The sequence below is a fragment of the Tetrao urogallus genome (assembly GCF_951394365.1).
Source record: "Tetrao urogallus genome assembly, chromosome: 1".
In the NCBI taxonomy this organism is placed as follows: domain Eukaryota; kingdom Metazoa; phylum Chordata; class Aves; order Galliformes; family Phasianidae; genus Tetrao; species Tetrao urogallus.
The window spans coordinates 102,590,700-102,660,792 of NC_136813.1; the positions used below are offsets into that span (position 1 = coordinate 102,590,700).

Sequence of the window (70,093 nt, forward strand, 5' to 3'; positions counted from 1 at the left end):
TCTTCTGTATCACAGACAAAGCAGATTTGGAAACCCATAAGGAACAGGCTATGTCCACTTAAATCGTGTTCTACATGAGGAGCTGCTTTTTGCTGCAGTAGATCTCCAGTCAGGAGAGCTTCAATAACAGCAGGACATCCCAGAAGTACCAAGCTGTTTGGAACTGGTGATGGCTAAGGCTTACACTAGGGAGAATGTGTACCAAGGAATCCACCAAACCAAACTGCCATACAAATCCTCCCCACTGCAAACTAGCCATCCAGTTATTCATGGTACATAAGTAGTATAAACACCAACAGGGAGCTACAAAATCAACGTAAGCCTTGACAGACAGCTGGACAGAATTCCATACCAGGATAATAGTGAAACAGAGCTGCATGATGCACCCAGCATAGGAAATGGTTTTCCTTTTTCAAAACTGTTAACTAGCATAGATGGAACAGAGGCAGACAAATAGCAAACATCTTCAAGTCAAAGTGCCAAGGGAGTAACTGTTGGGGTAACTGGATCCACTCTACAATGAACACTTTCAGTCATCTTTGCAGTGATGGCAAAGAGGAAAAAAAAGCAGAAAGAATAATTGGAAGGACAGGTGGCATGAAAAGCCTAGGGAATTGAATACAATTGTCAAGATTTGATTCCTCATTCATACAATGGCTAATATTTTTTGTTGTTGCTGTTTATCAGCAAAAAAAAGATGTGAAAACATGAATTTGTAGACACCGGGAACACCCTGTAGAACAAAAAGTCATGAAGTTTTCCAAACTACGGGCCAGAGCTCCTTTAAAGTGACATTTAATCAAAAGAAAGAAATGGAGCTAGTCAGATTTAATTTCATAAAAAAGGGGATCCTATTGTTCTAACGTTATTTTGTTTCACTGATGTTTTGAGAAATTGGCTCCCTCTGGTTTGGATTTTTAAAGACTGACATGGGGCAGATACGACAAATGAAGGAAGCCTGTAAGACTATAAATGGAATAGAACTGTTGTTTCCACGCTCAGTTATGTGTGGATCTTACATTCTTACATACCAGAAAAAAAGAAAAGGGGGGGTGGGGGTGAAACTGTTGACAAAGAGCTGAGAGTGTGTTAGTAAATCTATGGTAGGATGCATCCAAGAATGCTGTAAACACTCAGAGCTTGGCATTAACTTAAAAAACTGCAATACAACAGCCCTGGAAATATGCAGCTAAGGGCACGTAGAATAATGTAATTTTTTCTATGGTGTCACTTGTGGCCAAGCATGTGATTATAGTAAATATCTGAAGCCAAGGATTCTACTACCCTCTCCTGCCAACGACTATCATAATTCCCCAAGGTAGTGGGAATCCACCTCTTTCACTTGCCTCCTATGGAGCCTCTCCTCTTAGGTTTAACCTTGAACCCAAATTGCAAGATCTCCATTCTTAGCACATAAATTTTTTTTAGTTACTTCCATGCACATCAAGTTTTCTATCAAGCTTACACTTCCATCTTTACCAGAAATTTTCCAAATTTCTTTTCTTATTTCCATATTTAAATGTGAAAATGTACACTTCATAAGAGATGAGCTCCGCCACGTCAAAGATCTCACGCTCACCAACCTGTCTCAATAAATACTCTGATGGGTATTTATTTAACTTAACCTTAAGCCAAAGCAGCTCAGCTTTGTTGTGTAGACGGTCCTTATATTTTCTTGTTTTTGTGAATTTGTATACAGATAAACAGCATTCACGATCTGACATTTCACTTTGATTGCAAGTTGCTGTAATTAAGAACCACAGCTTTATGAATTTTAATCATCAGCTGTAAGTGGTACATTATCTCTAGTTCACAATGAAAGCAATCAAGTGGACAAGATATTTTTAGAGACATTACTGTGGTAATATTACATTAAGTAGCGGTTAGTACACTATTTTCACACCCAGTGATTTCACACATTAATGCAGCTATAGATCAGCGTTAATGACAACGGAAAGTTATTTTTCAAGTAGTATGAGAAGGGTGGTTGAAAGACCTACTGGGATTTACACTTCAGCAGCAGGAGGGGCACCTCAGCAGGGCTGCAGATGAAGACACTCCAGCAGCAGGGGCTGCTTCCACTTCTCCTAGGACAGAGGCAAAAGCCCCAGTTGTCCTGAGTGGATGCGGGTTAACAACAGGGGCAACATTTTCTTCCTGCCTCTTGAGAGGAAAAGGAAGACAGGAGAGGAAAGGAAGGCAAAGTACCCTGATGCTGGCACTTAACCCCAGAGCTGGTGAGAAATCACATACCACATCTTGCCCAAGGCTGCCACTTAAGCAACACAATACTTCTCCTTTCTAGGAGGGCACAGTGCAGAACAAATCAGAAACACCCTAAGGCTTGAAGAAAAAAGGCAGGCAGTCTGGCACATTTTAAAGTTTCTGTGTATGCTCCTCCACATGGATACAATACTGTCTAGATAAACCCATAAATACACACTTCTTTCCTTCAGGGAAAAGGAGGGACCTAGGGTACAAGGCACACTGCCTCAAGAGGTGCACATTTAAGATAGCGTTGTCTCACTGAAGGATAGTAGATCATCTGAAGACTGTTTGCTTGAAACTAGGGCTAATGAGAAACTGTTCCAGGAAGGAGAAATTCTTCCTTCTTCCTGGAGTCTCAGATCTGGGATAACAGCAGAAGATCCAGAAACCTCACCCTGACCTGCAGGCCTTTTTTTTTTTTTTTTTTTTTTTTTTTTTTCCTACCACAGAGATCCTATGAAGATGACAGAACTGAGTTAGAGAGCTTGGGAGCTAGCTCTGCCAAAGAGTACATCGTATTGTCCATGTGGCATTGTGACAGGTAACTTGTCACAGCATCTTGGATTCTGCTGACAAAGCGCTCGTGACAAACCAGTTAAGCTCCACAGACAGTGGCACTTCAGAGACAGAACTTGTTGATACCAGCATCATGGCAGAACACTGCAGCTCCAGTTCAAGTCATCTGGATTCACGTGTCAGCTCCTGATCATAGGTCATTCGAAGACTTGAGAAGGGACCCAGACGCAGTAATAAAGTGTTATCTTTTGTCACTTTCCCCTCACACTGCATCTTTATACCCAAACAGGCCAGTCCCCCCCCACATTTAGTCAAGAATTACTGGACATTGGTCAAGAAAGATTGGACCACCACAGCTTTGTGACAGAGTAGCAGTATGGAAACACTACTTAGACTTTACATAAAGAAAAAAAAGAAAGATCCAGTAAGATGCTTCCTCACTGCTTAGCTTTTGAGACACTACTAGTGTATTTCTTCATGGAGAATAAAACAGTACAAGTGTTTCTTGATATACAGATGTCTTTTAAGTTCTGTTTCCATAAACGCTGCAGTAAGGCACAGGCAATTTCCCCACTATAGATATCTAAGTCCACCTTTGCAGCAAGCACTCTTTTCCCCCCTTAAGGCCACATTCCCAGCTTTTCCCACCACCCTTCCTGGCAGCAGCTTAGCAACTCCTCTCCACTGTTTTTCCAAACACATAATTTGAAATTAATGGCTTACCCTGTGCTCAGGCCTGCAGCTTGAGGCACCTACTTCATCTGTATCCTCTGCCAGCATAAGAAAAAAAAGTAAAGCAATTGCTTCTTCGTTAGGTCAGAGTAAGAATGATTTACATATCCATCTATTCCCATAATTAAAAAGAGATGAAGGTGATAATAGGAAAACATTAACAGTACAGGCAGGATAAAGTCCATATCTGAGTGAGAGCATTCTTAATTATATACCCAAGCCTATACATAAAGAAAGGCCTAAGCTTACAGCACATGGGGCTTTCTTTCCCGCATCCTTTGGCCCTTCCAGAGTCAACTGTGTGTAAAATACTAATTTGCCACCAGTTAGCATACCAATGTGTTTCTGTTAAGTGAGAGGGAGAGAGGGAACAGGCACCTTTCTCCCATTCCCTTGCACCAAAAGGGATTCTTCCTTTATGCTCCTGTACAAACAGCAAATGAAGTCAGTACCCTGTTTCTAATAGTGCGCATGGATGCTCCTGAAGAACATGCAATAGCGTGCCCAAAGATCATGGGAGGTGGAAGAGAACCTCTGAAAACTTTGTAGTCCAATTACAGCCAGAGCCTACAAGAGCAGGCTGCTCAGAGCTGTATCCAGCCAGATTTTTTAATCTTTGTAGATGTAGACTCCATCCCCCTTCCAACATTCAACACAGTATAAAAGTGTTTTCTTATGTTAAGAAGGAATTTCCTGCATTTCAGCTTGTGCCCGTTGCCTTTTGCCTTTTCACTGCATACCACAAGTGTTTGGCTTTGTCTTCTTTCTTCTCCCTCATCAAGTATACATACTCATTCATAAGATCCATATGATTGCTTGCTCACATGTTTAGCTTGGCGTCCACTGAAACCTCCAGACCCTTGTCTGCAAAGCTGCTTTCCAGCCTCTTGGTCCCTTGCCTATACTGGTAGCTTGGGGTTACTCATGTACAAGGACAGAGCTTGGCATTTGCCTTTGCTGAACTTCACAAGAGTCCTGTTGGCCCATTTCTACAGACCGCTGAGGTTCCTTTCAATGGCAGCACAACCATTTCAAATCTGTTTTCTGCAGAGAGCTCTTCCTGATACCAAAAACTTAGAGGTTAGCATAAATCCTGATTGTAGATGGCATCATTAATTGAAAATTTCAAGTACTCCTCTTGCTCATTTTTGAAAGTAGTAGCTACCATCAGTGTGAGATCACTATATGACTCAAGAGGAAAAAGCAGTAAATCATGAGAGCTGTTTTTTTCTCCCCCAAACAAACAAAACCTTCAAGGAACTGCCCAGCTTCCTATAGCGTCTATATCTGCTCTAGAAGACTTAAATTGACAGACCTTGACTAAGTCAGTAGGGGGAAAATTTCTGACCCAATGTAGTTACTGCTAGCTCTCCATCAAGCTAGAGAGATGTGTCGAGCTAGATTTTTGTAGAGAACACTCTCTGAACTTGTATTATTCAGTATTTCATTAAAGAAAATAATGAAGGAATAGAGGCTGAGCTTATTAAATTTTTAGATGGCACCTTGCTGGGAGGGGCTGCAAATATCCTGGAAAACAGAATTAGTATTCAAAACAGCTTTGATTATCTGTGAAGGTCCGGGGGGGGAAAAAAATAAAAGATATTATTCAAAAAAAGACATGCAAAATACTACAGTTACTTATGAAAAATCAGCTATTCAAATGTAGATGGGGTAGGACTATCTACACAGGATCTACGGTGCCAGCTCTGGAATAAAGGAATTTGAGCTTACCATGGAAGCAAGCCCAAAAATGAGGCAGCTTCCTACTAGCCCGAGCAGCCTCTAAGAGGCTCATTTGTTCTTTAAGAGCAGGGCAAATGTTGGTCAAGAACAGCAAGTACCACTACTCTTGGATAGGGGGATGGACTAAAAGGCAACTTAGTGGGTCCTTCAGTCCTGAGTTTTCAGCGATAGTGTATTGGACAAGAAGAGAAGTTTCACTGCCTGTTTTGGACCGATGGGCACCTGAGCCTCGCCTCATCATTGCTGACAGACATCTCTGTATCCCTTTAAAGACAGATCTAACTCTGAGACGACAGAAAATAAGACAACCAATGACTATTGCTTCTGGAAGGTTCCTCTGGAATCTCTGATCACTAAAAGCCTCTTTCAAACTTTCCACCTTCTCAAGACCCGTTTTTAACTTGTCTGTTTTATGCCATTTCCTTTAATTAGTACTTCCCTCTTCCACCCCCCCACTTCTAACTTCTCTAGTCCCGGTATTTCAGTACTCAACAGTGTCATCAAGCTCAGGATTCATCGCTGAATAAGCCAAGTGCTTATTAGTCTTGTGGCTACTCTACACAACACAGCTGCTTGCAGCACATGGTTTTGGGGCCTGGATCCCAGACCGAAGAGATTCTGTCTAGTCCTGTTACAAGAAGTTATTTCAGGTTGCTGCAGAGGAATACAAGCCATCTGTTGAACTCTATGCCAACTGTTTCAAATCTCTTTTGGATGCATACATCTTCCGTTTCTCAGATCATCAATAGCTGCTAATTATTTACCCTTTATTAAATACAGGTTTCCTCTGACAGATCAAATACACCTATTATTTTTTGCAGCACAGGCAGTATAGTGGACAGTCCAAGGGCTTGTATCACCAGCTACAAATTGCTGATTAATCTACAGCAAAACAAAAACAACGAATGGAGTCCGCAATGGCCTTGAAAGTTTCTGGAATCTCTGGTGCCTGATGACCTTTTAAGATGATTCTTTTCTAATCTCCCCTGGACACATCTCACCTTTTACTTTTCCACAAACAGACACAGTCTGATCAACTTTTTCTACAACTGTCCCCATTCCTGCTGGCAATAGCTCATCCAAGGTGGCCAAGTCCCTGAGCTGCTCTCTAGCCATCTGTTTCTATAAGAACATCAGAGTAAGACGTCATGCTCTGATTTTACAGCCTGAACACCAGCCATTTAAATAGCACAACAGGACACATAGCTGCAGTGGAAGACTTGATTTCCAAAAGTGAAGTTAGTCTCTGACCACTGTTGAACTCATTGGAAGTATAGCAAGGACTGAGTTAGCCTAAAGAGCTTTCTCATGGCAAGTTTTTCTCAGGAAGCACACTGCTCTCTCCCCTCAACTATTGTAGCAGCTACTGAAAAATTCAGCTGGTTCATAGACAAAAAGGTGTGCCAGACCTCTAAAAAACCTACCACAAGCAAGAGGCTTTAGTGAGACAACAGTTTTTTTTAAGCCTGAAGAAATTCTGATTTGACTTTAATACAACCTGACTTTAATACAACTTTTGGGTGAACCAGAAAGAACATTATAGATGTTAAACTAAGAAGAGCATCAGTGAGCTGGGAAGATCCTTCTCCTGTGAAGAAATGACCCAGTAATACTTTGGGCACCTTCCTGACCTGTAAGATTCAAAATAAGAGGTTGTACATCTACTGCCATTTAAGACTCATTTCTTACAAAGCTTGAGGAAACAAAACTAACTACCGTTAAAAAAACAAGGGTCAGTTAGTGATAATTAAGTAGCACAGGGATCTATTAAAAAAACTTTGGAAATCAATGTTTACACTATGTAGTTACAAATTAACTGCAATGGGCATTGTTAAGAGACCATTTTTATAAGACAAACACCAAATGCATGCACACTAGAAGAGTTCTGCCATGATTAGAAATCACAGTGCAACTCATTTTATCCCATCCCTAAATTAGAAACTTAATGCTTCAGTTTATTAACAGAAGGAAATCCTATTACACTCAATGTTAAGATACAGAAAAGCACTATTTCTATATTGCAGCTCTGAAAAAAAAGAAAAGTGGTTGGAACAGAGCTACTCAGTTACAGTTCAATGCTTCAGTGATTTAATAACTTGAATGAATTAACACATATGGAGTTAAACATCTAAGAATCCTCCAGTGACAGCGATTTTCGAGAAACAAAGCAGCCAAAGTAATGGTGCTGGTAGTGACAAGTGCTGAGACCTTTGGAAGAGCTAAAGCCCTTCCTGAATGCAGCACCTTGAGCAAGAACCTGCCGTTTGTTGTCCGTTGAACTAACATGCAAGAAGTTCCATATTCCGTGCTGTTAAGGAGTCACTCCAAGCCAAGAACCCTAAAGAGCTTCCTATGAACTGTGATCTGATTTCTAGCTCGTCAGTGCTGTTCAGCACAAACCCCTGCACCACAGCACCTCCTGGGAGAACTTCCAAAAGGCAAAGGTTCCCCAAGCTCCCCCAAGCTTCCTTGGGGAGCCGCATTCAGCCGCGCTTAGCTAATGGCCAGGGTCAAGTACATGCAAGCATTGTACTCCCTAATCAACAGCTTTGTCTCAGGTGCCCTGTGCTGTTGGCTGCATCCTCTGGACAACTTATAGTGTGGTTAGTTAGCAGAAAGCTTGCTTCTGGCAGCCACTCTGATACAGCTACCACCTACAACTATCACCATGTATTTGCAATTTACACCCTCCCACTGCCCTCTGAAATTTGGAAAACATGAATCTATTTTCTCTACAGCAGTGCCTGCAACAACTATCTAGAGTGATCATGAAGCCTTCCCAGTGCATGCCTTTTCTGTTGTTTCTTGCTGTTACTATGCACATATACCATTTGTGAAACATTACCGGTCCCTGGCTGCAAAACCACATTAAGTTTTTGTTCAACCTTGTTTACTTATCTCACCAAACCCACACAGATTTTATCAGTCTCTGCTAACACAGGTGTGACAATTGACTGCAACTGAGCAGTGCCAGACATGTAGTAGATGGACACTGCTCCCTTTCTGGTGATATTTTGACATTACTTCCCACTAGTGAGGCAGATGTAGGCACTGAGAACCAGCTGCAATGAACTTAAGCTTGTACTGAACTGTTCTTACTCACTAGACTGTTGTTCATCAAGACATACACACACACACGTATATAAAACCTCTAGTAAGAAGACAGTAGAGTATTGCTCCTTATGATGCTATAGTGCTTTCCAGTAATGGTTGCCCAGTGATATGAAAATGGCTCCAGAGGACTCTCATATCAAGCTGATGCAAGCCCAAAGTTAACTTCCTTCTGGAGGGTGAGTGCTTTCCACTAGCATACATTCCTCCCTGTAATATCACCTGCTTTTCTGACTGTGACAGTTTGAAACAGCTCACACCACCTTCAGGCTCTAAATAGCTTTCTATATCTTTAAATTATTCTCCTGCAATGGGATTGGTTTTCTTCATGCCTCAAAGAAGTGGTATCTAAATCGTTTTAAACTGAAACAGAGGCTGAATAGGCTGTGCAAATCATTTTCTACCAGAACCTTAATTATATCCTGCAGTGTCTCGTCCTCAGCAAACTGCTAGGAAAAAAAAAAAGTCTGCATTTCATTTGAGAACTAACAGGGCTGGGGTTTTTTTTGTTTTGTTTTGTTTTCCTCAATTGACATATACATAATCTAGCTTGGGACTTTGTTCCACAGCATTTTTGTCAAAGGCTCTAGAGAGCGTGCCTGCAAATACTAAATCTTTCTGAGGTTCGCATTCAATTTGCAAGTTATACAACTCCAACTAAAGAAAGAGGCATTCTGTTTGCAGCAAGGTGTTTTCCAGATCCCCACTGGCAATGGCAAGAAGTGATTTACGATCAGCTTTAGTTAACGTGGCTTCTCAAACAGGTCTTAAAAAGCCTTTACAGCCATGGCCTAGTGCCAAGGCCTTTTCCACAGGAATTCGGTCAATTTTAGCTCATACCGGTGCCATAGGATGCAACTGCAAAGGCAAGTGGTACAATATTGAATGCATCCCCTCGATGAAGCAAGGGACCCAGCACCTGCTGAATCGACCAGATTTACCATCACAGGTCTGTACATCTTTCTGTTGGTTGTACAATGCAGGGGTGACTTAATCCCTTGGCTAGCTGAGGGCTGAATTAATGACTCACTTTTCTGGCAGATTCAGGATTTCATCAGGACTGAACTCCGAGTTCTCCTGCAGTTGTTTTGCCCAATTCAGTAGCTCCACATGACCTGCAGAATTACAAGAGCATTTTTCAGTCTTAGGTTGAAGTCTCTAGCCTTTACTGGCTCTCATTCTGGTGTGATGTTTCTCATGCAGTGCTCCAACTGCTGTCATTAGCATCCTTTGCATAAAGCAACAGAATATTCAATAGCAAACATCCCCAAGCCAGGTACTGAATGCAACCAGATTTCCTGATCCATACCAGTGAGAGTCCAACACTTCCACAAGGCGCAGTGTTCGAGGACACAGCTTAGAGCCAGAGCAAAAATAAGCTTCATGAGTAGCTCCCTAAAAGTCATGTTCCTTACTGAGGGAAAGCCTGGGCCCAGACCCACAAATCTCAGTAATGTCAACCACAAGTGTTGAACCTCAGCCACTATAGAGCTTCCTTTCTCCCTCCGCTGAGACTAGCACTCTTGAACTTGACTAGACCCACTGATGACCAAAAGTATAATTTACAGGAACAGTCATAATAGCTACCTCACACTTATTGAAAACTTAATATCTGGGTATTTCCCCTTTTACTAGAACCCTTTTTTCTTTTTTTAATCTGCATATAAATTTTCTCTAGTTCCTCCAGTGTAGGTAGGATCAGCCTTCACTCGCAGTACTGTCCTAGTCTTTATCCTGTGTAGAGTGCTAGCACTAAAGAAAAAACTCTCTGTTCCACAGCTGCGTGCTAACTGCTTGCAAGGCAGCATAAACTGGTATATAAGACAGCCAATTCCAGTCAGCTACTGAATGAATCTTGTAAAGGTACTAGGTCCATATGCTGAGGCACAATGATCCTCTTACAGCACACCATCTTGATAACATGGGAGAAGAAGAAGGAAGAAAAAAAAACCTCCAACTTTTAAGAAGAGGCAGTGATGGAATCTGGCTCAACTAATGAGCTTTGGTAGCACTGTGCCACCTCAAAAGCACGGAGACAGCAAGTGCAATAGGACCAGTAAGAAAAATTCACCAACATCCAAAGAATTCACAAAACCTAGTACTTTCATTTAGCATAAAAGAATGAACTAAGGGAGAAAATCCTCCCTTGCACAAGTAAACAGTAGCAAGTAGAAGAGCCAGATTATAGCTTTGAGAGAAATTCAAGATCTAGAAAGCATTTTCTTTAGATCAGGCTTATAACCAACTTAGAGAACTATTCCTTTCCCAAGCACCCTTCTTTTAACCTATGCTGAATATGTAAAGCAAGGACACCAGACTTACAGCCAAGTGGTTTTCCACTCCAGGCACATGGAACATGATGAAAGTAAATTTGTGGGTGTTTGCACTTGATTTGGCAGAGAAAAACTGAGGGAGGGAATGTGATTGAGGGAAGGTATCAAAGATCAGAGCCAGATGCTCCTTCACAGAGCTCTGGACTTGTAGGAAATTAAGAAGGTAGAGAAGGTGAGGCAAAGGGTGTGTTTGAAGTGAGAGTCAAGGGGTTCTAAGGCCTACAACCATCCAAGGCGCTTGGGGGAAACTACAGCGCATGCCAAAACCACACCACATTGGCCTGAGGTGCTTTCATTACACAAAGCCTGGGAGAGCAGAGACTGTAAATGTAGCTTCAAAAGGAGCTTCATCTTGAAGTCTTAACTCTCAGGACCTATTAAACATTTATGTTGACTACCACTCCTACTCTTTGCCTCAGAGAAAGCACCCAAAATAACCTTTGCTACTGAGCAAACTACAACAGTTCTACCAGCTGTGTAACAGACTAGTAGGGAGCTGAGAGATACAGCCAGAAACAGTGTTGGAACAACAACGCTAACGACTCTATCCAGCAAGCTGGGAAAGAAGGAAGAAAATTTGATCTGGAACCTGAAGGAGATGGAAAGCAATGCTAGGAAAAAAATGGGCAAGTTAGCTTTTGTAGAAATGTCTAAAACTAAATTGGATGTATATATTTAAGTATCAGTAGTTTTTGTTTAAGCTGCCTTTTTGTTTACTTTTTGGGGGAATCTTCGAACTAGCCTCTAGCATGGATGTGTGACAACCACAGCTGTATAAGGGTCAGTGGAAGAAAATGGAAAGATTTTACACAGGGAAGGAAGACAGAAGGTCTCTGGCAGAAACTGGAAAGAAGTGATTAATTTCCTGATCTGTTCAAAAATACTTTGCCCACACAACATGAGCTTGGGATGAGGCAGAGTTACTCAGGCTCTTCATCATAGAAAGCTGTTACTACCAGTAGCAGATAATGCATCATTCACTCAATCTCTTGTAGTTCAGTTGGAGGACAACTGCAGCTGTACATTCAGAAGGTTGTGCTGACCCTAACAGCTTCAAATTAAGTGTACAAAAAGCCCTTCAAAGTAATTTATTTCAAGGGTTGCACACATAAACCTCTTTGTACACAGAAACCCCTGCCCTCCAGTCACAAAATTCACTGCTGATATTAGCATTTATTTCTAGCCTTCCACAGATTCAATCTGCACGTAGTGCCTAAGTTTATCAGCTCTATGATATTCAGAAGAACTACTAGTCTCCACAATTTATCAATCCTTAAGAAACCTTCACGCTCCTCCTCAGCATATGCTTTTCACCACTGGCCTGCTATTAGGTAACTATTTTTTCAGTCTAACCTACACATACCTACAACCATTTCAGTCTCATGCAGATGAGGCATTTATAATAAGTTTAGGTGTTGGCTCATGCGGCTAATCACTCAGCCTTTACACTATAGATACCAGCTTAATTTAAGTGTAATCATACAATGTAATTGTATAATATTCATAATATTGAATGTATAATCATTCAATTATTGAGGCCCTGGAGCGGGTTCAAAGAAGGGCGACAAAGCTGGTGAGAGGTCTGGAGCACAGGGCTTATGAGGAGCGGCTGAAGGAGCTGGGGTTGTTCAGTCTGGAGAGGAGGAGGCTCAAGGGAGACCTTATTGCTCTCTGTAACTACCTGAAGGGAGGTTGTGGTGAGCTGGGGGTCGGCCTCTTCTCTCTTACATCTAGTGGTAGAACTAGAGGGAATGGCTTCAAGCTGCACCAGGGGAGATTCAGGCTAGACGTTAGAAAATACTACTTTTCTGAAAGCGTGGTCAGGCACTGGAATGGGCTGCCTGGGGAGGTGGTGGAGTCACTGACACTGGAGGTGTTCAAGGAAAGTTTGGATGTTGTGTTGAGGGCCATGGTTTAGTGAGTATTATCGGTGATAGGTGGATGGTTGGACTGGGTGATCTTGAAGGTCTTTTCCAACCTTGGTGATTCTGTGATTCTGTAATTGCTTGAGTTGGAATGGACCTTAAAGGCCATCCAGTCCAACTGCCCTGCAATGAACAGGGACACCTACAGCTCCAGCAGGTGCTCAGGACCCCATCCAGTCTGACCTTGAATGTCTGTAGGGACGGGACATCCACCACGTCTCTGGACAACCTGTTACAGTGCCTCACCGTCACTGTTGTAAAAAACATCTTCCTTGTATCTACTCTAAATCTCCCCTGTTTCAGTTTGAAACCATTTGTCCTTGTCCTGTCACCACAGACCCTGCTCAAGAGTTTGGCCCCTTCCTTCTTACAGCCTCCCTTTAAATACTGAAGGGCCGCTCTCAGGTCTCCCCAGAGCCTTCTCCTCTTGGGGCTGAACAGCCCCAGCTCTCTCAGCCTGTCCTCGTAGGGGAGGGCTTCCATTCCCGGGATCCTTTTTGTGTCTCTCCTCTGAACGCAATCCAACAGGTCCATGTCTCTAAATGTAATGGCTCCTCCCAACGACCGCGAGGCCACAGCACCTTTCCCTCAGATCCAAGAGCAGCAAAAGCAGATCTGGACTAAGAACGACAGCTTAAAGATCACATCTTTATACACAGACCACACGAAAAGCAGTCAGGCTTTTCCACACTCTACCTTGAAAAGAAGCAGCAATCAAATGATCACGCAGGACAGCGTCTGCCTATGCCCAGCCTTTTTAAAGGTGCGGCGGGAACTACAGCTCCCATCAAGCCGCGCCGCAGCACGCAGCCCTCGCTTCCCGCTGCCATGTTTATGGGGCCGGCGGCCGCCGCCATCTTTGCTTAGGGAGTCACCGCCCCCCGGCGGCGGGGAGCGCAGGCAGCGGCATGGGGCGGGCGGCGCTGGCGCTGTGGACGGTGGTGGCCGCCGCTGCCGTATGGCCTTCGGGAGCGGCGGCGGGGGGGCCAGCAGGTGAGAGAGGGAAGCGAGTCGTGGCCTGGTGCGGCCGGGCTGGGGATGCAGCCGCCGGTGCATACGGGTGGTAGGGAGCAGCACGCGCCCTGAAGGCAGGGAAGGGGCCGGCTCTCCACGGTTGCCTTTTATAGGGAGGGGCTGCCAGTCCCAGCGCCCCCTCAACCCGCATCTGGTGGCCCGGCGGTGGGCACCGCTGGGTCCCCGGCCTTCCCTCCCCTTCCCTCTGTTGGCGGTGGGCAGCGTGCTCCGGTGAAGGATGTCATCTCCTCACTGCCAGCGCATCCCCTCGCGCGTACAGAGGTAGCGATGTGAATGCCTCCCATCTGTCAGCTGGGGAAAACTGGAATTTGTTCTTTCTCTCTGCCTTCATCACTTAACTGTAGCAAGAAAGTCATTTCAGAGATCAGGGGAAAGTCCAGCAGTTCCTTGTAGTTACGGGATGCAGCTACCTCAAACACAACAGTTGTGGTTCTCTAATGTGCACTCAGGGAGCCCAGTTTGGTTACACAGCCTGCAGGCAGCAAGGCAGTGCTAAAGGAACGGATGTCACTGTTCAGCAGGCAGTGTCAGTGGGCTGAAGGGTCAGGACTCCACCAGCAGGGGCAGGGGCAGTGTCAGGCACACTCTAGTTCAGCTGTGCGGGCTGAAGTGTGCCCCAGGATCATGGTGCCTTGCTATTGCCCGGCTGCCAGCTGGAGCAGAAGTGCTGCTCAGCTTCTGCTGGTTGCTCTGGTTGTTCAACAAATTAACCCCTTTGCCTTTTCTGTGTATTTTAGATGCCAAGTGGAAAACAGTAACTGATCAAATTAACAGAGCTGTAGAAGTCTATAAGCCATGTGTAAAGGAGAATTGTAGCTGCCACCAAAGGTAAGAGATTGGTTTCCTTTTTACTGGACAGGATTATGGCCATGATCGCAGCACTTATCGCACTGATGGATAGGAGTTAGTTGTAGAATATTTGGGCTCTAATGTAGCACATCTGCAGCCATACGAGAAGGAGTTTGTTAATGGCTTTGTGTGAAACTTCCATAGTTTCAGCACAAGTTGTGTCCACCCGCAGATTGACCACCATCCTTGTAGTCCTCTGTCACTGAACAACATAAACTGAATCAGCATCTCATACATAATCACACAATAATTCCATACACAGCTGGTGATATTTCTGTATTAGAAATTCACTCTGCAGTCTCTCTCTGGTACAATGTTAACAGGTTTTTCTGATGGACTTATAAAATTGAAGGAAATAAGTGCTTGCAAAATATTTTAAAATAGTTTAAGGATCATTACAGATCACATATTCATTTGGCATGATGTTGTGTGGTACTTGCTAGGGAACACTTGTGTTCTACAGTGACAGGCATTACTAAAGAATCCAGAAAGATAATACAGTACTTACACTGTATGACACTAAGAAATTCTGTTCATTTTGATAGCTGATCTGGAGATATGCAAATGTGCAGCAGAGCAGTGAAAGTCAATCCTTTTCCTTAGATAACAGATTCTACTTGTGTCAAATTTACACTGTCTGGGTGGCCAAGCACTATAAAACTCTTCAACTTTTTTCCTGTTCTCCAGCTTGTTACATTTCATCCCTGCTTATATACTTTGTAGGCCTGTAACAATTCTTTATGTAGGTTACATTTTTCTGTCTGATACAGAATAACAGAATCATTGAAGTAGGAGGGGACCTTTTGAGATCAGGAAGTCCAACCTCCCTGTTCCAGCGGGGCCACCTGGAGCAAACAGACAGGACAGGTCTAATCAGACCAGAGACCCCACAACCTCTCTGGGCAGTCTTTGCCAGTGTTTGATCACCCTCCTGTTTGATTCAAGCCTTTCAGATGGGTCTGTGCAGTGTTGCATTAAACCAAGCCATTGATGCATTGTCCTACTAAAAAGTAGAGGGGAACTCTGCTTGGCTGTTACAGTCTGAGAGCAATTGTTAGCTGCTCCAAGCAGTTGGATGTGGGGGCCTTTAGGCTGTATATAAACTGCATTCTGTGTCTGTATTTTGACATATTGGTTAGGTTTATATTTTCATAGTGCACTCTAGGAGCTCACCAATGACATGCAGATATCACAGAATACACTCTACATAGGCTTGTTCTCCTGGACTAGCTTTCTTTGTATGCAGCATTACCCAGTAATCCTTGTGACTAGACTATTGCTTTCTTTTTTTTAATGTAAGTGCATAACATTTAGTGAGGAATTTGGCTTTGGTGTGGCCCATCATTGTTGGAAATCCAGAACACAAGCTTCAGAACTCTAAAATTTAAGTGAACTGAAAGGCTTTCAGCATTTGTCCATAACCTGTCAGGGTCTTTAAGGCCTGTTTGGTTTTTGGAAGAATGACTACAGTGAATCACATTGATTTAGTTTGAAAGTCCAGTGCTTTCTGTTCAGGCAAACAGCACATAGATCATCATAGAGCAAAGTTGGGACTTTGGAGTCTCAGAGTAGTGGCTGTTTCAAGTGACTTAAGTCGAATCCTGTTCTGCCATGTGTAGCAGAACTGGAAGCCACATAGAGCTTGAAACTAGAAACCTCTCACGAACGCTGCAGTAACTTAATGTGCAGCATCCCCCTGATGTACCTAATGATGGCTAATTGTTTTGTTTCAGTGTCTGGAAACAGGACCTGGCTCCTTTTCGAAGTGGCATTTCCAAAGAGGCAATATCAGACATGGTGAGCCGGAAGCTCGGGACGCACTACCAAATCATTAAGAACAAGCTGTACCGTGAACATGACTGCATGTTCCCTGCAAGGTAAGAGCCACGCAGAAGATCCTGTCTCCGTACCTGGGACATGAGAATACTTCCAGTGCTTCCAACCCTGCCAAGTTGCAAGTCACTGAGCATAATGGTATGTCTTTTCAAGGTCTCGATTCCTTATCAGGACAGGAGCCTAGGAAATTATGTCTGAGGACTGAATGTAGGCAAGATGTGTCATTGTTGCACTTCTGTATAAGAGTGCTAGTTGACTGTGGGATCCCAGAGAAAGATGCAGATCAAGTCAGGTTTAACAGGATGTGTTGCTACACATGTGTCTGTACTGTACTGGACCTTAAAGGCTGCTATGGGCAGTTCCAGCCTGCACTGTGGTATGGCTCAGGCTTTCTGTTTCTACTGCTCCTGAGATGCACAGAGATACCTGCAAGACACTCAAGGATTCTTCCTTCTCCTTATGGCTCTTTGTGAGATGTGTCATTTCTCCACAGATGCAGTGGAGTTGAGCATTTCATTCATGAGATCATCAACCGCCTCCCTGACATGGAAATGGTGATTAATGTGAGAGACTACCCCCAGGTCCCCAAGTGGATGAAACCCATTATCCCAGTCTTCTCCTTCAGTAAGGTATGCACACCTTTAAAAGCAGAGCATTTCTGAAACATGCATGTCCTCTTTTCTCTTGGTAACGTATTTTTGAGGATGGTTCCCCGCAGATTTCCTGTGTGTCAAAATTGTTCTTTTTTATTCTTTATGCTTCTTTCTGCTCCCAGTTTTCTAGTAGACAGACTTGCAGATTTATTTAATAGAACAGCTTTTCCCCTCATTAGCTCCTCTTTCAGGTCAAAAAAAGTACATCTACCACAGTGGAATGACGCGCAGCTGGACGGGATATGTGCCAACATCACTGTGATTTACTACAATGCCTCTGTTAAAATTGTAGCCATAGCTTGTCAGCACTGTTAAGGATTTTTCATTATCAGCCAGCTAAGTCGATATGAATATTTCAGTTCTGTTTTTGGACCACAGATAAGTGTTTCATATTCTTTTTTTTTTCTGTATTAATGCTGTCACCTGTGAACCCCTTTCCTGTGGATTCTTCTTTCCATTTCCAAACATACACACACACAGAGGCAGACAGACTCACAGACATTTGCTTTCTGGTTCACTCTTCCCACACTGGAAAGCCCTCCTATATGTTTTCTTGCTTCTCCATTGTTAAATCTGATTGTAGGGTAGTGCCTCATCTTTGCCAACAAAATATCCTTACAACTCTAACTTTAGGCAATCTTGCTGTGTTTTAGTGTATCCCCAGTATGCCCAAATTCTACAGTCCAGATCATGGCCCCATACTTGGCTGAAGCCCAGCAGACCATAAGATGCAAAAAGAAGCAATAAATCATTTGTTCTTGCTTGGTCAGACCCTGTTCTGTTTCTGCTAAATTACCCTAAACCCAGGTCTTCAGCTTAAACAGTCTGAACTCTAATATGATCCATAACCTTTGCCTAGTCCCCAGGCATCCTAAAACTATCTTTAGAATTTCAATGCAGCATTGCAAGCACTAACATTCAAGCGCTTGGTTTGTTGTTGTGTCCTGTCCAGTTCTGAGCATTTTCAGGAACAGGATGTCAGCAGTACCTCTGGGCACATGCTCTGTATCAGAATGAAAAAACGTTTCCCACTATTAAAATGGAATTTCTTTATTTGTAATAACAATCTGTTTCCAGTTAGTCTATCTCAGTGCACTTCTGAAGGGTCTGCCTCTGTCTTCTCTGGGTGCTACTATTAGGTCGCAAAAGACAGCATTTAGATTCCCCCAAGCCTCCTTTTCCTGTGCATGAACAAACCCTGTCCTCAGTTTCTTTTCATACGTCATGTATGCCAGATTCCTAACTGGAATCTAGACATGGAAGTTCTCTAGCATCTCCAGGTGACAGGTGGATAATTTGGATAGAAAGTTTATTATTAGTGCAGAGAAGCAGCCTGTAGTCTGGGTTCGTGGAAGCATTTAGTCTTACTGAAGTGCTCGTTTTCCTTCTGATTAAATGAGGATTTAAGCCTTAAGATAGGAATGAGGAACTGGAATTCTTACATGACCTGGATGTTTGTTGTGGTGAATTGTCAAGCGGTCGGTGAGAAGGCTGGAATAAATTGAATTGCTGGAAACTTAAATGTCAAATAGTTTACAAGTGCTTGTATCACAGGGAAATAATACCTCTTAGCTTATGATCAGTACAACTTACTTGTAGCTACACATGGACAGAAGACTTTAGAAAGTTGAACAGAGCTTAGGTGTCATGTTATTTACTGTGATCAGCTATATCATGGATCTTTGTTGTTTTCTAACATAAAAGTTTCATGTTGGCATGCAGCAAGACATAGCCTTTTCAAAATCTTTTTGTTGGAGAGGGTCTTCAAGCTTGTCCAGTGGCCCACTCAGAGCAAATATGCATGTTGAAACACACTGGCTTTACTCTGTTGAGTTGTGTTCATATGAACCCCACCTGTGCCACGGTGACCACAAAGTTCTCGTAGATGCTTATAGAACAGGGAAAGCATTCGGAATTCCCCAAAGGATCATTATTGCTGATGAGCTCAGTCAGTAAACTGAAATAAATATTATTCTTATATTACTCTCCTTTTTTCTTCAGACAGCTGAATACAATGATATAATGTATCCTGCCTGGACATTTTGGGAAGGAGGACCGGCTGTTTGGCCAATTTACCCAACAGGTCTGGGGCGCTGGGACCTCATGAGAGAAGACCTCAGAAGGTATGTTTAGCAAATGAAGAGGGGAAGGCTTAATGGAGAACAAAAACCACAGTGAAAGCCACGTAGCTCTGAGCAGCATTAGGGCAACAGTGAAGTCCAAAGCCATAGGTTGTTGGCTGGTGATCTGTCCTGCTGCTTGTCATTAGCTGGATGCATACAGCCTAACTGCTGTGTAAGAATTCTCCATGGAAACCTTGGATGATGTAGATAGAAGTTATAATTAACTGCTCTGTTTCCAGCACTTTCGTAAGGAATGCAGAGGACGAAGTATTCACATTCTTCATGCTATCAGGGCCTGATTGCTATCATTTTCGGTGGGACAAGGTTTGTCAATAAAGCAGGAGTTATTTCTTGCCTGCAGAAATTTTCCTTGATACATGGAAATAATTTTATTTTTTTCCACCTACATTTTTTTGTTTGTTTGTTTGTTTTTACTGCAGGGATGATCTAGAAGGCTTGTATAAACTCCTGGAATGGTAAAGGAAAGCCTTCTTTAGGTCTGCTTTCACATGAGTATTATGCAGTAGAGAAATGTGGAATCATTCCCAAAAAGCAAGAATAATCACTTGGCTGAGAGTAAGACAGCAAGACAGAAGATATTTCTGACTAGGAGTTCTTTCTTCTGGCAAGATCTTTGACTGTTAGCAGAATAAGGGGCTATTTCCTCTGGAGAGTGACAAAGTATGTAACAGCGAATGAGCATAGAAACATACCTAGAAAAAAACCATGCCTGATGCCAATCAGTTAGCATCAGTTAGGCTCAGTGTTTCCTCCCTCAGAATCTGAAGATTTTGAGAAAAAGGGACTAGTCCATAGCTGATGCCTAATATAATTTAATACAATCCAATGAAGTTTTTATTTATTCTTGCTTAATCAGTGAACCCCACTTATGTCACCGGATTACAAGCAGATATAAAGCTTGACCTGTACAGGTCATGTCAGAGATCAGGATGCCCACATGTTGACTGAGGTGCAACAAAAATGTTCAACAAAGGGTTCCCTAGGGAGAGGCAGGTTATTGCTTTGGCAAAAATAAAGCACGTGAATAGTTATTTTGAAAAACACAGTTTGTTCCCCCCAAGTGAGTTTCACTTCAAATGTATAAGCCCTGGAGTTCTAAATCCAAAATATTAGGCTTTTTTTTTTTTTTTTTTTAATGGGAAATGACAATGGCCAGAAATTATTCATTTTGCACTATCTGTAGTCAATAAAGGACAGAAAAATAAAGCAAGAATGTAAAAAGTGGATTAAAATTTTAGGGTAATTTTAATATCCTTAAAAGCGTAGGTTTAACAAGGTTGTTTGTGTATAATTTATTTTTTTCACCAGAAGGTGCTCTGAAAAGTAGCCTACATCAAATTATCTTGACCACTGTATTCACTGGAAAAGCTTTCACTGGACCTAGCAGAGAGGTTTTTCTGCTGTTATGAAGAAAATGATTTCCATAAAAAATAAAGAGTAATAAAATGAGATCATGCTGTGAAAACTGATGAGAGCATTGTTTCATTGATTGATCAAATAATTTATTGCCATGTACAAATAATATTTCAGATCTGCAGAAAAATGGCCGTGGAAGAAAAAAATCTCTAAAGGATATTTCCGAGGGTCCAGGTGAGCTCATCACGCCTCCAGTGTGTGGGCATCCACAACCTTACTGGGCAACCTGTTCCAGTGTCTCACCACCATCACAGCAAAGAATTTCTTGCTAATATCTAGTCTAAATCTACCCTCTTCCAGTTTAAAGCCATTTCCCCTCATCCTGTCGCTATACATCCTTATAAAAAGTCCCTCCTCAGCTCTCAAGTTGTCATGGATTTGCTGCTTTTTTTCTTAATGAGCAAAAAAGAAAAGGATAATAGCTACAACTATTTATATGTGTATAAATGTATATAACAAGTGATGCACAAGCAGTTGCTCACCACCCATCAACAAATGCCCAGCTAGCCCCCCCAGTGAGTGGAAGAGAGCAAGATGAACTCCCACCTCCTTTAAAACTCCTTCTACATGATGTCATATGGTATGGAATATTCCTTTGGCCAGTTAGGTCATTTGTCCTTGTTCTATCCTCTCCCAGCTCTTTGCTAAGAAACCAGAATGGCCACAGCTCTGTATAATAACGCTCAGCAGCAACTATAAACATTAGTGTGTTATCAGCATCGTTTTTCTCCTCAAACTAAAACAAAACATCATATCAGACACTCCGAGCAATCCCCTCCCAACTGAAACTAAGACTGATGTCTTGACCTTGTTCATCAGCAAGGGTTTAAACTGGTGTGAGAGGGAGCAAGGCTGAACATGTTTAGCATCTCCTAGCTCTCCGACTTAGAAAATAGTTAAGTATTTGGCACTCAAGAAAATAGTTAAGTATTTGGCACTCATCAGTATAAAGCCCAAAGGAAACAACATCTCTACCGATTTGTCCTGGGAACTGCTTAAATAATACTATTAACTATTTACTAGAAGTGAAAGAAAGAAATTAGGCCTTGGATCTTTTCTCCTACTAATATCGGACCACCATCGGACAGACATGCACTAGATGGTTGGCACTTAATGATGCTTTCTGGGGGCATACTGAGATCAACCTGAAAAAGAAGCTGTGTCTTGAGTCCCATATTTGGGTAGTTGCGTTGGGTGAAATGCTTTGGCAATAATTGGTGGCATTTCTTGTGCAGGACGAGCTCCGAAAGGGATCCCCTCATTCTGCTGTCCCGAGAAAACCCAGAACTCGTTGATGCAGAGTACACCAAAAACCAGGCTTGGAAATCTGAGAAGGTGTGTGGGTGTTGTCTGTCTTCTGAGTGTGAGGACCAGAAAGGGTAGCCAAAAGCTTTGAATGATTGAGATGCATCTTGTTGGGGAGTTACGAGTGATCCTGTAGCAGGAGGGACGCTTGTAAGTCTGCTGATAGCCACAGCTCTCTGGTGGATGAAAGGAAGCAGTCCCTAGAGCCCAGCAGGCCAACCTTTTTTTTTTTTTTCCTCCCCCATCTGTGCTTTCTGATCAAGAAAGCCAGCAGAGATAAGAAAATGAATCAATGCCAGTTCTCTCCTCTTCCATTCCTGAAAAATTAGCCAACTTCTTCCCCTTCTAACCTCAAGCTGCCTGCATATTGCTGTCAGTCTTTCTAAATCTTTTTCTGTTATCTCCATCTCTTTGTCTTGCTGCTGATAACATTCTGATAACTGTTGCTAGTAACTTTTTAGTTCCGTACTTTTTGCACAGTCCAGCTCTCTCCAGACTGTCTTGGCTAATCCAGTTACACTTGGCTTCACACAGTCCATTGTCCCAAGCTGTTTTCAGTTCTGTAGCTGCCAACTAAAAATTCATCATTTAATGTGTTTGGTTTGGCATTTGTTTACAGGCAATTTACTGTAACTTTTTTCCTGTTTGAAAGGGCTCGGCTCTTCATAATGCTTCTAAAAGCCCACCGGGGAAAGTTTCCTCAGCAGTATGGGTGGGGGGGGTTTGTGACTTCAGCTTTATCTGTAATTGAGAAGGAAAATGAACTTGAAATCAGTGTAAAAAACTTAGAGATTTTTTTTTTATGTTTTCTTTAAGGACACCTTGGGGAAGCCTCCTGCAAAAGAAATTCCACTGGTTGATCACTGCAAATACAAGTAAGAGTTCTGAAGAGTAAAGTTGTTTAAGGGCTATGGGTTATTTCTTTCTTTACTTGCATGGTGTATTGTCTCTTTTCATTTTAAGATCTAATCCAGCAACCAGCTCCACACAGACAAGGAAGCTTGTGAACAGGCATATAGCAGCTGAAAATTAGGGAGTGTAGCATGGCCTTTGTCAGTGCCAGCTTTCCTCTGTCACGTCAGGAGAAATAAAGTGCTTTTAGGAAACATCTTAAACTGCTAATAAGCATACAGTTAGAAAATGCATTTATTTTTATGTTTTCTGGTTAGTTTTTTGAGGGGAGAGGAGCATTTTTTCTTTTTTGTTTGTTTTTAAGTCAGTAGGGCTTACTAGATGTTTTCCTTTCTATTTCTGTTCCAACCTGTATATTCCACTGTTGTGTGCCTGCATGTATGTGTGTGCTACAGTAATAGCTTTGCTATCTTTTAAAGACATAAGGAACTGAGGAACTGTGCCTTCATATGCCTACTGGGACAAATGTTGCCATTAGATGTGTACATTAAAAGAGAGAACCTAAAGTGTGATAGAGCAGATATAGTACTGATTCATACTTTCTGTGTTGTCTTGGAGAACGTGGTTTTGATTTACAGAGGATTTTATGTTTTAACTACTTTAGGGAGGGGTTTTTGGTATAATACTTATGTGACTTTCTGTGTAAAAATACAGACTTATTTTGCATTTATTTTTATGTCTGATGTTTTGATTTTCCTTTTGGTTTAAAATCCTTCAGTTGCAACTCTACCATCTAAAGTCTGCTCTTTTAAGAACTCGGTCATTTGGTTGAATGTGTGTTTTTGTGCAAACGTGACTGACTTGTCTCATTTGATTTTTCACTAAACTGTTGCCCAGATTTCTCCCTTCTGTTACACATAGACTTCCCCGAACTCCTGATGGTTTGTAAGCCATCATACAGCATGGGCTAAGACACTCTCACTGTTTTGTCTCAGCCCCAATCATTATCAATAGTCATTATCAGCAGCAGCACACAGACTCTATGGAGTCTGTTCTGGATGACTAACCCTACAGCAGTCCTACGTTACTGACTTCAGTTTGTTACTGACAGCTACGTTACTGACTTCAGTTTGTCAGTGGAAAGACGCAGCTACAAGAAGAGGGGTTGTAGTCAGATTGCCTAACTCAGAAGCCATGCTTCTAGCTGGAGGCAGTGAGAGGCAGGGACTAGTAGGGGCAACAAGAATGTCTCACCTGCTTGCTTCCATGTAGGTGCTATATGGTCTGAGGTCTGAGAGCAGCCCTCAGTGAATTAGCTGATGTCACTGTAATGTGATGGAAAGTACAGTAATAATTGCAGAGTTGCACAATTCTAGCTAGGCTATAGTAAATGAGAACAAGTCCAAATACAGAAACTACAGACACAGAAATAAAGAAACTAAAAGCACTTACCTTTAGAAGATCTCCAGTAGGTAGGGATCTCCACTGCCAGCCCTTAAATGAGGTCTGGACAGAGCTGGATCCTGGCTCCACTCCTTCCAGTCACTCAGCTGCATTGCTTGCACCTGAGTTCCCCTGGTTGGCCCTGCCTTCCCACCAGGTGCTCAATCACTGCTTCAAGACATGATTTAGCATTTCTGCTATAGTCACAGATGGTGGAGCTGTGGCTAAAGCTGGACAGTTATTTTCTTACTTCTAGACCACTGTTCTTGTTCTGTATCTAATATCATTGTTCAGTTCCTAGTACAGTGTGCTCCTTATCCCTGCCTTGAGCTCTTAGATAATACAAAGAATGCAAATTAATTTCAGATTAAATTCCTTTCACTTACTGCTGAATCAAGTTTAGCTATATCCCCATCTCACCCAAAAACAGCTATGTTAAAGGACTCCCCTCCCCCAGCCCAAAATGTTTGACTTCAAAGAGTAGTTCCATGTACTGAGGGGTTTTACCCACAGGAAAAACAGCTTTCCATATAATTGGAGAAATGTGGGTTTGAAAAAACAAGGAAGCAAACAAACAAACGTGTCTCTGAGATGCATTTCGTTAAGAGAAATCACCCCCAGTCAAGCCCGTTTTACTAACTTGGCAGAAAATACTGAAAACAAGATTGTTGATTCTTTGTTATCTGCAAAGTCCATCTGTTTTGTGCTAGTCTGTTTAACCTCCTAGGGTTGCATTCCCAAGTTAATGTGAAACAATTAGCTTCAGATTAAAGCAGGATCTCAGAAGATAAAAAAAGAAAAGAAAAGAAAAAAAAGGCTGAATAGATACAGAAAAGCAGAACAATGGACAAAAAAGCTCATTTCAAGACAGTAAAATCCGGGAAAAGCTCCTCATGGGAACAGTCTTTTGTCAGTAGTGTAGAGCCACAGAAATAGCATCCAAGGTGTGATGTTCCATGCCTTCTAGGCAGTGGTTGGTGAAGCCTCATTTGGTTTGCCATAGCCAGGTCTTCCTCCTAGATTTCCTCCCTACATTCTGTTCAGCGCCAGAAACTCACCTAGAGCATCTTCAACTTCAGTTTACTTGTGCTACGACCAGTGAGAAAGTGTTATCAGTACTCAGAGTCCGGTTTCTTTGGGTATTTTCTCACAGAATGCCAGGTGTAACCTCTTTTCTTCACCTTCTAAAGGTATCTGTTTAATTTCCGGGGAGTGGCCGCCAGTTTCCGGTTGAAACACCTCTTCCTGTGTGGTTCACTCGTCTTTCACGTTGGAGAAGAGTGGTTGGAGTTCTTCTATCAACAGCTGAAGCCCTGGGTCCACTACATCCCAGTCAAATCAGATCTCTCTGATGTCAGGTGTGTGACCCTAGCTATGCCCAGTGGGACAAGGCATGGCACAAGGCATGGCACAAGGCATGGCACAAGGCAGCACTGCTCTGTTTGGGAAGAGGAGCCTCTGCTCCTGTGCATCAAAGACTCTTGGAGGTCGTGTTCTTTTTGCTTTATTATTGTACTCAGAGAACCATTTGCGTGTATTTCTTACAGAATGTGGTTTCACTGGGGTACATAAGGTGTCTCACCCTCACTGCAGGCATTAGGTACTTAAATATCTCTGAAGTGAGCACAGAAATACAGATAAGAGGAAGAAAAACATATTACTGGGCTGGAAATGTGTTAGCTCCTGGGTTTCAGCATGCTGTCCAGGACTGATACGGAACAAATATGAATGACAAGATTCTTCTGTGATCTCAAATCTTTAGCCCAGCTCTAAATCCTTAATCTCATCCTCTGCAATAGTTTAGCTGAGTTGTAGTTCCCCACTAAGCTAGTTGTTTCATAACATTTTTTGTCTGCATTTTAGGGAGCTGTTGCAGTTTGCAAAGGAAAATGACAACATAGCACAGGAAATTGCAGAGAGGTAAGTTGTGTGTCCTTTCTGTTTGTCAGGCATTCTTGTTCCAAAACATTTTCTTATGCAGCTTTTGAAGAGGTATACCTATCAAAGCCAGCCTAGTACTAATAGGGTAAAGTATATTTTCCTTCTGCAATAACAGCGGGAGTTTTAGAGACCTTATAACAAACGGGGGGACCTGGAGATTATGTGTTTAGGTCTTCGGTTCAGATGTGACCTGTGTCAGGAACCCCACTGAAAGCTATCAGATGTTAGGAGCTTTTGTCTCAGTATGAAGTGAGTTGGCCCCTGGGAGCTACGTCTGCATTAAAACCATTATATACCCAGGATAGCAGAAGCTGCCTTCTGAAGCAGCATGTAGCACTGCTGCTTAGGCTGCATCTGATATGTAAAAGTTGATATTTATTATCCCAGATAACAAATACCATCTTGAGGATAACAAAAGCAGTGCAAGTGTCAGAGTCATAAGAGTGAGTGAAGATTGGGAAATGGAAATAGACGGTACGGAGCAATGCATGTTGTTTCTTATTTGGAAAAAAAAAACAAAACAAAACAGAAGAGTGAAAGTTGATATGCATATGAAACAAAACCAAAAACTCTTGTAGGAACTGGAAATTGGTTCTGACTGTGCCTTGTGTGTCTCCAGGGGACGCCAATTCATCACTGAACACTTGCAGATGGAGGATGTCTCTTGCTACTGGGAGCATCTGTTGTCAGAATATTCCCAAACCTTGACTTACAAAGTGAAAAGGAGGAAGAACTACAGTGAGATCACTTCTGAATGGTTGAAAACGGAACTGTAGAGACTTCTCTGCTTTTCCCTTCAGCTCAAACTGATCTCTCTGGAAATCTGAAGATGGGTGTATCTTCTTTCCGGTTCTCTCAGATTTATTATTCTTTACACTAAAACTGCAGAGAGCACCAATAGGCTAACTTTAAAATTATTCCCACGCACTGGGACCCAGGTCTACTGTTGCCATAAGAACAGTAAGTTGAAGGTTGGAGTATGGCTGTTTGCTGGGCTGGTTATGCTCATGCCTGGAAGAGTGTTGTTGCAGAATCATAGAATGGCCTGGGTTGAAAGGGACCACAACGATCATCTAGTTTCAACCCCCCTGCTATGTGCACGGTCACCAACCACCAGACCAGGCTGCCCAGAGCCACAATCATTTGGGATTTTGTTACTGCCTGTCTCAGAATGATCCTAAATCCTATTCAGTCAATGAGATGCCTTGCTGTTCATTTTACTGGACCTTTTGCCAAGTTCTCTGTACTCATGGCAAGGTAGTGTTTGCTATGCTCAGCTGGGAGATACATGTCCATTTTTGGCAGTGGTCAGTGTTTTCTCATCTGTGTGATAGCACTTGGGATATTAGGTATTCACTGACAGGAGCAGGTACTGGGATTTGAGGTAACCTTTTTAGATAGCTTAGAGTTAAAGTTGTGATGTTTAGGTCAAGTTTTTAAGGTGGATGGCAGACTTTGATGGGCCATTAAAAGGACAAATTATCCTTGCACAGGTAAATTACCTACCTCACAAGGGAATGGCTGGTGATGATAGCACTGCCATAATGCTTGGCCTGAGTAGCGGACAGTCAAGCAGCTGAGATAAAGACTGCCTCCACGGTGGGGCAATGAGCTGGATCCATGCGCAGCCACGCAAAACTGGGGCTGTGTTATCAAGGTCTCAGCAGTCTGCTGGTCAGACATCCTGGGACCCTTAAGAACTTGGAGAAAATATACACAGAGGTAGATCGAGCTGTTCTTTTATTTTTTTCCTACATATTCAGAGATTCTCTGCTCTGATCCTCTTCTGTAATCTTTCATTTTAAGGCTGGTGACACCTGTGCTCAGTTCAGCATTCCCTTTTCTTACACCCAGCTGTTAGGCTCCCTTTCTCTCAGTCTGATTGAGGGAATGCCTTCAAGTCACACAGAGGCAGCTACTCCTTACATTGTTCATCTTAAGTTCAGTCATAGGTTGCTTGTGCTAAGCGTTTTTATGCCAACTGCAGGCTGCTCAGCTCATAAGGAATACAATTCCCAAAACGCTCTATCTTTTCTGAGCTGAGAGAGACCTGGGAGGAAGCAGTGTGTTCTCTGGCATCCAGACTGGCTTCGTTTCTCCTACTTACTGTAATGTCAAAGCCTTGCATTAAAACAAGTTTTTGAGTAGCACAGAGCTACGCTGTACTTCCTAACCTGTCTGGTCCCCTGCAGCTGTGAGTCACTTGCTTTGGGATCACTGCTCCTTCTGTGCTGCAGAACGTCTGCCTGAGCAGGGCCAGAGCAGCCGCTGTCCCAGACGTGTCCTTTGGGTGTCAGGGGCTGTCTGTCAGCAGAACACAGGTCTTGGCCTTCCTGGCATCTGGGTGCCTAAGCCTGTTGGAGTGCAGAGAAGCAGACTGCTCCCTCTGGCTGAAACAGCAGGGGTGGCAGCAGCATGGGATTCAGGGGTTGCCTCTGCATCTCTGCTGAGCTCCCTCGCTTACAAAGTGGCCTCAGTCATGTCTTAGGAAGCAGCACCTTAATGGAAGGGAACAGTAACAGCAGCTTGTAGTTTTCTCTGTAGTCATTTTGGATCAGAGAAGAAAACACAGTCAAGAAGCTCCAAGTACACTCGCAACACATACGCACTCAGAGACCTCAGCAGCACTGCCCTTTCCAGGAGCAGGGATGTAACTATCAGTGGTACCAGTGAAGCTGCTAGAGCCATATGCGGCTCTGTGCCACTGTGGGCACAGAAAACAAATTAGGGTGTTAAAATAGCTTGGTTTCAGAGGAAAAGGGTTGAGTACAAGTGGAAAGGGTTTTCTGGTTTTGTATTTTTAGCCAATGAAGCTCAGCAACCTGAGAAATGGAAACCACTCTGTATAGTATTTTTAAACCATTTTTAGTAATGTGCTTTTGGATTAAAACAAACAAAAAATGAACTGTTGCTGGGTGCATTATTTCTCAGAATTGCAAGAAAAGATCTGGATAGTCCCCAGCTGTCTCAATGAGAAGGGGAAGTTTTGTCTTTTTGTGTTGTTTTTTTTTTCCTCTTTGACAGTATCTTTAGGGCGTCTCAGTGGAATCTGAGGAATATGCCCATCCACATTGCCAAGTCATGTGTGACGGTGACTGAAAACTCTTTCTGAGTGATTGCTTGTGTTAACTGGTGACTCCTCTGCTTCCTTTGCCACTTTCCTAGAACAGCCATGAGTAACTGCCCCCACTCCTCCCCAACAGGATGGAGCCTGAATGGCAGGGAGGTCGCTCCTAAAGGTCCTAAAGGACCACCCTCAGGACTGCGGTTTAGATAAAGGTTGGGATGTGAAGGATGTTCTGCACAGTGCTTGTAAGCACACGTAAGATGCACTGCCACAGCGCCGGAGACCCACACAAGAACAGGAATCTGTAACCTTCCGACTGGTTACAACCATAAGAAACAAAAGGGTAAAACCAAAAGCTGGCAGAGGTCTCAGTGGGCTGTGATAGTGGCACTGCTGCTGCTGGGCCACATCTGCTACCGGAAAGCACAAGTGAAGGCCCGGGTGGTGGGTCGTGTTCACTGCACCACAGGATGGTTTGGGTCGGAAGGGACTTCGCAGCCCACCCAGCCCCGACCCCCTGCCACGGGCAGGGCTGCCCCCCAACTCGGGACTCCCAGGGCCAATCCAACCCCGAGCGCCTCCAGCGATGGGGGCGGCCACCAGGCACTGCTCCGTGTGATAGGAAATCGGAAGCCAACAAGAGACCAAAGGCCGAGGGGCGCTTCCCCTTCCTTCCACACGCGGGGAAGCTCGGTCACCGGGCTAGGAGCTCCCGAGCCCTCGCACTGCCGGCCCGCCCCGCCGTGGAGCTGGGGGCGCTGCGGTGCTCGCTCGGCGCCGCCGCCGGGAGGGCCATGGCGGAGGGGCTGGGAGCAGGGCGGACCTTCAGCCGCCCCACGCCGCCGCCGCAGACGGGCTGGGAGCGGCTCAGCGAGCTGTGGCGGCGAGAGTGAGGGCCGGGCCGGGGCGGCGGGGCCGGGGCGGCGGGCTGAGGGGGTGCGGGCGTGCGTTCCGGGTGCGGAGCCCGGCGCTGCCGCCCCGCGGAGCCGGGAGCCGAGGCCTGTCCGGGCCGCGCGGCTCCGCGCTGAGCCACGGCGTTTCCTTGCAGCGAGCAGCAACGGTATCCGGAGGAGACGGTGAACATCATCAAGTCGGCGTTCACCGGGGGCCTGGTCGGCTGGCTGTACGGCGGCCTGCCCGCCTTCCGCCAGGCGCGGAGGGCCTTCATCGAGGGCAGCCAGGGAGAGGTGTTCCAGAACCGCGCCGATGCGGTGGTACGGGGCCGGGGGGCGAACCGCGGGCAGAGCTGCCTTCAGAACCTCGGTGCTGAGCGGGGGTGGTGAAGGGGACGGTTTCACACAGAGGATGGTGACACACTGGAACAGGTTGCCCAAGGAGGTTGTGGATGCCCCATCCCTGGAGGCATTCATGGCCAGGCTGGATGTGGCTCTGGGCAGCCTGGTCTGCTGGTTGGTGACCCTGCACATAGCAGGGGGGTTGAAACTAGATGGTCATTGTGGTCCCTTTCAACCCAGGCCATTCTATGATTCTGTGTGCGAGCAGAAGTCCAAATCAGGTGGCATGGTCCCAGTTGCTTTGCCTCTGCAAAACAGCGCTACAAATGGCAGTTAATTCTTGGGGTGCCTGTTCTGCTGTATACATCAGCTCTCATTCCTCAGGAAGGGATCGGCTTTACCCTTGGGGGTGCCGTTCCCAGCACCTCGAGTGGGGTTGGTGCCACTCGGCAGCACCCCGCAGCACAGTGGTATGGTGCTGAAGGGAGCGGCTGCACGGTCTCTAACCCTTCTCCTCCTCCCCCAGCAATCTGCACACCGTGCTGGACTCAGGAGCTTCATCCGCTACGGCTGGCGCTGGAGCTGGAGGGTGGCCACCTTCGTGACCATATTCAAGTAAGTGTGCTCTTTGTGGTAGCAGTGGGAGAACAGAGAGTCGTGCTTGGACCCAGGCAGTCTGACCAATGAAGTGGAAACATGAAGAGGATGTCACCTTCTTAAATTAGCCCAGCGCTAAATCTTCTCCTGAGCCAACGCAAAAATGAAAACCGGAAAAGCTCCACTCACAACAGCTGGTCCATTCTGTTTTGGGCCTAAATTGTGTTCTTCCCACCACTTAACAGCTTATTTCTGTTTTTTCTTATTTTGATGCATTGTGCATTTTTCTCTGAGATGGCATTACAATGCACTGGCTGTTCTGGAACAGCTTTCTGTCCCATACTGATTTTTCTCCTTTTTGTTACGTCTTATCACCCCCACTTTGTGTACAGTGGCATTACTCACAATTCTCTGTCCTTGTCTTCAAGTTCTTGGAGGTGACTCCTTTGCGTGTCCCTGCACAAGCAGTGCACACACAGCGTTCCACTTCTTCAGTTTTCTCCCCCAGAAGTGCCCGTGTGTTTCTCACAGTACAGTGTCAGACTAGGCACGCTATTCCAAATAACGCCCTTTACAACTAGAAACATCACCATGCCTGACGAGAAGAGTGGTACGTAGTTCTATACCTGCACTGACTACACCTGTGGGTGCATTGTGTTCCCCTTCTGCTTTTTAGATAGCAGCACTATTGACTAGCACTAACTCCCAGACAGCTGCTTTTATATTTCGGCCTTTCTTCCTGATGTTTTTGTTCCTTTCTCTATTTCATCCATGTTTTCTGTCATGTTTTGGCTCCTTTTGCCACAGTATCTTTTCTCGAGTTTAATTAGCGTGCTGTTTGCTTTCTCTTTCGGAACTTTCAATGCATTAGATTTTTTCAGGACTAGTCGTGCAATGTCGTTGCCATCCACCAGATGTCTCCCACGCAAGCAAATGCATCATCCTTTTTCACCGCTCCTTTGTGAAAGGCTTTGAAGGGAGATGCTGCTCAGTGTTACTTGTTTCTGTGTGGAATCATACAATGTTTCATGCTGAAATGTCTCCACAAGAATAATTGAGTCCAGCTCCTGGCTCCACACGTGACCATCCCAAATCCAATCCCTGTGTCTGAGAGCAGTGTCCAAACACTCCCTGAACTCCAGCACTTGGGGCTGTGCCCACTGCCATGGGCAGCCTTTGCTATGCTCACTGCCCTAAATTCTAAGTTGAAGGTTCTGTCCTGCAGTTGCATACATGTAAAGTCTTGTGGTTTAAAAACAGGTTGTTAGTTCCACGTTTTGGAAAGGTTGACATTACATTGGTAATTAGTAATTGGAAAGAGAGATGGAGGAGGTGGTGCTCCTAATCCAGCAGGGGACCTTCTGCTTCATGGATGCATCATGGTCCTGATGACACCTTGAGTATGATTCAGCTGTAGTGGTAGCTGTACGACTGACAGGACTACTGCATTGCTCGATCCCTTTTATTCTTGAATGTAGGATGGTTAAAAAAAAAAAAAAATGAAGTCTTTGATTTACAAAAAGGAAAAAAAGGCTATCCAAAAGCAGTCCTCCCTGACCTCTGGCTGTCCAGCTGCATGAGGTAAAGTTGCAGAAATAAAGCACTTTTGGTTGGCATGTGTGTGCTCCGGCCAGGCTGGTAGCAGGATACAGTGGCACCCTGCGGGTGGGCTTAATGAAATCCTGCTTCTTTTCAAGCAGTGTCTTTTTCGTGTGTAACTGCTGTCTTTATGCCTCACCCTTGCAGCATGGTGAGCACCGGTCTGTCCGTGTACCGCGATAAAACCACCATCAGTAATTTTGCTTCAGCAGGAGGTAAGACTGGGTAATTTTTATCTGTGTACTTTTTAACTTTTTCAGTGTCAGTAAGCAGAGGACATAAATAGAAAATCATAAGCAAAAATCCATATCTCTTGAATATGAGCAGACCCGTAGCATCGTTGCACCCGGGTTTTGCAGCCTGTTACGCTGGCTGCCTTTGGAACTTTGCCCCATGGTATAGTTGTCTGCCTTTATTTGTAACACATAATCAATGCATTATCTGAAACCAATGGGGAATTTTGTGGTTATTAGTCCGTTCTCAAAATACTTGTTGGAGTTTTTGTGTGAAAATTGCTTGTGTGGCATAAATGCAACATTTAGTGCATGACCAGCCCTCATAACCACCTCCTCGGCAGAGGATCATCTCTTATTTCTGCTCATCACAACAGTTCAATGTTTATAAATGTTTATAAAGTACTGTTTTTGTGGCAAGTTTTGCACATCCACTTTTGGCAATAGAGCTCCTGGTAAATATGGTCATTGGGTTTTAGAGGATTTGTTGCCCATACAGCTGTGTATGTGCTTTACTGTTCTTTTCTGCCTTACATGGCAGCAGCTATAATTAGCTGCAGTTGAATAGAAGGGAAAAAAAAGAGGGGGGGCAGGGGAGGAGAAAGGGTGATGGAGCCCTGGAGTGTGCTGCCCAGAGACACTGTGGAGTGTCCTTCTCTGGAGATATTCAGGACTGTCTGGATACTTTCCTGTGTGACCTGTTGTAGGGAACTGCTGTAGCAGGAGGTTGGACTGGATGATCTCCAGAGGTCCCTTCCAACCCCTATGGTTCTGTGATTCTGTGATCGTGCTCCAGTCTGGAGAGAACTGAGTTCCACTTTCATAGTTACTTTTGCATTTTAGCATTTCTTAGGGAGTTGTTCTCAAGAAGAATGAGCTTTGTGCTATGTCTTAGTGCAGAGGGCGTGTGGACGAAAGCAGGGGAAAGCATTGTCACAATAAGTCAGGCTGCTGCGACTGCATGGTGGGAGCTGCTGGCCACAGTGTTTGGTTTCTGCTCTGTTAAAAACAAAAGTCAGCTAACAGAGAGGAGAAACTGAGCAGAGCAGCTCCCTTGGCAGGCCTGCAATGGCTGGTGAGGGGCTGATCGTGGTTTCAACCAGTTTGTGTTTATCAGCCTTCACAGGAGCTCTCTTCAGAATGCACTTGGGCCTGTCTGGGCTGGCAGGCGGCTTCCTGTTCGGAACAGCCTTTGGGTAAGTTGTGACTGGTGGCAACCAGAGACTGAGTCACAGTTACTTTTTGATGGTCTGTGTTAGGTGGTGGCCCCCCACACCAAGCCCGGAGTCACAGGTGGGACTGCAGATGTTTTCCTTTCTCTCTTGCCCTGAGGGATTTTCTTTATTTTTTCCTGGGACCTTGTGATGATAATTTTTCTTGCAGCCCTTTAACTGTTTTTTCTTTTCTTGATCTATATTTTGCTCTTTCCTCTGTGATAAGAGCTCAGTGCTCTCAACAGAGCGTCTTACCGCTGTTTGCATAGCAGAGGAGGCACTAACTGCTATTAAATAGGAAACCATGAGGGAGGGTCACAGACATGTCTTGTTGGTACGGCCATTAATAAGCCCATTGGTTGTGCATGGAACAGTTTAAGGTCTCTTCAAGTAATTGTGGTGTTTGGGATTAAATACAGGAGTGTAGGAGATAAGGGCTCCTCCTCCAGCAGCTCAGAACCCAGAGCTGAACGCACAAGGGCTGTTGGATGGGTCAAAATGAGACATTTGCAAAACAGGTTCCATCAAAGCCAAGATGTGGAGTGGCAGCTGTTAAGAAATGCTGAAGAAGAGGCTGTGTGGTAGGGCTGTGCAATCCAAAGCTGTAAGATGTCACATCACTGTGGATACCTTGCATCTCCCTGAGTGGTGGGAGGGGACCCAAGCTCCCTGAGGGTGGAAGGGACCCATAGTTCTCTGGGATTCTGGCCGTTTAGGCAGCGACCTCTTAACTCGGGCAGAAGTTAAGAGAAGGCAGGTTCTTCAGGCTGAGCTGGTACATTAAGGGTTGTTGGTGCACATTAAGGCCTGTCACCCCCTTGATTTGTGTGTTCCTGCTCATGAATAACTTCAAAATACATTTTCAAGGGGCTACAGTGAGTCACAGCTGATGACTGACATTAGCACGAGAGCACCTTAGTCTGTGGTGTCATTTCAGTACTGGGCAATGTTGTGCTTCAGTGATCTGGTGGCTGGCCCCCGCACGCTTCTTTCACTCTTGCCAGTAAGTTATTACTACTGAATGTCCTCTGGGTAACTTGTGACTTCTCTTCTACTTTTTCTAGGATCCCTGCAGGGGGCCTCCTAATGATTGCACAGAAACTTGCTGGTGAGACTTTGCAGGAGAAGCGAAATCGTGAGCGCAGGGAGCAGTATGAACAGAAATTAGCAGAGTGGTAAGAGACAGAGCTGCCTATGCAAGTCTTTGACTAGAAGTATGTCCAGGTCTCTGTGGCTGAAACGTTTAGAGAAGCCATGCCATACCATGTTTTTGGTGTGTTCCACATATCTACCTACAAACTGCTGATAAAATCTTCTGGGGATAGAGGGCTGTGAGGCTGGCTGCATAACTTACTGAAACTCAAAAGGAGTGCCTGTTCTAGGAGAAACTTTTTAACAGTTGAAATTCTTGCAGTGATGTCTTTGTAAGAAATACACTGACATAAAGTTTCTTTGCACTCTCGTTTCCCTCTTTAGGCAATCCAGGCTTAGTGTGACTGAAGACTTGGGCAAAATGGACAGCGATGCCCAGGAGCAATCACAGACAGAAAATAGCAGGAGAATCTAGGAGCTGCTGAGTCGCCCTCAGATCTTTGTTGTAAGCAGCTACAAAGTACTTTGATTCTATTCTAAGTCTTTGTCCAAAGACATAATGGAAGTCTTCTGTGAATGCAGTTGTATCCTTCATACTTCTGAAAAACCAGTTTGCTGGAAATGTTTTTTTGTGGATGCGTATCGCTTCTCAAGGGCTTGGAAGGGCCAAGCTTGTTCCACTTCACAAGGTGGATGGGTAGGCTCTACAGACTAGCAAGTGTCAGCTAGGTTTGGCTGAGGATGAAGGCAGCCACAGAGCCTCTGCTAGAACCCATTTGCTGCTGGAAATGTCCAAGCTGTTGGTGATGTAGAATAGCAGGAGGAGCCTGCTATTGCTGAAGGGAGCCTGATTCTGAAAGCTAATTTTATTTTGGTGAAAGCTGCTCTTCAGACAGTGCCTGAAGCCCCTGCTGTTGAAGCACAATATAGGTTGCACCAGTGAGAGTGTTCCTCCTCTTGCCACCCCTCTCCCACACCTTGACTTTGCCTGCCTGGGACCGGTTTGGTTTTGCTGATGGTGGTTTATTCATGTTTTTTGCAGAAAAACACATTTGTTTCTTGCAGTGATTAGGGTATTTCACAATCAGTTTTGAGGAAGGGTGGAGGAGATTGGAGTGGCATGGAAATACCCTGTAGAAGACATGTTTTGGGTTCTTCAGTAGAAGTGTGGCTGAGGGGGTCAACGGAAAGGATGACCTTTTCTGATGGTAATGGTGGAAGCATTGGCTCAGTGGACAGATTTAACAGCAATAAAAAATGCTCAAATTTCACATGAAGGTTGAAAATTAGAGGATTACCTCAGGGGGGGAAATGCAGTTCATGACATTCAATAAAGCCATCTGGCAGTGGTGATTGTGTCCATAATCTCTTTATGCTTAACTAGTACGGTGCTTGCATTAGGGATACGTACTTGAGCAGTGTCCCATGAGAAGAGTTCTATCCAAGATCCCCCCCAGGAAGCATGAAGTCTGGTGGCAGTGTCAGACTTCTTCCCAGGCAGTAACAGGAACCTCTGATTACTATTTTCTAGCAGACGTCAACCGTTAAGTTGTAGCTGCTACCTATGGGTAGGGCTGAGGATAATTTAATAATGGCCTGTACCTGAGGGCAGATGGTGGCCTGTTGCCATTTTCCCTCAGAGCAGAAGGTCAGACTAATGGCCCCTTTTCTTTGCTGGGGTTTTTGTCTTATTAAAAAGAATTGTATCCAGGCAGGGGGTTAAGGTCCCATAGGAAAAAGAGTAGGCAGTCTATTCTGTGCGAGCGCTTTCCTCTGCTATGGCTAATTAGTGTTGAATGAAATATGAGCAGCTCATTGCACAGAGAATATTCCACCCACCCAAAGCAATTTTTTTGGCACAGCTTGCTTCCAAGAAGGTGTTGTGTTTTATAACTTCTGAAACGAACGTTTTATTTTTCAAACACCTCAGTGTAATTCATCTGTCCATGGAAGGAATGCCTGTATTTCAGGGTTTTCATCACTCAGCTTTGATTTCCCCCTATGTGAAGTGAAGAACTATGGATAGGTCACTCTCCCTTCCAGTATACATTGGTGGCACTGGTGTGATTAACCTCTGCCCCCTGAGAAGACAGAAGGCCTTTCCACATCACATTTTTGCCACTACAGTTATACAGGAATGTTTCATATTTTTGTGTGTGTGCTTATGTGCACGACACTTAGCTGTGTCATTGCTCAGCTCTTCTCTCTGCCTCTTTCAGGGGGTATTTGATGTGGTGTCAGAAGAACACCAGTTTTCTTGTGTCTTTGACCACTGATGCAGCAGACCTGTATTCTTTTTCTTCTCCATGTAAGGAAGGAAGGAGCCCTTGATGCCCTTATGTAGCACCTTAGCAAGGGGAAACACAAGCTTCCATCTACATTCAACTCAGGATTAGCAGCCATTTTTCACTCTGTTTCTTGCTGAAGTTAGTTCCTCATTCCCATACTTCCCAGTACATACAAGACATCTTTTATTTCTGAGGAAACTAAACGGATTGTACAATATAACTTTTAATACAATTAAAGGAGAAACCCCAGCACATGTTATATACAAAATACCTGCGATAAACAGCAGCTCACCTGGTAGAAAGACCCAGATATTAAGCTGAAAAGGTCTCATGGAAACCATTTGTGTGCAATTCAACGAATACAGCATAAAGCAATTGAAAACATGATTCATAATATAAGTGCTTAAGAAAGAAAATAAACCAAGCAGCCTGCCTGTTGAGTATAAGAGCAAACTGATGCTAGGCATATTTGTCAGTGGAGGTTTTGGTTTCCTTTCTAAGGAGTTACTTAAAGTGTTGTGGGAGTCTGGCGTGACACAGAAAGGTTTGGCACCGTGCAAAAGACAAACCCTTCTGAAGAGTGCTGTGCAATCAGTCATCAGTTGGGAACAGAAGTAGAGCATGGGGAAGCCTCTGAATTCAGGTGCAGCTGCCAGAGCTACAGTGTGGTTGGCAAAGTGAAAACATAGGAAATGATTCCAGTGAAAAAGAGTGTGTTCAGCCTGCAAGAAGCTGCTTGTTCTAGAATAAGCACATGCAGACTGAAGGAAAAGGTAACATGAATGCTATGAGACTGCATATCACTGGCAGCCCTTCCTGTGACAAGGTCAGGTTGCCTTTTAGTAGTACTGCTTCCTATGCCACCTCTGTCCCACTTGCAACCAGAATGAACATGTGCAGATAACTTTGGCTCCTTGTCACCCACTGAGGGGTTGGTGGCAAGTTTTGTCTCCTTTTCTCTGTTTTTGACCCCTCAGTAGGAATGTTCTGAAGTTCCCATTTCGTCTCATAAAAAGGGATAGTGGTAAAAATGCTGATGGGGCAGCAGGTTTCAGCAGAAGTAGAAAGGGAGCAGTGTCTTATTTTTCACTAGTGACTTGCTCTAATCCCTTAGACTCTCATTGCTCAATGCTCTGTAAACTGCTTTTAGCGCTTCTGTTCCCTCCAGCATTTTTTCTTCCAATACATACCTGCTAGAAAACATTTCTGTGTTGTATCCTAGCAAGATAAACAGCTCAAGCAACAAAATACCCCACAAAGATGGTGGTGTGATACTTTCAGACTTTGGCCTACCCTGCTAACTATGTACTGCATGAAGCAATAAGGTAACGGGTACAGCTTGCAGTAGGACAGAACTAAAAGGAAAAACTGAACAAGGCCTCTATATTCAAGGCAGGATTAAGTTGGTATGCATAGCTGCTTAGGAAACTTGGTGGTGCTTGGGATTTTTTTCCACTCTTTTCCCCTCAAAACGAGAAACCGCATTTTCCTACACAGTAGGCAAGAATATCACCTAAGTTAGATGAGTCCTATCCAGTGCTAGCATCCTGGCTGAGAAGAGAGAATGCTGACAGAAAGCAGCAGCATTCAAAGCAAAATAAATCCCTGTGTCACCTTGAGAGACTCTCCCCAAAAATGGAGAACCTGCACTAACAAGTATTCCTAGGCAAACGTACAAACAAAAACAGATTTAGGAAGCAAGGCCATGACTTAAATTTCATTACTGTTGGTACACGTAAGTTAACCGCTTGTTAACTTACAGAATTTAAATGGGGCTTTATGACAAGTGCGAGTAGGAAAGAAACGCATGTAAAGCTTGAGTTTGTGTGTGCACATGCATGCATACATACCCACGTGTTCACAAGCACCACCACAATTAGCAGAGCGGTCTGTGTGAGGTATGCCCCGTGTCTGAGCGGTGCAATGGAGGAGCTAGGTTGGCAAGGCCATCCTTTCAAGAGAGAAAATGTTATGAGAACTTCTGCCACTGCTGTACATAAGCAGTATTTGCTGTTGGGTACGCTGTCAGTATGTGTCGTTCCCTACAAAGTCTCAGTGAAAACAAGCAGGAGGTGTGTATTATTCCCACTTCGAGGCACTTTTTCCTGAAGAGTGTGCATTGCTGCCTCTTTAGGGGAGAAGAGATATCACATCACCTATCTAACCATCAAGCCAAACTTGGCCAACACTGAACAGCACTGGCAGATACCGGTATGAGGCTGAATGCAAAAGTAGTTTTGGCTGCTTTGAGTTGCACCATGGAGGCATGGCCTTCACGAATGTTGGGGTCTGGGGGCAGTTGTGCGTTGCTAGAGGGGTGGGTGGACGTGGGCTACCTGCCAGGTCTCTGCAGGGCCCCCGATTCCTGTAGAGGCAGCATCAGAGTATCCCGAGCACTCGAGCTGGCATGCTGGAGGAGCACAACGTTGAAGGTGTTCTTCTGACCTGCTGTAGGAACATGGAGGGTCCTCCCAGTTGGAATTCCAGCGAACCCTTTGTAACAAGACCACCTCGTAGCTTCTGTGGCATAGGCGGGTATTTGTATTCATTCACACAAGATTATGTTGTCAGTCTTCTTGAGAAGATCTTTCTACTGCTCTCATCCCCTTTCAGAGAGCCTAAGGGTCAACGCCAATAAGCATTGCTGTAGAGAACAGTGGGGACTGCAGTGCAGGATACACAGAATAGGAAACCTGAGGGAGACAGAAAAAGAGACTACTGATTTTTTTTTTTCCCCTTCTTAATTCTAAATCTAAGTCAGAATGTGGCAGATCCGAGAGAAACACGGATCACCTGTTATAGTCCACAAGAGGGCTCCTATTATGGTAAAAATGGCTGTGCAGAGGCAGTTCAAGGCATGCACTGCAGTGAGCCACTGGCTCAGCGCTTGCTTAGTGTGAAAACCTTTGAACCATACAGAGGTGCCATCCTCCTGTGAAGAGAGGATGACTAATGAATGCACTGCCTTATTTAAGCAGCAATAGGACATGGCTCAGTGCATCATAAAGTTACAAGATCACAGACCGCCACTAAGCAAGCAGCACATTGTCCTAATGTACAGCTTCCAGTCCTATGCACAGACAGCAGCTGTTCCAGGCACTGCAGTTTGGAAATAACAGCTGCTTACAAAAAAAAAAAAAAAAAAAAAGCCTGGAAAACTTTAATTAAAAAAGAGGAATGTGGTAGAATGGATTTATCCAGTAGGTGAACTCCCACCAGTGAACAGTACTCACAAAAGCCCCCAGAATTCATGCTAACCAAGGTTTTAGTATCTGTTCCAGATAGGGCCTTCCCCAGAGGAAAATATGAGTGGGTGGTCAAGTTTGGAAATGAGAAAAGTGGCCTGAATGATAGTTTCTCCTTCTTTCTGCCTCAAAAATACTGAGCCTTCAGATTATTGCAACACAGCTTGAAAAAATTTCATGACTTTTAGGACTATATAACTTATTCTGTGCTATCACACTAGCAATTCAGCATGCTCTGGTAAGACCAGGAAAATACAGACACCTAGATGGATAATGAGACAAGAAATGACTGTTAGCTGTTAATCTTTCCTTAAGTCTCCTGACTTGGAAAATGCCTTTGGAGGACACAGCTCCAAACATTTCAGCTTTGAAGCTAAAAATGCATATGATGCTTCAAAGTCATAAACCTTTGGCAAGCCAGACTTTCGCAGCCATTCTTACACCATCCTTACAACAGCTCATATCAAAAGTAACTCCTTTTAAAATGCAGGTGTTTCCTGCGCAGGACTTTTAAGAAATTTTTCCTTCTACCCATTCCTCCAGGTGTTGAAGGGAATGGAGACAGGTCAGAAGCAGGCTGGTATTGGTAATCTTGTTGGGAAAACAAGAGTTGTTACCATTTGGTTCTTCACCACTTATTGGGTCAATCCTTCATTTATCTGATTGCAGATGTTCCCATGTTTATGCATCAGATGAGGCACGTGGCTTGCAGGCCATCAGTCAGAAGCAGCCTTTAGGGGATGAGGCCACATGTGAGACTAGGTGGTGATGAGCTACTTGCAAATGAGTCCAGTAGGACAGAAACTAAAAGATTGTCCAGTTCTTAGCTGGAAGGCCTGTAAAATGTGAGGCTCTCCCAGTGGCAGGGGATGTCATGGCAGATCCCAGTAGATGGATGACCTTGCTGGATGTCCAGACCACTCTTCAGATATTAGCATATTAGCCTGTGTCCTTACACAATTTCAGAGGAGACGCTAACAATCAAATCTGTTAAGTGTTCATTTCCTTTCTTCTCACCCTCTTCACTGCCTCCTGGTCACTAGAAATGACTTAATTACAGAAGTAAATGCCATAAAAACTTGTGTACAATCTGCGCAGGGTCCATTCAAGGGAGAAAAGGCCAAAGAAGCCTGCAAAATTAGGTCCTGTAATGTATTTCACTGGATTAATTTCTAGAAATTTGAAATAACCTTAAGAAAGCAGTGCCCCACAAGCAATACAAACCTCATCCCTTGCCTGAGAAATATCACAGGCCTGAGTTGGTGTAATGCTATAATGTGATGGAAAGCACAGCAATGATGGTGGAATAGCAAAATCCTAGACTGCAGCAAGTAGTGAGAATATGCTCTGTGCAGCAACAGTGGGTACATAAGCAAAGGAAAAAAAAAATCTGATTCCCCTTGGAAGGCCCTCAGGCAGGCGGGGATCTCCAGATGAGATACCCTCACCTCTTAAACCCTTAAATGAGGTTCTGGGAAGGAATGGATCCTGGCTCCACCCTTCCAGTCACTCACGTGCGTTGCTTGCACCTGAGCTCCCCTGAGTTGGCCCTGCCTTCCCACCAGGAGCTCATCACTGCTTCAGGCTGTGACTCAGCATTTCCACTACAGTCAGCAATAGGCCGTACTGCTTCTGTGCTAAGGGACAGTGCATACTCCTATCAAAAGCCATACACGGTTTTGAGAGCTAGCATTGCACTAGAATCTGAGCTGAGAGGCTGTTGTGCCAAGGGAGGTGTGGTGCAGTAAAGTACCTGCAAAAGTGATCTGGTCATAGGGATGACATTTCACATGTCACTTTACAGCTGTGGGGAGAGTTCATAATTTCTTTCACATCTTCTGTGGAAGCTTGATTCTTAGAACAGTGGGAACAGGCTGAAAGAGAAGATCCCTCATTAGTACTTGGAGCTCCAGAATATCTGGAAGTGCTTGATCCAAATGCCTTCTTCAACAAAGTAAATCATAACTGAGAGTGAGAAGAGTAGAGAGAAGAAAATCTCAGACAGTAAAGAAAAAAAGTCTTTTAGATCTAGTTCTATTTTTCCTTGGTGGGACTCATCCCTGTAGTAGATCTGAACATGACTAGCCCGTAGCCATAATCTGACCTGGTCCATCTTACACAGATGTTATCTGTGTAGTGTCGTATGGATAAAACTGTACTCATTAGCAGGGAGTTAGAACTCCAGTCTGACACAAAGACAGGCAACCAACCACATGCCGAGACAAAGTCAGCAGGGAAATAATGGTAAAAGTTACTGTCACTACATGCAGCTTACCAACTGAGTGAGAGAACAGCGGTGTTAGCATAAGGAACCAACAAACCAGCCCTCTGAGGTCTCTGAGAAACATTTGTGCCTCAGCATCTAAGATTGGCTTTTGTTTTTATAATTCAAGCTGGATCCCTGTTCTACTTCAGTAAATTGTAATTGCACAGACTATTAAACACTGCGTTTTTGGTTAAATTAATTGGAAGGATGAAAAAAAACGCCCAGAGAGTTTTCATTCTTAAATTACTACGAAGACGAGCTGATTAGGCTGTGAGCTCCTCACATTAGGAGATGTGAACCTCAACAAAGCACCTACATGTTTTGGTCACCACAACAATCACACATCTGAGAACCCTTATTTCCGTTTTGCTGTATCTTTTCTATTCCCTCCCACACTTCAGCTACTCGAAGCATGGCTTTTTGAGCTCAGAAATGACTGAGCTCTTGGTCCAGCTTTCCCTACGTGAGAGCAACAGAAATACTTTCAGACGTATTCTGAGCTCCTGCAGTATCTGTTGAGTGGTGATCTGCAGCAACGCCAGCAGGAAGCACGTGAAAGACAGACATTTCCCTTCCCAGGCAGGTGATAACGCACAGCAGCACCAAAGCATACAAACTGGGAAGTTGGTTTGAAATGCCAGCTTCAGTTCCTTACAGCTTACAAAGTGACTGCAAAGTGACTGTACAAAGCAGCACCGCCTGACTCAGCAGATCCACTCTGTGTGCATATTAGGAAAATTGGACTAAAAGGGAAATTCCCTTTTATGCAGCTAAGCCCATTGCTGTTGCAGGTGATCCCATTCCACCACACCAGTATGCTTTCTACATCTTAAGAGCAATCTGGTATCAACAGATATCTGAGAACGCTCCAGAATCTTACTCCTTTAATGCTAGGGAACCTTTTAGTTTCCAAGCCTGTATTTGTGTAGAGAAAGATCTTTGAATTACACTTGTCTTTTTCCCATAATTAGAAGCTGATTACTCCTGCAGCTAACAGCACAGGCTGCTTGGTCATGACATTCATATTTTCAAACAGATTACTGCTCTCCCATCAACACAGCTCCAAGACACAACAGAGAATAACCAGCACTAATGTCACAGAGGGACATGAGTGGAAAATGAGGAAATGCACAGGTGTTGCTAAGGGTCTCTGCCTTCCCCAGGTGCTTCCTTTCTTGGTGATAAAGCACAGAGGAGTAATCAGCCCAGCCTAATGCAACGGTCACATAGTTTTTTGAAAGGCTGTGGTTGGTTAGGAGGGGAAGAAACACAGTAATGTTGCCTCCTTATTCTCACTTGCAAGTGACCTTGCTCAGAATTGAAATAGAGATAACACGAGATATGAGGATGATGAACTCACGAGTGTTCTTGAGTGAGCCAAGTCCCTGCTGCCTAACGTATGAACCCGTTTCCGGTGGGGGATACCACTGTGATCATGATGAGTTAATACACTCAACCTGGTGGCTTTTGGTCTAAGTGTGCTGAACACAGAGCGCTCTCAGTTTGTCTTCAACCTTCACTTCTCCAGTGACCTGACAGACCTCGATTGGGTGATACTTATAACATGTTGCAAGGCCTGTTGTCTTTCTGCAGCACTGCTCTTCCAAGCTACCAACAGGGTGCAGAGAGGACATATATTGCTGTTGACTTTTTGTACAGGCTGGATCCCTACCAGCCTTTGTAAATCCATTAGATTTAGATGCCCACATCTTCAGGGGCTTTCTCGTTGGCCAGCTTAGCTGCTGCTCCTAGTCATGTCTATCTGATGAGATCTGGTGAGTTGCCACCTGAGGTCCTCTATGCAATCACAAAACTTGTTGACATGTCTGGATTACTGAAGACTTCATAGCATTGGCAGGGCACCTCACCTTTGCTCTTTTGGGACCAACAAAGAAGACAAATACAAGACTCCTGATTACTGTTTTTTTTTTTTTTTTTTTTTTTTTTCTTCCTAAAAGTGCTCAAATTGCAGTGCTCAAGTCTATTCAGTAGCCCTAGCACTATGCATTGTTGTAATATTAGCTCTGTGACTTTTCTGAGAGATTGTCCAAGTAGGATGTATAGACAGATATCATTTTGAAACTGTTAGTGCTCAGCTGTGTTGATAATGCTCACAAAGATTCTTGACATCTTCAAGCATCCTAACACATAAAAATGGACCTCTCAACCTTTCTGAATACAACTCCGTTCTTTGGAAGTAGTCTGACCTTCTTTCAAAACTCCCAAGACAATTAGAGTGTCAACCTGGAACCCTACTGCTGTGTGCACACAAAATACGGGAAAGTCCTGAGCCAGGCTTAGATTTTGTGACAGTAGATGCAGCATTAAAAAAAGAAATGAGAGGAAGGTACAAAAATACTTAGTGTATCAGTATAGTTTCTATAAATGTGTATTTCACATAGTTAATGCAGTAAGCAGTAAGAAACTGTTTCTGGAAAAAGGAGCTTTACTTACCGTGCCTTGGGAGGTATTTTGCTGCTAGGCTGACAGCCAAAAGGAAGGTGATAATGATGATACTTGAAGCAGTAATGACATTATAGGATGGAAGTGCAGTAGAGACAATGCAGTCGTTCGCTTTTGCTGAGACAGAAGAAATAAAGCATAAGTATGGGGCCCAACAACATTGTGTCATTTTCATGCAATAGCAGGCATGTCAATTATGGTAGTTCAAGCCAAATTCTAACTGGGATATTTAGCCTGAAAATACACCTATTCAGTAAGAAAACAGACAATGCTGGCACCTAATCGATAGAAGCCCTTCATTTTCCCTCCATGTGCTGTATACTGAAATTTTTGTCACTACCACAGAATCCAAAATGCTGGACAGACTTAAGTACTTCTTAAAGTAACTGGTTAGTCTTAGTGGAAAAGACTTATCCAGAAAATTTCCATTCTCAAATACATTCCACAGTTTTTCTTACTGTTTTATCCAAATTTATGCTTATTTTTTCCCCTCTATGGATTCACAGGTGGTGGAAAACAACATGTTCTTTCATTTCATCTTTTCAAGATGTCTTTTTTTTTTTTTGTTCCTCCAAAAGAATGGTCAGGTGCTGGAATGGGCTACTCAGGGAGATAGTGGAGTCACTGTCCCTGGAGGTGTTCAAGAAACATTTAGATGTCATACTGAGGGATGTGGTTTAGTGGGAAATATTGGTGGTAGATAGACGGTTGGACTGGATGATCTGGAGGCCTTTTCCAACCTTGGTAACTGTATGATTCTATACATTTAAAGGACTGGAGGTGTCATTCTCAACACAGAAGGAAAAGGATCTCAGACAGTTCAGCATCAGTGGGTCTGTATCTTTTGGCTTTTCACCACTGGGAATGACTATTCCACCACTTAGAAATACAAGTAGATAACAGACCATGTATATGGTACAGGACAATCCTAATCTAAGAGAAAGGACACACTGAGTATCTGTTCATATGTCTTCAGATTTTCATTGTCTACATTTAGCATAATTAAGCATCATCCAGCTTCTAAGATACTACTTTGACCTGCTGTACAATCTGGCCTCATACATCCCCCCAATGCAGAGTTTGCCTCCTGTGTTTACCAGAAGCTGTGTTCTGTCCAGACAGAAGACTGGTTTGGAGCACTATTTTCACTGTGCCAAAGTGGGAGTGGTTGTACTTCTTAAAAGTCAAAAGGCAAGGGCTTTGTGACTGTGTCCTCATTGTTGATTGCACCCTTCTCTGAAAGTGTGTGACAACAGGGTATTACTATTACTTCTATTTTGTCACTTTCCTTTTTCCTGTATGATATTTATAACCTTCTTTTTCTATCATCATCTCTAGGGAGATTACACACTGTGCCCAGCAATAACCAATATTCATGAAGCGCTGGCTTCCAGCATTTGTCCTGAAGCTGAATGGCACTTCTCCTCACAACCCCCTTTGATTTTAGAAAGACCGATAAATAAAGTACCTTGATGAATAAGGTACAATTCCTGGGACACATAGCACTTTTCTAGCTTTCCTTCAAGCTATCTGCATCTCTACAATGAAAGCCTCAGACCTAGAGACATATTTTAAAATAATTTTTCTTTGGCAATAACAGAGCCAAAAGGATTTTTTTTTTTTTAATAGTTTTTTTGTTTGTTTGTTTGCAAATCCCTTTCTGCTGCAAAACACGTAGACTGTAGCATACTTCCTTGCCTCATACTGTTTCCACTCGTCCCTCAAGCTTTCCAAGGGACAGACTAAGCTATTACATTATCACTTCCAGGCCCAACAAAGTGATGGAATTTTATCTGTTTGAGTTAACTCTATATCAAATGCGTATGAAAGCAGTATTTTGTCTAGTCCCTCAGCTAACATCTTCTGTCACTGAAGCAGGAACAAACATGCTTATGAGGTAAGGAAATTCTTTGTAATCATAACCTCTGAGGCACACACATTTCTCAAGTCCCTCCATTCAAACATCAGGTCTGTGTCACACTACTGGCAGTAAGTCCATGCTGGTACAGAAGAACACTGAGTAGTGGCAGCCCCAAACTGCGAGAGCCACTGGGGCTGATGCCACCTGATCACAGCAGGATCCAACTGCCCTGTCAACCCAGCTGTGATTCACCAGGGAGCAATGGGAAGCGTGAGCCATCTGCTCATTCACCAGTCAGTGATGTAACCCACCTCTCCATCTTTCCCCTCCACCCTTCAACTTAAGAGCCATTGAACTATCTTGGTGGGCTGCTCCTGGAACCACTGTGTCACCCTCATATCAGCAGATATGCAGAGATTTACCATTTCTTCAGAGGCAACTCAGCAGGTTCAACAAAATAGTTCTCTAATACAAACTACAAGGGCTGTTCCAAAAGTAATACCTCCTACTTTATGATGTTGGCCCACAACATCATGGCAGTAGAGGCTGAACCTTCCCACCAATATTCCATTACATGTTGTTGCCACGCAACAGATGGCAGTAGAGAGGCAGTCTGAGGCAATAGCATCTGACATGGATGGGCATTTGAAGCAAAGGTGTGTCATGTAATTCCTCCAGGTAGAAAAAGTTGCAGCCATTGATGTCAATACTTGCTGAACATTTATGGAGACCAAACCACACACAAACACAAAGAGGCAGTGGGTGGTGCACGTCAGCAATTACACTGGTCGTAGCAGCTATGAAACAGAGGGTCACCCCTGCTGGTCACCCCCACTGGCAACAATGCATATTAATAGTTATGACTATGCTGAAAAGTAGCGTTTTGTAGAGCAAATTCTCAACTATTGATTAGTGTTACTGTGCTCTTTGTATCTGCTGTAGCTTCCACAGAAAGAAATAGGAGGTATTATTTTTGGAGCAATCTACATAGTATGAAAACCTACCTAGAAGTAAGCTGGTGGACGTGAGTAAGCCATCATATTCAATGAAACAAGTGAAGTTGATATCTTTGGACACATTGAGCCACAGTGTGCCAGTGACGTTGTATGGGCTGAGGCTGGACTCGGACTCCCAGGTGGTATTCAACACCACAGACATGTTGTTGAGGACTCCGTAGATTTTGGGTTTGGGGAAGCCTCCATGAGAAGAACATCTTACCACCATTTCTGTTGATTCACATGAACTAGCCGTTACTTCTCTTTCTATGTTCGGCTTGCTGAAGTCAGCTGAAAAAAGAAAGATTTAGAAAACATTTAGAAACCCATGGTGAAAGCAAAGATCCTCCTATGAGATGTCCCTCAACTATCATAATCTGTTTGGCCTTTCTTATGCCTTGCATTCTCCCTCCAGCCCTGGCCTCTTTTTCTATAGACTACAGTCAATCATTAATCATTTATTTCTGATAAAACAGAAAGGAGCTTTTCTGGAAGGCATGAAATTAGAGTGTTTGTGGTGAGAAGAGATTCATTGCTGCACATTTTTCATGTGGCTAACTTCTCAGCCCTCAGCAATACTCCTCTCCATTAGAGGGTTCTGACAGTCCAGTTCCCTACTTTCTTCTTGGCTCCCGTAAAGATAACAGAATGTGACTCCTTGCACAGATGTCCATCATTCATCCACTTGGGTCAGCAAGCAGTGGCCAGATCTCAGAAGCTTGGGAATATTTTTGCTGGGGAATTTCATTTGAGAGGGGGGAAGAACGCTCCTTCACCAACTTATTTGGAGGATTTCTGGAACTCTCTACTGCTAAAGGTATTCAAATGTATATATAAATATATATATGCATCTTATCAGTATCTCTGCTTTTGGCTGAAACCAACCACCAGAAAAACAGTGGTGCAAGTGGAAAATCATGTCAATGGAACTTTTTGTAGCCTCCAAGAAAAGATTCAGATTCATTTTGAGCAACTTGGATGAGGAACTTGAGTGGTTTCTTTGAAGCCTCAAATCTTCAGTTAAGCTCAGCTTTGGTTTGTGGAGCTGCTGTGCAGCTCATGTGCAGGCCAGCCCCCAGGAAGTGTTTCTGTGGCACAGAAAAGCCTTACAGGAGGCTTAATGCACACTCTGGCTCTCTTTCAGGCATCGTGGTGAAAGCATCTCTGCTACACTACGCTGAAAGCTTCAAGGAATATCCCCTTCTCCCTAGAGGTTGGCACTAGAAAGCCTCACATGTGGGGAGGCAACCCACCTACCAGTAACAAAGAGGGTCACGGGCTCTCCACACAAAAGATGAGATCCAGGTTTGTCCGGTGAAGACTGGAGACTCTGAACAATACATTGGTAAGGGCCGCTGTCCAGGATTTCCACACCAGAGATCCACAGGGTGAGGTTCTCAAAGTCCAACTTTGTCCGGTTGACATAGCGTGGGTGCTCAAGGATCTTTTGCCCCCCTGAGTAGGCCAGCACCACATCCGTAACGTTCATCTGCCAATACACGCGGTAGTTTTGCAGGCTCTCTGAGCTGGGAATTTTGTAACAACAAGGCAGGCCGACTTTTTCTCCTACTTTGCTTTTGGCCACTTTCTTCTCCTGTGCACAGCCTGTTGAGGAGCAAACAAAAGGCACTGAGACAGTGGTATGGCCTTAAGCCAAGGTCTTCCGCATAGAGCTCACCTATTTCAGCTCAGTCTGCACCCATTAATGTACCTCAGCCCTCCATCTGCTGAGCAGTCTATATCTTCAGCTCTGCACTGAAGGGAGGACTGTCTTGCAAATGCTTTTCATGTGATGCTCAAGTCCTTTTTAAGACTTAGGGCACACAGCTGTTTCAGTGTTAATTACTGAAGGCAAAAGCAGGAGACTTGCCTCCCTGGACAGAAACTGTGGCACCTTGAAAACGACACTCCAGAGTAAAGAACTGCCATGACGGCCATAAGAAGGAATAAAATCAATAAATAATAATAAAAAAAACCACAACCAAAAACACCACACTGCCCATCTGCTATCTTCTCTGCTCAATGTTTGCAAGTCCATGTCCTAACTCTTTTGCATTCCCTGCTTCCAGACAGGGCCACAGTAGATAAATAGATTGTAGGTTTTGATTCGTGTTTTTATTTTTTATTGTTAAAAAAAAACAACACACAAAACAAAAGCACAACAACAACAGAAAACCAACCATTTTAAGATCCCAGAAACAGCCCTGCAGTAATGAAGAGCAGAAAGAGACATTTTCATCACTGTATTAGCACAGCACTCACAAGCGATCAATTTTGCATAACCTAGCTAAAACAAACTTGTATTTTTGAAGGCCTGTGGGCCTCCCCTTCAGCCCCCTTTTGAATTACATGCAAACCAGGACAGACATTCCTAAACTGCTCGTGCCTGTGTGTCATATCTCAGCACACAAGCGTGTGCTTATGATAACAATCTGGGACCCCAATCTGGGACCCTTGCAAGGGGGAAGTTACGACAACTTTGACCTGCTTAGCTGTAATCCTCCATTTTGCATTACTGCTTACCCACTTCCCTTCCCCCTTCCAGTGGGTGGGTACTCACCAGTGCCAGGACCATAAGCACAAGGGTGCAGCCCAGCCAGGAGCTTCTGCCAACACAGCACTGATACGCAACCCTGTGCAGCAGCAAGGCCAGGGCAGGTATATTTGCTTTTTCCTGGGTCTGTGCAGCTTCTGGAGTGATGCTCATCCTCTACACATCCCAGTTCAGAAAACTGGGTTGTTTCATATTTGTCCTGCTTTCCTTAGCCTCATGCTATTAGCTCTTACCTCCAGGAGTCAAAGATAACTCCCAGATCCCAGGGATACCCACAAGCAACCAGCAGCTATGTGGCATGCTGACTTGTGCCTGGTGGGCTTGAGGAGGTGCTCTGAAAGCCTCCAGGTGCTCAGGAGAGATAGGCAGTGCCCCAGCACATCCTAATTTTGGGTAGTATAACACCACAATAGAATGGAAAGCACAACATTAACAGTGGGGTAGCTGCAGCAAGCAAGGAGAAGCCCAAATGCAGGGGACAGAAAAACAAAGGAAAAAAGTTGCTCACCCACAGAAGACCCCAGGTAGACAGAAATCCCCAGGTAAACTACCCGTACATCCACTGCCAATCCTTAAATGAGATCTGAGAAGGGGTGGATCCTGGCTTCACCCCTTCCAGTCACTCAGCTGCATTACTTGCACCTGAGCTCCCCTGGGTAGGTCCTGCCTTCCCACCAGGTGCTCAGTCACTGTTTCAAGCTGTGACTTAGCATTTCTGCTACAGGTAGCATTGTGTGTTGCATGCTGATGTTTAGCAGTCCCAAGACCAGAACCTGAAATGAGCTTTCACCCTGTCCTGCCTGCCTGCTTTACGTCGGAAATGGAATAGGATGTTTTAATACCCATTACAAGAAGTTGAATGTGAAGCTAAATAAATAAATTCTCACTGAGCTGTTTCCCTCCCCCACTCAGCCACCTCATTGATCTTCCAAAAGGAAAGGTCTGACAGATGCAGACACAATTTTCCCCACTACCTGTACTTCCTCTTATGAAGAGTGCAGACCAGAGCCACCAGGCAGGGGCAGACCAGGAACCCACTCATCCCACTGACCTGTTTCAGCCCACTGATCTGTGTCTGCTCACTGACCTGTGCTGGCCCACTCAGCCCACTGGCCTGTGGTAGCCAGTCACTGGCAGAAAATGGTAGAAAAAGCCGTTCTTGCTCAAGCCAAGGTGTGACACACCAGCTAAGATTTGGCAGTCACAAGTTGACAGACTTCTTGACATCAGCAGCTTAGTCACTACTGATGTAGCTACCTTTTGTGAGCAGTCCCTGCCCTTTGGGAATGCACACATATCTTTGGCTTCCATAGCATCCCATGGCAGTGAGTTGCATAGTTTGATTTCATACTGTGTGAAAAAGCACTTGTTTCCATTTGCTTTTCAGGTGACCCATTCTGGGCTGTGATACTTGAAGTTCCTCCCACTGTGTGTCTGCAGGCATTGCGTGTGGGTCTGCTTGTGTTTTTCCTCAACCACATCTTTGCTTTTTCGCACAGTTCAGCTATTGTGCAGGCAAGACCTCCAAGAGCAGCCAGCAAAACTTTGGGATTGTGGATCCTGAAAACGACAATGCAGTTGAGTATGTATTTATTTTCTATTTCCTTTTGCAGCAAGAGGGGAAGAGTAGGCGTACAGAAAATGTCAGTGTGACGGCACATCATGGGTTGCATGAGGTTCTCTGTGCCTTGCCCCTAAGAGTCTCCTTTGCTGCCAAAAGGAGAACAAAAACCTCCGTGGCAGTACATATACAAGGGCTGGAAACTCCTGCTGATGTCACATCTACCCTTACAAGGCGCTGCAGCCTTGAAACTGCAACCTGAGTGCTGAGGGCCTGCAGGAATCAAAGTCCATGAAGAGCCATTCAGCCCCACAAAAGTCCCCTTTCACTTTAAAGGTGAACTGCAAAGCAAAAATGAAAGCTCAGTTCTGTCCCATTTCTGTGTTGAATACCCTCCGTAGCCAGGCTGTGAGGGAGGCATCCGCCATGGGAATAATTTTTAATTACTTTTTTAGAAAAAGAAATAAGCCACCCTCCTGCCCTTGGTGAAGCCCACCCACTCCCTCACTGTGTGCTTGTGTTTCTCCCTTGCTGGCGGCCTGCAGTGTGCAGCCAATGCTGACCCTTTTCCCCAGGCAGAGAAGATGCTCCATTCAAACTGCTGCTGTGCTGCAGCTGCCCCCAAAGCAAGGCTAATTGGAAGAGAAAGGTGAGCTTAGAGGAAAGGCATTGGTTTTGTACGCTCTGAGAATCAGAAAGCAAGAAGGCTGTTGGGTCTTTAACCAACATCTTTAGTCTTTCACAAAATCTTCAGCAAATCCACAGAGAGGGAAAGATCCTGCCTGGTGGGCCCAGAAACCTTTGCCCCTCTGGGGGCAGCACATCAGACAGTGCATCTGCACACTTCTTCAGCTGGCAGTTTTGCAGAAAGCTCTCAGGCAAACTGTCAGGCATTTATATTAGCTTGAACATTCAGAAATTTCGAAAAACTGAATCTCCAAGGGGCTCAACACTCCCTATTGGTCTTTACCCCAGTTGATTTTACTGGTGAGAGATCTGAATCTTTCAAAGATTTTCATAGCAAATGTCCTGTGCAATGCATGAATACTGGAATGAATACTTTAAGCTAAACCAGCCGCTCTGCACCGCTCCGGCAAAGCAAAGCAGCTGCTGTCTGTGTTCAGTTAGCTGCTGTCACAGTGACCTCCTAACAGGTCACGTTCAGTTACTCATCCCAGATGTGGTGGGAGAGCAGAGAACTCCTTTGTATTCTGAAGAAAACCTGCCTCCCACTTCATTTGGCTGCAGATCCATTCAGTCTCATTTCCTCCTACACACTACACAGTGTGCCACAGCAATGAGAGGGGAGGATTATTCCTAGTTTACATTGATGTCATGGCAGGCCTGAGACAGGGAGAGGGTTGGAAGAGGTTTCCTAAATGTTTGGCTCTGCTTCCTTTTGCAGTGTAACGGCAGTGTGAGCTGTGCTCCCCATCCCTGCGTGCCTCTGTCTTCACAGCCATACTCCTGCTAACAGAGCAGTAACTGCCTTTAAAGAATAAATCCTTGAAATCATGTGGTTCAGGCTGTGAAAACCAGAGACCTTCCTGTATCTACAGGCATTCCATACCCTCCTTCCATGCCATGAAAGCATCCAGAATGGCACAGGAGGTCATGCTGTAACTGAATCACTGCTCTGTCATAAACCTGGCTTTAATGGGAAAGGAACTCCACCGATGACAAAAACTTCCATGATCTGTGATTAGTGACTGAGAAGGAGAAGGAGAATCTGAAATGCTTTGATGAAGGGGCTCAGAGCAGCACGAGGGCCACGACAGCCAACCAGTCCTTCTCCCTTTGTTCCTGCTCTCCCCAGCCCTGTCTGGGAACTTCTTGAGATAAAAATCTGCCGCTCTCTGAGTCACGCGGGCCCTGAGCTGGGACAAGCCCACCGCCTGGGTATGTCCAGTCTGCTTTGCTTATAAGATGAGTAAGACCGCAACTCCTCTCACTGCAACTTAGTTAGTACATGTCTAACCTCAGCACTAGCCATGCCACCTCTGAGCGCGGGGCTGAAAAGTACTTGGGAGATGATGGCTTTGACTGAATAGCTTCTTGACATCTCCCCCTTTGTTGCAAAGTCCTCCACATGGGCGTTTCATGGGGAGGAAAGGGTGGAGGGCGTGCTTATATGTTTCTGGCATGCACTGGGAGGGACACTGGCGGTGGGGACGGAAGGACATTTCTGACTTGGGGAAAGGAGTAAAGGGAAGTCTGTCTGAGCCTTCCCCTTCTCCATTCCCAGTACTGGGAGCGGGTGACCCAGCCAAAGGAAAAGGCAGGGGAAACACTGAATGTGGATGCCCGCAGAAGATTTGCATGTTTTAGTTCCTTTTGAGATCAAATTCCTGCAACTGACTGAGCACTCTTATGATTCCCAAGTTCCAGCAGAAACTAGATGTGGCAGTTGTGTAAGACAGGCCTTTGGGGGGGATCTGTAGCACACAAAGACAAAAATAAACTTGCTAATTTTTTTCCCCAGAGACCGTGTCCCTTGCTGACTGTACGACTTCGTATTCCTCTATATTTATCCCCCAGCTGGAGATGCCCTCAGATCATTCTATAGACTCTTCCCATGCTGCCACTATAAATACTGCAGTCTTCACAGCAAAGCTTTGGAAGCCGAGATCTCCCCACTGCCGAAGGCCCCGGTTCCTTCAGTGCTCACTAAACCTCACTGCCTCACACGCTCCCCACGTAGCCAGCCCCTCTTGAGACTAACAGGAGGTGAAAGTGCCCAGCAACCACAAAAAGCAAGCAGTATACCTTTCACGTAAGCCTGCTCAGAATTAGAAATCATTTTTTATTTTTTCTGAAGTACCTGTCCACAGCCACAGCACCATTTACCCGTGCAGGTGTGCCCTGTCTGTTGGCTACATGCAGCTACACCACAGGGTCCCTGCCACAGGCAGAGCAGCAGTGTGCAGGTGCCCCTGATACCACACGGTAGCATCCGGGGCTCACCAAGGCACGGGCATCTTTAGAGCACAGCGTAGCTGGAGGTGCCACCCAGCACTCAGCACTTTTATTTTTAGCCAGGCAGTCCCCTGGGACTAATGATGTTTTAAAAGCATAACAGTGAAAAAGCAGAAGCAAAGCTCGTGGCATTTCTGTGTTGGGAAAGATTTACATACTCTCAGACGACCTACCGAGACTCCTGAGAGCGGCGCCCCTCCAAGGGGACAGAATGGCCGCAATCAAACATACAGTTCATATCCACAAAAAGAAAGCCGACTTTTTCACCAGGCTTAAGTGAGTCTAATGTATTGGCCTTGCCACATCATCATGAAGAACACTGTGTTTAAGGCATGAAGGTAGGAAACACAATTAGAAAGGAAGTAGGAGCTCTCTGATCATGGGAGTTCTACTCCAGTCTAGTCTCCAGCTGCAGCTGGATGACAAACTTGCCCCACTCGCAGCTTTCTCACACAGAAAAAGGAGACCTTGCTCCCCCTTCATTTCCAGCCCCATGTGTTTCCGTGGCTTTCTCTTAAGGAATCCCTAGAGGCTGGGTCAGTGTGCCTTGTTGGCAGGAAACAAGTGGAAAAAATAGAGACTTTCCGGCAGGCTGGGAGCTGGACAAGTTCACCCCATGGTCAGAGAAGGGCAAGAGACAGCATCAGCGAGGGGACGGGAGCAGGATACCTACGCCATCCTGACCACGCTGCAGCTCAGCTCAAGGCAGCAGTGAGCTGGAGCGGCGTGAGGGCGTGCAGGGCAGCCTCAGGGTGTAAAAATTTCAGCCCCAAACTTTGCATGTTTAAATGCGGGAATGTCTGACATTCACGTCACGAAGAGACTACAAATGCTTCGGTGCTCCAAGAAAAGGAAAAAATTATTGGCCTCAGAGTGATGACCAGAGTTAATTGGGTTCACTCTGATCTAGTTGGACACAATGTGGTTAAAATGTTGGACCTATGCAAACTCCATACATGTGTGTAACTGTGATTTGACTGTGTAAGAATTTTGCTTGTCTGTTCAATATTTTTTCCTCCCCCAAATAACAGTTTCATTCAAAAAATCCAGAAATAGCACAACGGGATCTATAAAGAAGAACAGGAGCCTTAGCTGGGTTTCTGTTTCTTCAGACAGGCTTTACAGCAGGTTTCGTTCTGGATAGACAGGCGGACAGAAACAGGAGCTCCTCAGTTCTGCGGCTCTTGCTTTTAAACCAAAGACTTTTCTGAGTATCTGGAGCCGGAGGAGACAGACACTCATCCAAAAAAAGAAAGACAAAAAAAGCCGAGGACAGCAAGAGCAATAAGACACAAACTCCATTTGCATCCACTGGTGAAGTGGGCAAATCTCATACACATAGAAAAATTTCTGGCATCTCCGCCATGCAATTTGCCCTCAGCACACCCCATGCTGGAGCTGGCACAGCAATTAGTCACAAAGCACCTGGTGCTCATTACCAGCCTGCCAATATTCAGGGGAGGCCATGAAACAGAGAATCTTCCTTACCCTCCGTACTCCTTTCTGAAACCCAGGTCCTCTTTGAGCTCCTTACTTGTGGTAAGATGTGAAGGGGATTTCCAGAGTGAGTTACATGTGAGCAAACATTCCTTTGCCATGCTGAGGAAAGTGAATATTCCCCCCTCCCTTCCCCAGCTCTACCATAACTTTGACAAGCTGTAGGAATTTCCCTTAAAACTTCCCAAAGATTTAATAACTGGGAAGAACCAAAAACTGGACAGTCTCTGGTAGCTGAAAAGATTCCAGGGAAGCCAAAAAAAAATACTCCATGGACCAGACATGGGGTGGCTCGTCCCTGCCATCAGCGCCGTTGCCAGCTTGGCACACTGGGCAGGGACAGGTCTTTCTGGGCTACTTTAAGTGATGTTTTCCCCGTATAACAACCACATACTGAGAAGGAGGACGTAGCTATCCTTCAGGCGGTAGGTAGATGTGAAGGTGCAATGGCAGGCGAAAAACAAGCCCACAGGGATACTAGCAATAGACCATAATAAATAACTTTGCGCTGTAATCAAGGCTGTAATTGAGGCTGTTCTGCTGCTTTTCCACTGCTCTGAGACAGCAGGGCATTCGTGTGCATCAGCATCTCCAGCAGCAGATGACATTTCAGGAGCAGCTCTAAATTACAGTGGTATTTCAGCAGGTCACCTCAGGTGAACCTCAGAGCAGGAAAATTCGATTTATATAAATATAGATAGATAGGTATACACAGTTATATGTATATCTATCTATCTATATCTTTATATACATACATAGATATAGATAGGTAGATAGATAGATAGATAGTTATATACATATACCATCAGGTGAGATTAGTTCTGAAGTTGCTGGCCCTTGTGCCCTGCTTAGTGCTGCAGGAAGTCGCTGGCAGGGCCGTGGCAGCTCCTAGGGCTGCACTGCTCTGCCACGAGAAAGTCAGAAGCTGGTCTTTGTGATCCCTGTGGAAGGGCTAGGGGAGGCAGCACCTCCAAGTCCTGAAAAGGCTCATGTGTGATAGCGTATCATGGAGTTTTAAGGATCATCAGTGAAGGAATACCCCTTTTGGGAGAGAAAAGTGGCGGGGTTTGTATGTATGCATACAAAGGGAGAAATAAAGCATGTCGGCTGTGCTGTCCTTATCAGCCAGCACCAGGAATTCCACAAACTTATTGTGTGAGAAGGATCTAACAACTGCACCCCGAAAGCTGACATAATGCTTCCAAAACAGTTTTTTGTCCACTGCCAAATCAAACCCTGCAATTCTGTAATCAATCAGGTTTAGAAAAGTAACTCTTCTCAGCAACGGGGTGACCAAAGTCAATGCAGTTTTGCTTTGTGTCTCCCAGCCCTCTCCCCACACCTTCCAGCTGATTCCCATCTCCTCAGTGCTGCTGTGCTGGTACAGCCCCTTCCAGATGCTGTTGGCTGGGCATGAGGGGCCCACAGCATCCCTGCTATAGCCCTTCCAGCTCTGCCTTCCTGTCAGCAGTGATGGAAACTGCGCAGGGAGTTCAAAAGTTACGAGCAGAAGTCTAAGAAAAAGCTGGAGAGAAGGCCAGCAGAACAGACGAGCATATTGAAAAACTACACTAACCACTAGGACTGCTAGTTTGCTGATATTACCAAACTCATATTTCTGGTACTGATGATTAGCATCAGGCTGTATATCTAAGTATTACTTGTCTTTGGACTTGGAATCAGCATCCTTTTTAGAAAATCTACAGGATTGATGATTGATGTGCACACATTACTACATGAATAGCATAACACAAACCCAGAAACTCCTAAATTACAGACGGAGAAACAGTTCTGCCCATGATGAATTATTTGCTGATCACAGTCTGGGCAAAATATGCCCATGCCTGACATGTGTTTTGTAAGCACAGAGGCCATGGAGGAGTGTGGGGAAGACATGAGAACAGAGAGCTCACAGGAGGGGTCCAGAGGCTGCTTTTTCACCAGCTGGCTCCGCGATTTCATCCCTGCTAAATTCTCTGAGTTTTGTTTTAAGATTCTGAGAGTGAAAGTCAAAATGAAACCCAGCGGAGAGTATCAAATATCTTGCAGTTTCACAACACCACCATGAAAACCTCCTTATTCTGCAGCAGTTGATTTTTAATCAAACCCCAGTTCAGCCCCGGTTTGCTCCAGAGTTTCATTATCTGCAGTGAGGCACCACAACTGCCGGTAAGCACAGGCTGTGAGCACAAATCCCAGCTCAGGAGTGAGCTTTGTGTGGTTATAAGGTTAGCATTTCACACATCTCAGAAGAATCAACCCAAGCCCTTTGAGGTCTGGGTGATCTGTGGGCTTTCATGAACGTTGTGGCCCATACTGGGGACAGCCATCACTGTCCTCTGACACAGAGCTGTGCTGCCTGAGGGACCCCTTGTTGTGCTACAGCACAACACACCGCCCTGTCCTGTCTCCCCACCACAGACTCACTTTCAGCTACCCAAAAAACTCCAGAAACTGCTCGAGCACAGGAGCCCAGGAGCCAGCAGCTTGCTTCTCCCCCCAGACCCAGCACATTGTTTCTTCCCCGTGGAGTAAGCTTGAGCCACAAGCATCCTTCATCCTCCCACCTCAACAGCAGAAGTTCAGCAGCCAGGAACATTTGTGTCAGCCAGGGAGAGGCTGTAAGAATGCCTCATCCATCTCTGCCATGACAGAGGAACTCAAGAAGCACAAGCTGGCCCTGACCAAAACAGCATGCCTCCCTCACGGAGGGAACTACGATGCGGATGCTTCACTTACCCAAAGTAATGCAATAGAGCACGATGAGCCCGAGCCTGAGCCATCTCTTCAGGGGCCAGCTGGCTGGCACTGGCAGGCACCCCATCTTCGTGCAGTGCTGGGCCAGCAGCCGGAGCACCCGCAACCTTCTGCCACCTGCTTCCTCCTCAAGAACCCACCGTCACAGGCCTCGCCGAGTCGGCTTCCCTCTCTGTCCCCTTGGGCTTCACCAAGCGAGCGATGCCACCACCTCCGTGCTGGGAAGGAGGCAGGAGCTCAGCACTCGGCCACGGGTCACCGCCAAACTCTCCCGGCTGCTGAGCCGTGGGACTTTCGCTCCTCACCAGGCGCTGGAGGAAGGCTGGGACAGGCGCGGGTGCTGATGCTGATAAGCTGACTCACGCCCACCCGCAACTTCCTCGTGGGGCATGCGCGAGGGCGGGCGCTCGTGGCCACAGCCCTGCAGGGCCGCACGGGGTGTGGGAGCCACCCGGTCCTCAAAACAGAGGGGCCAGAGGGTGTGGGGCTTGGAGGGAAGGAAGGGCTCCTGCAGGTGGTGGGAGTAGCGGTCAGGCGGAGTGGGCTTTGAAGGTTAGGTTGAAGTTAGACGTCTGATTCTACACAGGGAGTAATCCCATCAAATTAAAACTGGAATAAATGAGAATAACAAATAATTTCAAGTTGAGCCGTGTGTAATCAGGCAAGCAGTCATCCAGCTTGCTTTCATGAAGAGCGTTACAGGAAAGCACCTCTCCTGCCATGGCTGAGTGCCAGAGGAAGCACACCCATGGCCATGGCCTTGGCTCTCCCCTGTTGCTGCGGGCCTGCTCCAGGCTGGCTCGTGGACCCAGCTCCTTAACTGCAGCGTTAGGTGTGGGGCCATGGCTGGGCTCCCCATGGTGCATGGGGCAGGGAGGCTGGCTGCACGGCCTTGCAGTACAGGGCCATCCCGAGCACAGCAGAGTGGTCAGACATTTCCTGACAGCGCTGCTTCTCTCACATTCAGATGCAAAGCACGTTCTCGATAAATGGTTCCTCCTTCTGCCTGACCTATCTGTGAGGGATGCAGAGGTGATTTGATGGCTTTAACAAAGTTCTTGACATACATCGTGGCTCAGTTCTAGTTTCTGAACTCTCCAATATGACAAAGCCAAGCAGATGGCACTTCTACAGAGAAATCAAATACCAGAGCAAGAACAGGTTGCACTTTTTCTTTTTTCCCCCAAAGAAATAAATATTATACATGAAAGATCATGCTGCTGAGTCAGAGTGGGGAGTCAGAGTCTCCTGTGTTTTATGATCCAGGCTCTGAATTAAATCCTGTATTTTTGTCCTCTACCCATGCATCAGCACAGTTTGAGAACAGTGGCAACAATAGGACCATACAAACACTTACAGACAAGTGTTTTCATGATACTTGGGGAACAAAAAAAAACCAAAAGCAACCATGAACATGCCATGCTGTTCCTTTCTGTTCCTTTCAGTAGAGCCCCAGCTCTCCTCCCCACCCCTCCAATGTGGCTGTGCAGCGTTTTAGTCATATAGGGAGCAAACCTCTATCCTGCTTCATTATACAGTTACAAGCAAGCCTGTAAGAGCTGTGCAGTTTACCATCTCACTTTCATTTTAAATTCAAGATTCAAATCTAATTTTTTTTGCTATTAGCACATTACAGCTAGAAGGAAAACCCAGCTTTTTACACCCACATCTAAATTTCTTGCTCAAGGTTTAACCCAGTTCTTAGGCAAGCAGGGAAAGCAGCAGAGCTCCCCATCTCTGAGAGGCCCTGCTCCTGGCCTCCCTGCCTTTGTGCTGGCTTCCCATCAGCCACCAACGTGAAGCACTGTGACCCTCCTTATTTGCAGAGTAACCTGGAGCAGTTCATTGCCTCTTTATGGCTCTCTAGATTTGCTACAGAAAGCTGAACTCATGGATGTCATTCTCAGCCAGAGCTCCTTCTCTTTTCTTAAGTATCATGGCTGCTGGTATCTTGTAGTACATACAAAGAGCTCTCCGATTGCAAAATTACAATAACAGAAAGAACACAGCAGTCAAGTGCTTTGTTCTGCTTTGATCAGAGGCAGAAGTCATAATCTGCCCATCACTTACAGCTTCCCTGAGCACACATCCTTGATTCTTGGAAGCCAGCTCTTCAAGGGAGGAAGTATTATGAATCCTTACTCAGGAGTGCTAACAGAGTTGAAGGACTTGCATTGAAGCTCCTGTTCAAAAGAGGCTCCTTGATAAGAGCACGATAGTGGGTACTATAAACTCAATAATTCACAGGGAAATCCCCATAGGAATAAGTTTTCTTGTGCACTTTAATAAGCCTCCAGCATTTTAACTATATGTGCTCCACGGTCAATTTTGTCCAGGTGGAAGAAACACTGTAGCTTGAAAAGGGAAGCTCCTGTTTAATAAGAAAGGGCCTTAAAATACTGCTAAAAATAATTACTGTGGAAAAGAGGAAGATGTGAGAGCATCACATGTACCACATTTTTCCTTTGCTTTCACACAAAACAGTTAGGAAAAAAAAGCAGAAAAGGCAAGTGAAATTTTGCAGCATATGTGCTATGTAGAGGAAATTAACTTTGCTAATCAGCACTTGTGGTAGAAAGCCTTGGCAATGGAAAGCTGTCCAGATATATCACAGCTAGATTTCTTCCGCTGACCCACTGCCGTCACCCGCTTTTCTCAAATAGCAGAGCTACTGCTGCAGGAATGTGCCTACCTACAAGCAAACTTTTGCTATTTTCAACATGTAGTGATTAGCAAAAACATCCAAGCCACCACCTCCACCTACTTCTGCCACCACCTCACAGCAGAAATACGTTAGAAAGCGCAGAAGGGAGTAAATACTGGAAAACAGCACAAAGCATCCACTCTCCAAGGAGAATTCGTAACCACACACACTCTTACAGCACTGGGATCCATTCGGTTGGTGTTAACGTGAACAGACATCCCCACCTGTATTCATCCAGATTATAAGCAAATCTGAGTGCTTTTCACACAGACACTTCCAGGCTGAATGGAAAGTATCCGAACTGTTTATAGGGAAGTATGTTGACAAAATATCGTTGTGCAAGTGACCTAAAAACATCTTCTTCTGAGAAATAACCCCCTTGGCAAAGAAGATTAATGTTTTTCGGAAGTTTGTTGTTCCCCCCTCATCCCCCCCTCCCCCTCAGTATTTGCTGGCTCCAATATTCGCACATGGTATAAGAGGTATATAGAATAATTAACTGAACTCAGCTGGTACCTTTTTTCTGCTCATTAGTGGAAGTAAATGACACTTTTTATCCCACAAGAGAAAGGCAGAAGGTAGCTTTATTAAAGAAGTCCAAATGCCTTCAGATATTAAGCTGCACAGGCAAATGTAGGCTGTCCCCTCACAATGACAATAACAAAGGAAAACACTTTGTGAGGAAAGAGGAAAATCCAGCAGTTTCAGGTTACAGAAAATCACTTTCATCTTACAAAGGAAAACAATAACAAAAACCCCACACACAGCTCAAGAGATTTCTTGTCCTGTTCTTCCCCCTAGCCACCCCCAACCTTCAGACTACAAAGCTGGCAAGAGTTGAAGAAGCTTCAGTTCAGCAGAGATTAGAGTCTAAGTACAGTCTTGTTTGCAGAAAATACAGTTGTGTTTAAATTCAAATTTAAAGCAAAATTTTATGACTGAGAAACAGGGAAATTAATTAAAACTAGGCAAATGCAAAATGCGCCCACACTATTCAGCAATGTGTAACTTGCGTTCCTGATAATGGCTTGATAATATGATGCTCATTGCTCAGAAAGCCCCAGGGCTTCTAGCCAAAAACTGAGGTGTTTTAATAATCTGGGATTAACCTTCTTTGGTTACCTTCACTGTGAACTCGGTCCCTGTGATCTCCTGTTTCCACGCACCACTATCCATGCTGCCACTGCGCAGGACAGCCCAACGTACTCATTCATGCAGGAAAAAGAGAGCAGGTCTCTGCCCCTCAGAATGCACCCACATCCACCCTCACCACCCCATATCGAGCTCCTGCTGGCTCTTCCCTTGTTAAGGAGATCTCGGTCTCCTGTGGTTTCCATGCTACGAGTGAAGACAGAGCAGCAAACACCCTGGTTCTCCATCGAGCAGGATATACCACCTGCAATGACCACACCAACATTCTCTGTCAGGAACTGCTGCCCTGGCAGCAACAGGCTGTGAGGACAACATGGGCTGAACTTTTCTTTAGTGTTTACAGGCATGAAGAAAGGACTGTGCTGACCTCAGGGGGCTGCTGAAACCCTGCACTCCCTGCTATGGGCATGAGCAGTGCCAGAGTGCAGCTGAGGACAGCCAAGATCCTGCCTAATCAGGCGTTCTGCTATTTGGCACAAGTGATTGTGTCATGGGGAAGGTCATTTTCCATCTGGTTCTTATCCCAACAGGACAGTATTGGTCTGTGCTACCTGGGGAACTGAGACAGTCCTTACGCTTGCTTGACAAAAAAGTGCAAGGCTCTGATTCAGCCAGGACTGAGGACTTCATTTTGCAGAGTTCCACAGAAGTTCAAGCTGTTCTGATCACAAAACCACAGTAACAGTGAGAAACTACAACAGTGTGAACGTAAGCAAGTTAGCCTTTAAGGATGTGTGTCATCTTGGTGATGCTCAGGTATGAAAATGGATGTGCAAAACGAATGAATTAAGGTATAAGACAGCATGTTTAAGAAGTAACTTTTTGGGTCTGCTTTCTGTCTGAGATCTGCTGCGTGTTTGTCCTGCCAACTTGGGGAATTGCTCGATATGAGTAAGGGCAGACAGCCTGCAAGTCAGTTTTGTTCACCAGAATCTTGCTTTGATTTTAGTAATCCACATTTAATTCGCATTGTGCTTGGTTTCTATGCTGCAGGCTTACAAAAAATCCTGAGGATTATTTTCATGCGGTCAATCAGAGAGGGGAACAAACTTCTTTCTGATTTGAACCCTGACACTTCAGTACTCCCTCGGAATCCAGTTCAACATGCTACCACAGTGAAGAACAAAATAAACGAGACTTGCTTTTCTTTGCCATCTTTGTGAGATGCATCAAAATATCAAAATTGCTGGAATATCAGATGAGCCCTAGAACCAGTATTGGTAGCAGGATTTGGTGACTTGAGGCTAGAGACAAAGGATGGCTCCCAGTTGGCAAAAGCAGGGCATCAAATCAGCTCTAACTGTCCTATACTACAGTGCCAGTACTGTTCTAACACAGATTTGTATATATCATGCAACACTGATTTCAATGGGAGTGAGGCCCAAAGAGCAGAATTGTATGTGCTCAGTAGAGGGACTATTACTAAAAGCCTCCAAAACGTCCATCTGCAGCAAGGTCATGCTGGCCTCCTGCAGAATGGCTATTAGTCACCTTGGAGTAGTTTTCTTGCCAAATGCAGCACTTTTGGCAGATTTACTTGTTCAGAGACAGCTATGTATCCATCCTTGCTGGTGCATCCGCAGACACAGATTGTGCTAATGTGCCCACAGATCAGACTGCAACACAGAAAGTGCAAACTCGAGGTTTTCAGGAAGCAAAGTTCAAAAGGACTCAATTCCAGAAACCTGCCAGGTTGACATTTGAAGGTGGGAGGGGGAGTTCAGGAGAAAACAAATAAATCCAAAAGCCCCCACAACCTAAAACAAGAACCAAACCTGAAAATATTTGAACCTCAAACCTAAACGTGGTGTCCACGTTGGTTTTTTTCTTTTCCCTTCAAACCTAAAAAAGAGCAATTTTCTGTAAGTGCAAGCCGTGAGACTTCCCCCTTTTACAGCTCCTTCGCCAATATATCTTGTCTTCTATGTATGGCACTCAAGGCTGAGGGGAGGACTGACACCTAACTATGCTCATGAAAATCCGCGAGAGGAGAGAAGGCAATCTCATGGCACAGGTGCTGTGCTTGGCCCATTCAGTAGGCACGCTAATGCACAGATAGAGCTGTAGATTCTCTCTTTGTCATTGCACAGCTGAGTCCTTGTTTATGGAAGTACTAGCAGGTATCACTGACAACCTTGGGATAACCTTTGGAAATAAGTAGATAGGCCTGGAAAAACCCAGCTAAACCCTGTTCCTGGCTGCTATGGGAAAGATCTATCCCAGGGTATGAGCATCACACTAGGTAGTCTGTCTCACTTGGCACTGAACTTCTCCAACCCAATGTCCACATCCCTTTACACCTCTGGTCACTGGGCTGAGCTAGCTATGCTGTTTTGCTCTCCTTCCAGTCTGGTCCTTCCCAGTCCAGGAATGTCCACTGCCATACCTTCTGAGAGGTACCTGCATCTCCATAACCATCCAAAAGTGTCTTGAACCAGCTGGGAAAATCTCATTTCTGGTTATACTCTTTTTCTTGGTGGCACCATAGTGAGGTCTCTTCATTTTATGACCAATTACACCTCCCCTTCCCTTCTAATTTCCAAATGGCAGGGACTAGCTGGGAGCAAGGCATCCTGCAGCTAATCTTTACATGCACAAGCTGTGGCCTTTTGCTGCCGAATTTCATCCTGTTGTCCTTATTCCAGTCCTTGGTGCCATGAGCTCTCCTTGTGCTGCAGCCTGAATGATCTTTGCAGTGACCAGCCCTTCAGATCAGCCTAAATCTGATTAAAGCCTGTTTTTCTTCTGGGTAAACAAGATCAGCTCTCTGAGGAGCCTCATTAATAACCTCTTTCCACCCTGCTTGCTTCCCTTGAGATCCAACCTCCTGACATCCTTTTTCTAAGTAAATACAATACTCACATTAATCCTCCGTATCTCCAGCTTAGTGGGTTTGCCTCTTGCACTGTAAGGACTGCTGTTCTGAAGTCTTCTATCTATGTAGTCAACAACTACTGCTAGAATAGCCTTGCATGAGATAGCCATGGTAAATTCGTTTTGCACTTTGATCTCATTTTCCATTTACTGAGGTCAAGCTAGTTGGCTGTTTGGAGGTCTCAGCTCACATACTTCTCCAGTCTTGATTGGTTAATGATAGGAATGACTTTTGCTATGCCCCTCCCAGTATCAGAAATTTGTACTTACAGGACTATGCATGTTTTCACATGCCAGCTCCTGAAGTTGGGGATTATGTTGCCCCTCCTTTCTCCCCACCATCACCTACAAATACAACTGTTCTCTTTCAAGGTGGGGTGCTATCACCTCTTTTGTTGGCTGCCTCCTTGCCAATGCACCTACAGGTTCCTCATACCAGCCTCATTTATGGCTGAACGCATTTGTGTCAGCCCAAGAGCAGCCTCCATGGTTTCACTACTGCAACCAAGACAACTTAAGGCATGCATGGCTAGGTTACATCAAAGTAGCTGGCATGTCAGGGATATTCAGTGGAAAAACTGAGAAGGCTCTGGAGACTGAGGATGGGATAAGCAACACTTCATTTCCAGTGCACCGGTCCCAGTGCAGACAGATGACTGAACAGCATACAAAAAGATCTCACCAGCCTCTGTCTCTGGCAGCCCCCAAGCTCCTCCAGCTCTGTGGCTGCTTTTCAGGGCAGAGACAACATGTTTCCTACATTCAGCAAATGCCTGCTCTGACACAAAGCCTGATCCCTGAGCTCATGCTCTTGTCACATCCGTGTCAAATGAGAAGTTGCTTGCTGCTCCCACTGCTGAGGCCTTGGGCAGGATTACAAGGAAAGGGACTTCCCTTTAGAATATTTTCTCCTCTCTATTCTGTGCTGAAGTAATTTTTCAGCAGAGCCACTGCAGTTTTGATGTATGTAGCCCCAGGAATACTGGGCCTACATCTCCCTGTATCTGTTGGGGTTGCAATATTCTTAACTTTCAACTGACTTCTGACAATCTCTGGTCTGACATGCATTATCAATCAAATGTTTGTTTTTCTCCCCAAGCCAGATCCTCTTGCATTATCTTGCAGCTTTGCGCACCCATCTACTTGGCATATCAGTGACAGGTCATCTCCTCCCTGATCCCACATGCTCTCAGTTTTAAAAAGAAGAGGTTTCATAGTTAGCAGCTTCCTTTGCCTGGTGATTGTTGTCAGGAGCTCATCCACCCTTTCTGCCAGAGCAGGGCCATGGTGGGGACAGCACAGCCATGTTTTTTGTGGCTTCCTCCAAAGGCTATGTTCTCCTGTGAGTGTGGGTGCACGCACAGGGTAAGGGTGAAAACAAAGAGGGAAGGCCAACAGTCAACACTGTCAGCCAGTCTATACCACCTCCTTGCTCCTCCTTCCAGCAGAACTCCATGCACCAAGGTGGTATCACCACTGAATTGCATCATGCAAAGTGCGTAAGTGCAGAAAGGAAGCAGATATTTTTAAGCCTTGTCACACTAATGGATAAAACAGAGCATTCAGTGGTCTTGTTCACGCGTTCCTCTTCTGTCACACATCAGCACTTCCCAATTCTCTGAAATGTAATTCATGAAGAATCAAATGCAGAAGTAAACTTCAAACTTTTTGTGCATTGTTGGCCATTTTGCTAAGCATTTTCCTACTAATTCTATGCACCTTGGTATACAGTTAAAATAGGAATCATTCCCAGGAACAGCGGTGTTTTGGAGGGAGCTGGTGAAGAAACAGCCAGAAGAAAAAGACAAGAGAAGGGGCTCAGGTCACAACTCGGCATAACAGAAATCCCTGTGGTGGAAAACAATCATCCAATCAAACAAATTAAAGCCACCACAGGGCTTTTCCTAACCTATCATATCTAGGATTTTGCCTAGTCTCAATTTAAGTCATTCAAGCTGAGGAACCTTTAGAGCAGAGCGAGACAATCCCTCCCCCACCTAGTGGCAGTGCTGGGCCTGATGCTCCCCAGAGTACGGTTGGCCCTTTGGGCTGCCAAGGCACGTTGCTGATCCAGATAAAACTTGCTGTCAGCCAGAGCCCCTGGATCCCCCTCTGCAGTGCTGCTCTCCAGCCCTCATCCCCCTGTCTGTACGTACTGCCAGGGTTGCCCGGTCTCAGGTGCCAAATCCAGAGTTTGCTCTTGTCGAGCTCCATGCGGTGATTGTCCAATCCTCCAGTTTGTCATCATCTCTCTGTAAGTCCTCTCTGCCTTGGAATTAATGATTTCTCTCACTTTAGTGCAGGTGGGTGACCCCCAACTAGGACCTTCAAATTAACCTGCCAGTGACTGGGAACTGAGTTGGTTATAAGATAGGCTGATGCTCACAAGCGTGACACCCCTCCAAGTGTGCTACCCAGCCAGCACATGTACAGAAAGGACACAGACACAGCTGCCAGCAGACTGGAAAGAAAGCAGACTGCAAGCGCTGTCACACTGCAGGTGGGGAGCACAGTGCCAACACTGGCACACAGCTGAAAGTGAAAATGTCACTTTATTTACATCAAGGAGCAACAAGCCTGCCAGCTAGTTGTTCTTCGTATCCACTGCTTGAGCCAAACCCTGTGTCCACAGCAGCTGACCACAATTGCTTCACTGACTTCTCCAGGCAGGGCATACATTCTGCTGGGGACGTATCTGTCCCCACACATTCCAATTGACCAATAAGTCACCTACAAACCTAGTGGAGGGGTAGTAAAAATGAATTTGCAGTTTCTTTTACCAGATACGACTGCTGCCCTCAGCTCATACAGAGAGCATTACTGACTGTTCCAGATGGGCATTGCAGTGCATCACTCTCATGAAGCAGATGAACTTACTCTCTGCTTATCTTACGTTCTTCCCTGCAGAATTGCAGTTGCTTGAAAAGACTTCATTTATTTTTTTTAAATTGTTTTATTTCTTAAAAGCATGTTAAGGTGGGATTTTAGAAGCACACTGAGGAGAATGGCAGGTGCCACAATTCACAGATTACTCTAGTCATTCAGTTTCCTTTTTGCCTTAGCCAGATGCTCGTTTAGACAGTTTGTGTAAGTATCTTGGAAAAAAGGATCTTGAAAAGAAGGAGGCAGATGCTTCTGATCCGGTGTCCTGGTCTCCTGAGTAAGAGGCTGAAACGAAGGCTGAAACCTGAAACCAAGTCAGTCATCTGCTGCTTTCTGGATCAACAACCTTTTATCGGGGGGGGGGGTGGACCTGATGATCTCCAGAGGTTCCTTTCAATTTCTATGATTCTATGATGCAAAGGCACAACCTCTGCTGCCATCTCCTCTGCTTCAGTCAAATCTTTCTTGCCACTTTACAAAAACGCCCATGCGTGATCCCACTTCTGGAAAAGAGCCTTTCTGCTGGCGTCCCCTCACACACAGGCTGTATTTGGAGTTGAGGCACTCACCTTCTTTGTCAGCCAGGCTCCCTTGGACAGCACAGGGAGGTGAGAGCCGCTCGCTGACGTGACCACAGACAGCAGCAAGCGAGGGTCATTGCCTCACCAGATGGAGAAACCAAGGCAGGAAGTGCATTGCCGTGCTTTGGGTGAAGGAAGTACAGGGCCAGCAACACCCGCTGACACTAGCTGCCCAGGGAGCACACAGTGCGCTTGGGGTGATGCACTGCTGCCTCATCATTTGTTCCTGTGCCTGCAGCAAGCTGTCCTGGTTCCCAGCACTCATGTGGTGCTACCAGCTGCTGTTTTGACTGCTGG

The 70,093-nt window shown here is 45.0% G+C and overlaps 3 protein-coding genes across 3 annotated transcripts; 2 read left to right on the plus strand and 1 right to left on the minus strand.

Moving 5' to 3' along the window:
• Positions 1-13,536: 13,536 nt before the first annotated feature.
• POGLUT1 (protein O-glucosyltransferase 1) lies at positions 13,537-26,878 on the plus strand (the record flags this gene model as incomplete). The annotated part of the gene is made up of 11 exons (XM_079549417.1): positions 13,537-13,621; positions 14,401-14,491; positions 16,246-16,389; positions 16,842-16,977; positions 19,003-19,124; positions 20,676-20,735; positions 21,797-21,896; positions 22,683-22,741; positions 25,352-25,519; positions 26,025-26,081; positions 26,722-26,878. The coding sequence occupies 11 exons, from the start codon at positions 13,537-13,539 to the stop codon at positions 26,876-26,878; spliced, it is 1,179 nt and encodes a 392-aa protein (XP_079405543.1).
• A 3,085-nt stretch (positions 26,879-29,963) lies between these two features.
• Positions 29,964-35,614, plus strand: TIMMDC1 (translocase of inner mitochondrial membrane domain containing 1; the record flags this gene model as incomplete). The annotated part of the gene is made up of 7 exons (XM_079537450.1): positions 29,964-30,058; positions 30,218-30,383; positions 30,931-31,019; positions 32,748-32,815; positions 33,951-34,029; positions 35,112-35,222; positions 35,524-35,614. 7 exons carry the CDS (start codon positions 29,964-29,966, stop codon positions 35,612-35,614), a joined length of 699 nt encoding a protein of 232 aa, XP_079393576.1.
• Positions 35,615-42,442: 6,828 nt separating this feature from the next.
• CD80 (CD80 molecule) lies at positions 42,443-59,669 on the minus strand (the record flags this gene model as incomplete). Its single annotated transcript, XM_079549573.1, has 5 exons — positions 42,443-42,546; positions 45,393-45,518; positions 48,267-48,548; positions 49,515-49,862; positions 59,585-59,669. 5 exons carry the CDS (start codon positions 59,667-59,669, stop codon positions 42,443-42,445), a joined length of 945 nt encoding a protein of 314 aa, XP_079405699.1.
• Between the last annotated feature and the right edge of the window lie 10,424 nt (positions 59,670-70,093).